At 46.2% G+C, this 72,089-nt stretch overlaps 1 pseudogene; it reads left to right on the top strand.

Moving 5' to 3' along the window:
* The first annotated feature begins 36,170 nt into the window (after positions 1-36,170).
* LOC124683754 lies at positions 36,171-38,460 on the top strand (annotated as a pseudogene).
* Positions 38,461-72,089: the final 33,629 nt, after the last annotated feature.

Raw genomic sequence — 72,089 nt, 5'->3', positions numbered from 1 at the left:
CTTGTTTTACTAGTTAAGTAGCTTTCACGGGCTTCCAGGGAAATTTTTCCGAGGCGGAACTTCCGAATATGCCATATATAGGGCATGTGCACCAAGGGCATATTCGACAAGTTCCGCCACGGGAGATTTCCCAACCCTTTCCCCAACATTGTTTGAGGATATGGAGTCTTTCACGGGCTTGCAGGGAAATTTTTCCGAGGCGGAACTTCCGAAGATGCCATAGGGCGTAAGGGCATCTTCGACAAGTTCCGCCACGGGAGATTTCCCAACCCTTTCCCCAACATTGTTAGAGGAGATGGAGTCTTTCACGGGCTTGCAGGGAAATTTTTCCGAGGCGGAACTTCCGAAGATGCCATAGGGCGTGTGCACCTAGGGCATCTTCGTCAAGTTCCGCCACGGGAGATTTCCCAACCCTTTCCTCCATCCATGGTGATGAAACTCTCCATCCATGTTGGCTTGTTGAGCTGCTTCCCATGGCGTATCGATGCTCCTTTTATAGGCACGGCGCCTCTTCTACTTTGTCTTCTTCTTCCTCCGACGAGGCGTCGTGCGCTACATACTTTATCTCATCGAGCAGGGCGTCCTTATCCTCGCCGACAGCTTTAGTACCGGTTGCACCCACCAACCGGTACTAAAGGTTACCCACGCGTCTTTATCCCACCGACGGGCGTCGTGCGCTACATACTTTATCTCATCGAGCGGGCGTCCTTATCCCGCCGACAGCTTTAGTACCGGTTGCACCCACCAGCCGGTACTAAAGGTTACCCACGCGTCCTTATCCCACCGACAGTTTTGTTACATGACAGAAAAACACCTTTAGTACCGGTTGCACCCACCAACCGGTACTAAAGGTTTGCCTCTGTCTTCCCGCCTATTTTCTTCCCGCGATTTCCACCGGTTCCCGCCTCTGTCTTCCCGCTATTTTTTTCACTATATATATGTAGGCTTGGCCTCCATTTACATATCACATCTAGACTCATATCTGCAAACCTCATCATTCTCTCCCATGGCTTCCATCGTATCTCTAACCCCCGGGAGGCGGAGGCGCTTTGCGCCTCGAACTACCCCTGCCCACCGGGCTAACGCGTCCCGACCGGCTGGTTGCTAAGCGTCGGAGGCGTACCGGTCCCTCCAGTCCCTCTAGGTGTGGCGCGCGAGATGGCCATCATGAACTGTAATGTCCCAGGTTTAGAGACGATCGAGGGGTAGATTTTAGAAAGGGATGTGCATTGCATGGTAAATTCTGGGGAAATTTCGCGCTTTTAAACAAAAACTGCATCGAAGGGGGACAAGTTTCTCTCTCGACACCTTACAGGGTTAGGGTTTCGAGAGTGCGACAAACTTGCATCTCACTTCACTAGTTTAGGGTTTTGAGAAGAGAGGGGAGAGTTTGCATGATTGAATTCTAAATAAAGTGACATGGTTGAATTCAAACCAATGATGAATTTGAATTTCAAATTCAAACATTAAATAATTACCCTAAATAATTCAATTGTGAGGAAATTCATTAAGTAAATAATCAATAATAAACAAAAGGAACAATTATAATAAAGTAAAGCTCATTAGGGAAAACTTTGAGCTTTATTGATCATCACACAATTTACATTGTCATTACAATATTCATAAGAGAAAATAAATGAATTTCAACACATTACAAGAATTGGAGAAATTGAAAAAAATAAAAGAGAATAAAAAGAAAAGTACAAGTAATGACCCTAGTCTAAATACTACAAGATCATCTTCACTTGATCTTGGATTTGATGAACTCCATATCCATTTTGATCAATTGTTGATCCCTGCACAAAATCAAAACAAAAGAAGTTATGCCAAGTGGCATAGCCACTTGGCAGGTTAGAAATCAAATGAAAATATGAAATAATCAGATAGGACCAAAGTGGCCGAGCTGATCCATGCCACAGCCAAGTTCCAGATCCAGGTGCTCAGCACCTGTCTACACACACACACACAGCCCGCTCACAGGGCTGTGTGCATGCAGCACACACACACAGTGAGTCACTCAAAGGGGAAGGTGGAGCTGTCGACCAGGGATGCAACGGCTGGCCACATATAAGCTTTTTCCAGCCAAAACCCTAGTCATATGCTTCATCCATCGACAGGCAGCAGTGGTAAGCCACCAAGAACTGCAAGAATAGCTCAAGAACACCAAGAACAGATGAACAGCTAAAGCTGTTTTATCCACTCCACAATCACCAGAAATTAAACCAAGACCACAAGCTTGCTAGGAGGAGCAGGGCAAGCAAAAGATCATCACAGAAGCAAACCCTCTACACCAACAAACCATCTAGGAGCTGGAGTGAGGTATAAACAAGATCAACTCCGAGCAAAACCCTGTTTTGCTCATAAATAAGCATACACTTGCATCACGAAGCAAAGTGGGTATGAAACCACTGTTTGTATCATCATCTGGCTACTAAGCCTTTTGGTGCAAGCAAACTAGAGAACAGACAGTGGGAGATTTCCAAGGGGAACATTGGCATGTCAACAAGATGACATACCAGAGAAATCCAACCTGGATTAATCCCTAACTAGCCATTCAAAATCATCTAGCACCTAAAGCCAAGCAAGCCATCAGATATTAGACAGATCCTGTCTATTTTTGTTGTCAACGAGTAAGGTACTTGGAAAACCAACATGGTTTCTTCCGAGTGAGATATCCACCAAATCACAGACCAGCCAACAAAGGTGGGAGCTACCCTAACAGCAAAGCTTTGCTGCCAGGGCCACCTCAACCCATAACCAAAACCTTAAGCCACCACATCATCACCCAGTAGGGTTCAATAGTGGGCTAGGGTACCCAACCAGTGGTTGGCATCCATCTAGCCCTAACAAATTCATTGAAATGATCATCACTGCAAGCAGTTCACGTCATTTATCCATCTAGTAAAGCAAGCTAATACAGATAAATGAATTACACAAGTAATCAAAGCACCAGAGCCTTGCAGAGGATCCAATGGATCATTGCAAGCATCAACTGATGCTTGAGCAAGCACCAACACACACCAGGCCTAGCCTGTGTGATGCATACACATCACACAGAGAGCAACAGTGAGGCACAGACATGAAACAACATCTCTCACAAGCAACTCCTGATCATATGATCATCAGAGCTTGCTAGCACTGGTTACAGATGGCTATAGCCAAGCATATTATCAGTAATTAGTCAGCTACTGAAGAAATTCAACCAAGTCTTAACTGAATAAATAGATAACTGAATTAATGACTTTATGATTGTATCCAGAAGCACATCAAAGGATTGATGAACCACTGGATCATAATTCACAAGCAAAGCACATATCAATTCATCACTGAATCACACTGATAAGCCAACAGTAATGCTCAATTGAGCATAATCATGAATTTGAACACAATGAACTAGCCCAGAGGCACTGGCACTTGCAAATATGCAAGGATTAATCACAACAATCAAGCCAGGGACAGGATTAAGCACACACAATATGTCCAAGTGACAGTAAAAATAATAGGAGCAAGCCAGTAGGCCATGAGCATCACTGGATGCTCATGAGCAATCACAGGAGGGCCACAGCCGGAGATCACCATGAACAGAAGTAGCTAGGAAGCACAGACGCATGGCAGTAACAGCACATCAAGCAGCATACACACAGTAAAGGGGCAAGCACTTTAACTAGGAGCCATGGCGCATGTAGGTAGCAACAATGAGCACAGCCACAGAGCAGCATAGGCGCAAGGAACAGCAAGCAGTGGCCAGAACTAGCTTAGAGGGAAAAGAAGAGAGGAAGAACAAGCAGTAGAGCAGTAGGGAGGCGGTGCGAGCTTACCAGTAGACGGAGAAGGGCACGGCCATGACGGCATGGCGGCACACGCCGGTCAAACGGCGACGCCAGGCCATGGTCACGACAAGCCAGCTCGTTGCCAGGCGCACGGGTCCCAGCAGCATCACGACGAGGCACACGGCCGCGCCAAGTCCCCAGGAGCAACGGCGGCGACGAGGTCGCCGTGGATCAACCGACTAGGTCACAGAGGGGTTGGGGAAGAACAGCAGCGGCGAGGAAAAACAGATCGACGCGGATCAATCGAAGCGCCGTCGAACGGCGATTCGATTGATAACCATCTCACCGCCGGCGATGGCCGGAGTTGGCCGGAGAAAATCGGCGAAGGCGGCGGCGACGCGGGAGTCGCCAGAGCTTAGAGGGGTTAGGGTTAGCGCGTGCGCGAGAGGAAGGGGACGGGTGCGTCCGACCGAGTCGGACGAGCGGCTCGGGTTAGGGTTAACCCACTGGGCCGCACTGACAGGTGGGCCCAGGGGCAAATCGAGTCATTTCATAATTCCAACAAATACAGAAACTTTGAAATTATATAAGAAATGTTTAATAGCTCTAAAAAAATAATTAAAAATATGAAAATAGATCAGCATAAAATTCTCTATTTAAATAAAATATCAAAGAGAATTTTTGAAGATAATTAAGAATAAGTCCTATTTTAAGGATTTAAATAATAATTTAAATCACATATTATTTCCAATAATAAAAACAAGTCCATCAATGCAATTGGACTTTCAAAACACCTTGACAATATTTCAAGGTTGTATTTTACTTTTAATCAAGTATTCCCAAATTATTCTTAGTATCAACCTCTTACATGAATTAATAACGACATCGGAAGGGGGGAACAAACCCTAAAATTGGAATCATGCATAATTGCTTCTTTAACCATTGCCCTTATCGGACAATGATGCTATTTTTCGAGACGAGAGGACAAGGGTCAGTCCACACCTTCCAACCGCAAAACTTTGCGGTGTTCGAGCAAGTTCATCACTTGCTCATGTCATTTGAGTATTTTTATCAAATTACTTGCAAAGTATTATGGTTATCACTATTACACAAAAAATCAAAACCACTACTTTCATAACTATGAATATGACTATGTGGTGGGCAATGGAACCATGGATTGTGTTGATATGGTGGAGGTTCCATTGCACGGGTTTATATCCATCTAGGATTAAACAACAAATGTCGCCAGTGATTCTTGTGCCGTAATACCCGTGTTAACCATAAGATCCGGAGTGGGACGGAGTAGTCAAAAGTGTTTCCACCTCTCGTTCATCAACGGATGCGCTTACCGTAGCGGCTTGTGTCCGGCGGAACAACCGGAGGGTGGGAATCCCATTCTAATTCCCCACGGTAAAGCATTGCTTGCCGTAGCGGTTGTGTCTTGCGGAACAACCGGAGGGTGGGGATCCCATTCTAATTCCCCACGGTAATGCGGTCTATGATGGGTTGCAGCTACCGGCGTAGGAGTGTATGGTAGAGCCCAGCACCGTCGTCGTGGTCGGGGTCCACCACTGAAATTACGGGAATAATGGGACCGGCATGGACCCAGGGTCGGGGCATGCAACAAAGGGTGGGTGTTCGAGGTAGCGGAGGAACATGATTGGCTAGACCTTATACCGGGCCTCACACCGAAGGAAGTGTGGACGGGAAAGCTGTCCGGTTGGCACCAAGGTTAAGATCTCTTATGGGTAAAGCAACACACCTCTGCAGAGTGTAAAGAACTGTGACTGTCACTCCTCGTTCCGGGATGAGGAACTGCGAACGCGGCCGGAAAGGAGCTCCATGAAGTTCTAGTAAACCGGTGAAGGCTGACGGACATAGCTCTTTGACATAAAATCAATCTCTTGAAGAAATGTTTATCAAAACTTGCATTGGTATTAGACTTTCTGGTCTAATATCGTAGCTAGTGCATTAAACACCTCTTACCTATAATGAACTTGTTGAGTACGCCCGTACTCATACCACTCTTAAATCCCATGCTTAGATTGTCTGAATCGTCTGGAGGAGGACTACGACAACAATGAAGGAGCCGAGATCATCGGCTACGAGGAACCAGACCTCTCAGGAGGTGTTGAAGGCGTAGACTACCTCATCGTCTACGGATCCGGGGAGGCTTCCGGAGGAGAACAAGCCTAGAGATATCCGATAGTAGTAGTAACCGAGCAGCCCGAACTCTTAGTATTTAGCTGCTCGAGGAAATAAATGTTTATTTTAATGAGACTCTTATATTGTAAGTTAAGTTGGGTTCGCCTCGAACCCAGGAGTATTCCTCTTAGGACCCAAGAGGAGCTCCAAGATGACATGTGTATCATAGTTGTAATAATCAATGAATGAGTTATGGACCACTGCTATGTTCTGTTGTACTACTCGAGGGATGTAATATTTGCGGAATGGTACTTCGTGAATGTTATATCAACGATCGGCATACTACAACATGCGATGGTATGCGAGGTCACCACAGTTGGTATCAGAGCAAAAGCTTTGACCTTAGGTTGGAACCTAGTAAATGGGACCAAACGTTAGGAGTCAAATAGGACTAGTAAAGAATTCTCTAAAAATATGGTGTATATTCAATTGAGAATACAACAATCATATCTTTTAGTGCGATAATTCTTTATTATCTCTATTATGATGCATTATTACTAATCTTATAATCTTTCTATTTCTACAGCCAAAATGGCAAGTTCACGACCGGGAAGAAACGTGAAAGTTATGGATTCCACACTGAACGAATACCAAGGAGGACTTGCAGATATCCTATGAGCCATGTTACTGGAATTTGGGTGCGATCCCCAGATTCCAGTAAAGAAATACATGTTCTATGATGGTCCGGTATTGGCCAAGTGCAGGGTAGGACTGCGACTTCCCGAATCTTTGGGAATGAGCGTAGTCATGCCACTGGGAAGCTAGGACAACCAACACAGCCTACCATATAGCTGTTATGAGAGCCATAACCGACATACGGGAACATAAGACAAAAGAGCTTATGGATTCCGAGTTCTCCCATATTCCTCATAATCAGGAGGAAGAAGATCCCATGCTCAACCACTACAAATATGCCAAACGCAAACCTATAGCAGCGGCAAAATATATGGATAATAGCCGCAACTTCATATCATTACTCTTTCAGTTGAACCATCATCTGATAGGAGCAATTGATACGATGCTTGAGGAATTTACTGAACCCAAGGAGGAGAGTAGGGGGAAAGAACCTATGGAGAATGTGGTGCACACACCAGTTTACTCAGCTGGTGATTACATCAGTATTGATCCACTTGAGCGTGAACCTACACCTGTTACACCTGGGAACTATCTGGGTAGTTCCTATGGGGGATACGAGGGCGGAGAGGAATCCGGAAACAACCAGCGTTCCGAGACTCCTATCGAGAATTCCACGGGTTGGCGTTGGGGATCGGATACTGGAACTCATAGTACTTCTGTGTATTATAATGAAGAGATGAATGATGACGCAACAACCCAGAACCAGAGCTATCCTAGTAATGAAGGAGTGGATGGAGGATATCCGACACAAGTTGAGTCGGGTATGAGTTTTGGTAAACCTTATGGTGGGGCTACATGGGAGTACACCCGATGGGTGGACTATGATGCACTCAACGATCAGTTTGTCAACACTGATTTCTCCCTAGGATCATCATCGGATTCGGATTACCAGCCAACGGGGAGACCTTATGTTCCAGGGTCTATCAGGAGGACGACACGTTCGACCGGATGGAAGCCTGGGATGTACCGGGAGTGAAGATCGACTAGAGTCCACCAAGGGAGGCGAGGCTATAATACACAAGTACCACATGTATTATAGTTTGTAATATTTGTATAAATTTGTACATACACTTTAATAAGTGAGTTTGCATACTCACATCGACTTGAGTATTGTAATAAGACCACTTATGTATGTATATACAGGGTATATGTTTTGTATGATTTGGATTTGCTTCTTGATTTCCATTGCGTGACTAGTTCTGTGCACAAAGTTGAGCTCAGAAAACTTGCGCATGGAGTAATTATGAGTATCATCTTGTGTTTCAGAACTAGGGGGTTATGTCGGGAACGCTAGGAGATGAGACTGAAGCACAGCGCATGGAACGCGAAGCAAAACAAAAGGAAGAGGCTGAGGGTGCAGCCAGAGATCAGTTTCCACCACCACCACCACCCATGACGCAGCAAAATTTTATCCAGTACATGCAGCTGGTAGAGGAGCGACAGCGTGTAACACTGGAGCAGCGGAACAAATTCTTTCGGGATTTGTTGCAGCAAAACAGGGTGGAGAGACACTGAGAACCCGGGAGTCACATTAGCGGACTTCCAAAACACTAAGCCTATATCTTTCGCATACGCGCCCCGAGCCAATGGACGCGGAAGATTGGCTGATGGATACTGAGCGAAAGCTCAACACCGTTGGATGTAACGACCAAGAGAAGGTTCGTTATGCTACCCATCTCCTATGTGGACCTGCCGCATCATGGTGGGACAATATTGTAGCCGTTTATCCGGCTGGAAAGGTATTTACCTGGGAGGAATTCACGAGGAAGTTCAGGGAATCCAATGTCCCTGAAAGTATTGTGGAGCTGAAGCGTCGAGAATTTGAAAGTCTCGAGCAGAAGGACAAGGCAATCCTGACCTATGTCAGGGAGTTCTCTAAACTGTCCCGGTACGCTGTTGAAGAAGTCAACACCGAGGATAAGAAGAAAAAGAGATTTCTGAGGGGGTTAAGTCCCCAGTTCAAGGTTCAGCTCCGTATGATGAGAGCGACGGAGTTTCAAGAGTTGGTGGATGCAGCCATCACTCTGGAAGATGATTTCAAGCAATTGCAGGAGGAGAAGCGGAAAAAGGCCAAGTTTGAGCCTAAGAGGTTTGTTAGTAACAAGCCTAATACCAGCTTGAGTTTCAAGCCCGAGATACGACAACAACAACAACAACAACAACAACAACAACAACAACAACAGCAACTACTACGGTAGTAGGAAGAACCAAGCGTTCCAGACTGCAAATCAAATAGTTTGCAGAAGCTGTGGATTCACAGGGCATTTTGCCAAGGACTGTAAGAAACCAAAGATTATATGCTTTGGTTGTCGCCAGGAGGGGCACATGCTGAAGGACTGCCCCAAGAAAAATAGTGGAGGAGGTCAGTCAGGAGGAGGAGGAAATCGAGGAGGAAACACCGGAGGGAATTGGAAGAATAAGAAGCCCTTCGGCAAGTTGAACTGTACCGGTGCTGGAGGAGGTGGTCAACTCCGATCGGGCGGTGATAGGTACGCTCCGGATACTCACTCATCCTGGCAAAGTACTTTTTGATACTTGGTGCAACTACATCATTCATTTCTCAACAATTCATCACCAAACATGGGATTAGTTGCACTAAGTTAGATACACCCATAACCATACTTTCTGCGGGGGGAACGATAGTAGTAACCCATACCAAACAAAAACAAGTCATCATGATCAATAAGTGCGTGTTTGACGCGGACCTGTTCATTTTACCGATGAAGGACATTGATGTCATTCTTGGTATGAACTGGTTGGAAACTAATGGAGCATTGATCGACTGTGTGAACAAAACGGTGTCTTTGAAAAGCCCCGATGGAAGTAGGATGATCTACCAAGGCGACAAACATACACAGATTGAAGTTGAGCTACAGCTGAACAGCATGAAGGAGGTGAAGTTAGAAGATATACATGTAGTAAATGAATTCTAGGATGTGTTTCCTGCGGAATTACCTGGTATGCCACCAGATAGGGAGATAGAATTTACCATCGACCTAATCCCAGGAACAGCTCCGATTGCCAAAGCACCATATAAGATGGGGCCCAAGGAGTTGAAAGAACTTAAGGAGCAATTGGATGACTTGGAACAAAAGGGATTCATTCAGGAGAGTGTTTCACCATGGGGATCACTCCGTGATCTTCGTGGATAAAAGAGATGGAGGAAGAAGGATGTGCGGAGACTACAGGAATCTGAACAACGTCACAATCAAGAACAAGTACCCACTTCCCAGAATACAAGATCTATTTGATCAAGTGAGAGGCGCGGGAGTCTTTTCCAAGATTGATCTAAGATCCGGTTATCACCAGATAAAGATCAAGAAGGAAGACGTTCTGAAAACTGCCTTTGTCTCAAGGTATGGACATCATGAATACCTTGTAGTACCTTTTGGATTGACCAATGCCCCGACAATATTCATGAATCTCATGAATAAGATATTCATGCCATATCTAGACAAGTTTGTCATCGTATTTATCGATGATATCCGATATATTCCAAGAACAAGTCCGAACATGCTTGAACATTTGAGGTTAGTGTTGCAAACACTAAGGGAACATCAACTCTATGCCAAACTTAGTAAGTGTGAATTTTGGCTAGATCAAGTGGAATTTCTTGGTCATGTCATTAGTAAAGATGGAATAGCTGTTAACCCGAGTAAGGTAGCAGCAGTTCTAGAATGGGAAGCACCCAAAGCTGTCAAGGAAATCGAGGATTCCTAGGAATGGCAGGATATTATCGGAGATTCATTGAAGGATTCTCTAAGATAGCAGGACCTATGACAAAGCTGTTAAGGAAGAACACACCATTCGTGTGGTCAGAGGAGTGTGAGAAGAGTTTTCAAACTCTAAAGGAGAAACTCACCACGGCACCGGTGTTAGCGGTTCCGGAAGTTGGCAAGGACTACACTGTGTACTGTGACGCATCCAAGCACGGACTGGGTTGCGTACTCATGCAAGATCGGAAAGTGATGTCTTATGGATCGAGGCAACTCAGACCTCATGAAGTGAATTATCCAACACATGACTTGGAATTAGCAGCAGTCGTATTTGCACTCAAAACTTGGAGACATTTTCTCTATGGAGCTAAGTGTGAGCTCTATACGGATCATAAAAGCCTCAAATATTTCTTCACTCGGAAGGAACTCAACATGAGACAGAAAAGATGGCTAGAATTGATCAAGGATTATGATCCGACAATCAATTACACTCCAGGGAAGGCTAATGTTGTAGCGAGATGCCACTGAGTAGGAAGAGTACCGGAGGAGTGGAACAAGAAATATCACCGGAGTTGAGGAAGGAAATAAGTCAAGCCCAAATACAACTTTGGGAGAAGGAAGCCCATGAAGGATTATCGGAGTTGCAAGTAGCCGATGAGTTGAATGTCAACCTGAAGAATGAGATAATGATGGGTCAGCTAGACGATCCATTCATCGTGGAGGAGATGAGAAGAATAGATGAGGGAAGACCATCAGAATTTCACCGCGGAGAATCTGGATCATTATGGTTCCAGAAAAGGATTTGCGTTCCGGATATTGCTGAAATTAAGGAAGTAATACTCCGGGAAGCTCATCAAACACCATATTCCATACATCCGGGAAGTACAAAGATGTACATGGACTTAAAGGAACTATTCTGGTGGAATTACATGAAGAGGGAGATAGCACAATATGTGGCGGAATGCCATACCTGCCAGAGAGTGAAGGCTGAACACCAGAGTCCGGCAGGGAAGTTACAACCTTTACCTATTCCAGAGTGGAAATGGGAAGAAATAGGGATGGATTTCATCACCGGACTACCCATGACTAATAAAAAGAAGGACATGATATGGGTAATCGTGGACCGGTTGACGAAAAGTGCACACTTTTTAGCGGTAAACCAGCAGGATAAAGGAGAGAAACTTATCGATCTTTACATCAAAGAGATCGCGAGTAAGCATGGAGTGCCTAAGAAGATAGTGTCGGATCGAGGATCCGTGTTCACATCAGCATTCTGGAAGCAACTTCACAAAGCTTTAGGATCCAAGTTGGACTATAGTACCGCTTATCATCCCCAGACAGGTGGACAAACCGAGAGAACTAACCAGATCCTAGAGGATATGCTTAGGGCTTGTGCCCTAGACTTCGGAGGATCATGGGAGGAGCACTTACCACTAGCAGAGTTTTCATATAACAATAGTTACCAAAGCAGCATCAAGATGGCACCATTTGAAGCTCTGTATGGAAGGAAGTGTAGATCACCGATATGTTGGTACGAAGCCGGAGCAAGCAAAGAGTTCAACCCTGATTATGTCAAGGAAAAACAACAAATCATTGACATTATCGAGAGACGAGCTCAAGATAGCCCAAAGTCGGCAAAAGAGTTATGCCGATCAGAAGAGGAGAACATGGGAGCCACGAGTTGGAGACATGGTTTATCTTAAGGTAAGCCCGATGAAAGGACTCCAGAGGTTTGGAGTAAAAGGAAAACTCAGCCCGAGATACATAGGACCTTTCAAGATACTGAGTCATAACCGAGGTTTAGCCTTTGAATTGGATCTACCTGGAAGGCTAGCTCAAGTTCACAATGTATTCCATGTGTCACAACTCCGGAAATGCTTAAAGACCCCAGATGAACCAATATCACATGATGAGCTCGAGTTACAACCAGACTTGACTTACATCGAGAAGCCAGCCAAGATTCTCGAGGAAAGCTGGAAACAACTCCGAAATAAAGCTATTAAGTACTGCAAGATACAATGGAAGCATCACCCCGAGAGGGAAGCCACCTGGGAAAAAGAAGAAGACCTGAGGAAAAGATACCCCGAGCTGTTCAGGTATTACAACCACAACTTCGGGACGAAGTTTTCTTTAAGGGGAAAGGCTGTAATGTCCCGGGTTTAGAGACGATCGAGGGGTAGATTTTAGAAAGGGATGTGCATTGCATGGTAAATTACGGGGAAATTTCGCGGTTTTAAACAAAAACTGCATCGAAGGGGGACAAGTTTCTCTCTCGACACCTTACAGGGTTAGGGTTTCGAGAGTGCGACAAACTTGCATCTCACTTCACTAGTTTAGGGTTTTGAGAAGAGAGGGGAGAGTTTGCATGATTGAATTCTAAATAAAGTGACATGGTTGAATTCAAACCAATGATGAATTTGAATTTCAAATTCAAACATTAAATAATTACCCTAAATAATTCAATTGTGAGGAAATTCATTAAGTAAATAATCAATAATAAACAAAAGGAACAATTATAATAAAGTAAAGCTCATTAGGGAAAACTTTGAGCTTTATTGATCATCACACAATTTACATTGTCATTACAATATTCATAAGAGAAAATAAATGAATTTCAACACATTACAAGAATTGGAGAAATTGAAAAAAATAAAAGAGAATAAAAAGAAAAGTACAAGTAATGACCCTAGTCTAAATACTACAAGATCATCTTCACTTGATCTTGGATTTGATGAACTCCATATCCATTTTGATCAATTGTTGATCCCTGCACAAAATCAAAACAAAAAGAAGTTATGCCAAGTGGCATAGCCACTTGGCAGGTTAGAAATCAAATGAAAATATGAAATAATCAGATAGGACCAAAGTGGCCGAGCTGATCCATGCCACAGCCAAGTTCCAGGTCCAGGTGCTCAGCACCTGTCTACACACACACACAGCCTGCTCACAGGGCTGTGTGCATGCAGCACACACACACAGTGAGTCACTCAAAGGGGAAGGTGGAGCTGTCGACCAGGGATGCAACGGCTGGCCACATATAAGCTTTTTCCAGCCAAAACCCTAGTCATATGCTTCATCCATCGACAGGCAGCAGTGGTAAGCCATCAAGAACTGCAAGAATAGCTCAAGAACACCAAGAACAGATGAACAGCTAAAGCTGTTTTATCCACTCCACAATCACCAGAAATTAAACCAAGACCACAAGCTTGCTAGGAGGAGCAGGGCAAGCAAAAGATCATCACAGAAGCAAACCCTCTACACCAACAAACCATCTAGGAGCTGGAGTGAGGTATAAACAAGATCAACCTGAGCAAAACCCTGTTTTGCTCATAAATAAGCATACACTTGCATCACAGAAGCAAAGTGGGTATGAAACCCTGTTTGCATCATCATCTGGCTACTAAGCCTTTTGGTGCAAGCAAACTAGAGAACAGACAGTGGGAGATTTCCAAGGGGAACATTGGCATGTCAACAAGATGACATACCAGAGAAATCCAACCTGGATTAATCCCTAACTAGCCATTCAAAATCATCTAGCACCTAAAGCCAAGCAAGCCATCAGATATTAGACAGATCCTGTCTATTTTTGTTGTCAACAGTAAAGGTACTGGAAAACCAACATGGTTTCTTCCAGTGAGATATCCACCAAATCACAGCCAGCCAACAAAGGTGGGAGCTACCCTAACAGCAAAGCTTTGCTGCCAGGGCCACCTCAACCCATAACCAAAACCTTAAGCCACCACATCATCACCCAGTAGGGTTCAATAGTGGGCTAGGGTACCCAACCAGTGGTTGGCATCCATCTAGCCCTAACAAATTCATTGAAATGATCATCACTGCAAGCAGTTCACATCATTTATCCATCTAGTAAAGCAAGCTAATACAGATAAATGAATTACACAAGTAATCAAAGCACCAGAGCCTTGCAGAGGATCCAATGGATCATTGCAAGCATCAACTGATGCTTGAGCAAGCACCAACACACACCAGGCCAAGCCTGTGTGATGCACACACATCACACAGAGAGCAACAGTGAGGCACAGACATGAAACAACATCTCTCACAAGCAACTCCTGATCATATGATCATCAGAGCTTGCTAGCACTGGTTATAGATGGCTATAGCCAAGCATAGTATCAGTAATTAGCCAGCTATTGAAGAATTACAACCAAGTCTTAACTGAATAAATAGATAACTGAATTAATGACTTTATGATTGTATCCGGAAGCACATCAAAGGATTGATGAACCACTGGATCATAATTCACAAGCAAAGCACATATCAATTCATCACTGAATCACATCGATAAGCCAACAGTAATGCTCAATTGAGCATAATCATGAATTTGAACACAATGAACTAGCCCAGAGGCACTGGCACTTGCAAATATGCAAGGATTAATCACAACAATCAAGCCAGGGACAGGATTAAGCACACACAATATGTCCAAGTGACAGTAAAAATAATAGGAGCAAGCCAGTAGGCCATGAGCATCACTGGATGCTCATGAGCAATCACAGGAGGGCCACAGCCGGAGATCACCATGAACAGAAGTAGCTAGGAAGCACAGACGCATGGCAGTAACAGCACAGCAAGCGAAGCATACACACAGTAAAGGGGCAAGCACTTTAACTAGGAGCCATGGCGCATGTAGGTAGCAACAATGAGCACAGCCACAGAGCAGCATAGGCGCAAGGAACAGCAAGCAGTGGCCAGAACTAGCTTAGAGGGAAAAGAAGAGAGGAAGAACAAGCAGTAGAGCAGTAGGGAGGCGGTGCGAGCTTACCAGTAGACGGAGAAGGGCACGGCCATGACGGCATGGCGGCACACGCCGGACGAACGGCGGCGCCAGGCCATGGTCACGTCAAGCCAGTTAGTTGCCGGGCGCACGGGTCCCAGCAACACCACGGCGGGGCACACGGCCACGCCAAGTCCCCAGGAGCAACGGCGGCGACGAGGTCGCCGTGGATCAACCGACTAGGTCACAGAGGGGTTGGGGAAGAACAGCAGCGGCGAGGAAAAACAGATCGACGCGGATCAATCGAAGCGCCATCGAACAGCGGTTCGATTGATAACCATCTCACCGCCGGCGATGGCCGGAGTTGGCCGGAGAAAATCGGCGAAGGCGGCGGCGACGCGGGAGTCGCCAGAGCTTAGAGGGGTTAGGGTTAGCGCGTGCGCGAGAGGAAGGGGACGGGTGCGTCCGACCGAGCCGGACGAGCGGCTCGGGTTAGGGTTAACCCACTGGGCCGCACTGACAGGTGGGCCCAGGGGCAAATCAGTCATTTCATAATTCCAACAAATACAGAAACTTTGAAATTATATAAGAAATGTTTAATAGCTCTAAAAAAATAATTAAAAATATGAAAATAGATCAGCATAAAATTCTCTATTTAAATAAAATATCAAAGAGAATTTTTGAAGATAATTAAGAATAAGTCCTATTTTAAGGATTTAAATAATAATTTAAATCACATATTATTTCCAATAATAAAAACAAGTCCATCAATGCAATTGGACTTTCAAAACACCTTGACAATATTTCAAGGTTGTATTTTACTTTTAATCAAGTATTCCCAAATTATTCTTAGTATCAACCTCTTACATGAATTAATAACGACATCGGAAGGGGGGAACAAACCCTAAAATTGGAATCATGCATAATTGCTTCTTTAACCATTGCCCTTATCGGACAATGATGCTATTTTTCAGAGACAGAGGACAAGGGTCAGTCCACACCTTCCAACTGCAAAACTTTGCAGTGTTCAGGCAAGTTCATCACTTGCTCATGTCATTTGAGTATTTTTATCAAATTACTTGCAAAGTATTATGGTTATCACTATTACACAAAAAATCAAAACCACTACTTTCATAACTATGAATATGACTATGTGGTGGGCAATGGAACCATGGATTGTGTTGATATGGTGGAGGTTCCATTGCACGGGTTTATATCCATCTAGGATTAAACAACAAATGTCGCCGAGTGATTCTTGTGCCGTAATACCCGTGTTAACCATAAGATCCGGAGTGGGACGGAGTAGTCAAAAGTGTTTCCACCTCTCGTTCATCAACGGATGCGCTTACCGTAGCAGCTTGTGTCCGGCGGAACAACCGGAGGGTGGGGATCCCATTCTAATTCCCCACGGTAAAGCATTGCTTGCCGTAGCAGGTTGTGTCTTGCGGAACAACCGGAGGGTGGGGATCCCATTCTAATTCCCCACGGTAATGCGGTCTATGATGGGTTGCAGCTACCGGCGTAGGAGTGTATGGTAGAGCCCAGCACTCTCGTCGTGGTCGGGGTCCACCCTGAAATTACGGGAATAATGGGACCGGCGTGGACCCAGGGTCGGGGCATGCAACAAAGGGTGGGTGTTCGAGGTAGCGGAGGAACATGATTGGCTAGACCTTATACCGGGCCTCACACCGAAGGAAGTGTGAACGGGAAAGCTGCCCGGTTGGCACCAAGGTTAAGATCTCTTATGGGTAAAGCAACACACCTCTGCAGAGTGTAAAGAACTGTGACCTGTCACTCCCTGTTCCGGGATGAGGAAGCTGCGAACGCGGCCGGAAAGGAGCTCCATGAAGTTCTAGTAAACCGGTGAAGGCTGACGGACATAGCTCTTTGAAATAAAATCAATCTCTTGAAGAAATGTTTATCAAAACTTGCATTGGTATTAGACTTTCGGTCTAATATCGTAGCTAGTGCATTAAACACCTCTTACCTATAATGAACTTGTTGAGTACGCTCGTACTCATACCACTCTTAAATCCCATGCTTAGATTGTCTGAATCGTCTGGAGGAGGACTACGACAACAATGAAGGAGCCGAGATCATCGGCTACGAGGAACCAGACCTCTCAGGAGGTGTTGAAGGCGTAGACTACCTCATCGTCTACGGATCCGGGGAGGCTTCCGGAGGAGAACAAGCCTAGAGATATCCGATAGTAGTAGTAACCGAGTAGCCCGAACTCTTAGTATTTAGCTGCTCGAGGAAATAAATGTTTAGTTTAATGAGACTCTTATATTGTAAGTTAAGTTGGGTTCGCCTCGAACCCAGGAGAATTCCTCTTAGGACCCAAGAGGAGCTCCAAGATGACATGTGTATGATAGTTGTAATAATCAATGAATGAGTTATGGACCCTGCTATGTTCTGTTGTACTACTCTGAGGGATGTAATATTTGCGGAATGGTACTTCGTGAATGTTATATCAACGACTGGCATACTACAACATGCAGTGGTATGCAGGGTCACCACACGAACCACTACTACTTCGAGCTCACGCCAGAGCAGCGGAGGAATCCCCAGTGGCATCCCGACTACAACCCGACTTGGGAAAGCTTCTTCATCAATCAGCGTGAGAGGGCGCTTGCCAGGCAGGAGGAGGGCGGCCCGCCTCCTTCGAACTTCAACGAGGCCGGCCGTCGGCTGTGGTGGCGCGGACGGACTCTCCAGGGCGTCATGGCCTACCGTGGCCCCCGCCTCCGCTACCCTGAATCCCAGCCCACGCGTGCTCTCCCGCCGAGGTTCGACTACCGCGACCCCGATGCCAGCGACGATGATGACGACGACTACGACGACTACAGTGGCGACTACTATAGGGCTAGGCACGAGTATGACTGAATGACTCCAACAGTCAAATCTGGCACTGTATCTTAATTTTCAGTTTAGCTATGTACTTTTATTTCGAGTTCAATCGTAATAAAATTTTATTCCTGCCCTTTCTTTCCCGCATTTTTCTCCCATGCGGCGTCGTGGCGGGAAAGTTTCCCGCGCGACGTCGTACGTGGCGGGAAAGTTTCCCGCGCGGACGGCGTCGTGGCGGGAGTAAAGAATAGAAATAGAAAATATATAGAAAATAAATAGAAAAAGAATTAGAAAATATATAGAAAAGAAATATAAAAAAGGTTATAGAAAAGAAATAGAAAAGAAAACAAACAGAAATAGAAAAAGAAATAGAAAACAAATAGAAAAGAAAAGAAATAGAAAATAAAAAGAAAAGAAAAGAAACACAAAAGAAAAGAAAAAGAAACAGAAAAGAAAGAAGAAACAGAAAAGAAAAAAGAAATAGAAAAGAAATAGAAAAGAAATATAAAAAAGGATATAGAAAAGAAATAGAAAAGAAAACAAACGGAAATAGAAAAAGAAATAGAAAACAAATAGAAAAGAAAAAAAATAGAAAATAAAAAGAAAAGAAAAGAAACACAAAAGAAAAGAAAAAGTAACAGAAAAGAAAGAAGAAACAGAAAAGAAAAAAGAAATAGAAAAGGAACAGCAAAAGAAAAGAAAACAGTAAAAGAAAAAAGAAAACAAAAAAAACCCTTTGGTACCGGTTGGTACCACCAACCGGTACGAAAGGTCTTTCGTGCCGGTTGGTGGTACCAACCGGTACCAAAGGGGTTCCCCACTGTTTCACTTAGCCGCGCGGGCAAAATTTCCCCCAAATCCTCCATTCTCACACACGCAAACGCGCAGAGACCGCCCGCGCCCACGCCGTCGCCCACGCCGTCGCCCACACCGTCGCTCGCGCCCACGCCGTCGCCATCTTCGCCGCAGAGCCGACGCGCCGTCACCGTCGCCCACGCCGTCGCCCGCCGCTCTCCCCTCCTCCGCGCGCCGGCAACCCGGCCAAGGTGAGCGCGCCCGCCCCTCTACCCCTCCTCCTCCGGCGCTGTCGCGTGGCCTAGCAACTAGCTGCGCCGCCGCCGCGCTCCACGCCGCGCGCGCCGCTGCGAGACCAGGCTGGCAAGGAGGGCTCTGCAGTGCCACAGACGGAGACGCCTACGCCAGCGCCAAGGCCAGCGCCGCCGCTTCGTCGCCACCGCGCGCGTAGAGTGTTCGACAAAATGTCTAAACCGTGGACGAAGGTGGTGGCGGGCGTGGAGCTGTACGGGTTCGGGCCGGAGGTCGGGGGCGACTGGCAGCTGGTGTCCACGGTGCCGGCCGAGCTGGTGGAGGGGTTCAGGAAGCCGTACGCCGTGATGACGGGGCTGCTGGCGGAGCGGGAGGGCGTGATCAGGCTCATCCTCATCTCCAACTGCAGGGGCGCCTGGGACCTGGTGTGGCTCTCGTACGAGCGCCGAGTGGCGGTGGGTGCCCGTGCCGGACTGGGGCGGCGCCAAGGGGCTCAATATGGCCGGCATCACCGTCTCCTCCACCTTCTCCAGGCTCTGGCTGCCGGCGCCGGCCATCTGCCACTGAACCGAACCGATCGGCGTCTCTGCCATACGTGTTGCTCGTTTCTGTACTGTAAAGTGTGTGCAAGGCGGCGTGGGGGATTCTTGTTCATGGGAGATGTCGGCACGGCAACAGAGCTCCCCGACGATCACCCGAGTGGCGCCTCTGCTCTCTCCGTGCCGGTGGGGCCGTCACGCCGTGCGACATGATTCTGCGCAATAGCTTGGGCGATGCAGACAGGTGATGGCGCGAGTGTGCTAGATAAGGAGTGGTGTGTGCGTGTGTGGTGCTCCTGCCCATCCCATTGTTCATAAACTCGCCATGTACGTAGTTCCATACTCCGAGTAGGAGTGGCGGTGGCGGAGGAGGAGGGGGAACGCCGAGTGTGTGGCGGTGCCGCCGAGTCCGTGGCGGTGGCAGCAGAGGAGGGGGAACGCCGAGTGTGTGGCGGATCCAAAGGCCGAGTGTGTGGCGTTGGTGGAGGAGGAGGGGGAACGCCGAGTCCGTGGCCGTGGTGGTGCCGCCGCGAAATATAGTTAGTGTTAGGGTTAGGGTTTTTTGCTTTCTTCATTTCAATTGTTATCCATGATGAATGAAATATAATTGCTTTCTTAATTTTGTAGTGACATTGAGGTATGGAGGACGGCACCTTCGTCCGAGATGAGGAGGGGGAAGAAGCGGTGCAGAAATTGATCTATGATAGTGCCCGTGGTCCGGAACCCGATGGAGATGACAACGAGTTCCAAGACTTTCTGAATGATTTCGGCAATGGACTTGAGTCTGAACAAATTAGAAGAGACAACGAAGCGTCCATCACAAACTCCGGGGAGGTGTATATCTATGTATCAATTAGTCCATGTTCATCCCTAGATGCATTCATTTATTTGTATTGCACTTATTAACGAATAATTTTTTCTTTTAGCCTTCTGGATCATCGAGCAAGTCTCGTTAGAACAAAACGAGGCCCGACGCGGGTGCTAAAGGGCGAGGGCAGAGTTAGCCCTCACGGCATTCAAGGCTAATGGTGAACCAGAGCATCCCAAAGAGTTTTGCCGCAAATTTACAAGTCAAGCCGGAGTTGTTGTTAGGGACCATGTACCGATCAGCATTCAAGAGTGGCATAAGCCGAAGAACGCGGAGAGTGGTGCTAGTTATGTCAACGACACGATGAAATTTTTTCTTTGGGACACGCTACTGACAAAGTTCAGCCTACCGGAAGACATGATGGAAGGCCAGAAGAATAAAGTCAAGGAATGGACATGGAAGAAGATGGCCATACAATTCCGGACACTGGAAGAAAAATTTATGGGACAAATATAAGAATGAAGATCCAATGATTCGATGATAATCTAGTGAAGATAAAAGATCACTGGCCCGCATTTAAGAGGTATAAGCAATCGTCTACTTTTGTGTCCCGATCGAAGAAAAATACCGAAAATGCTTCAAAGAAGAAACTTCCGCATCATTTGGGGTCAGGTGGCTACAAGAGTACCATTCCGAAGTGGACATCGTTTGAAAATAAACTGATGAATGCAGGAATCACTCCACAGACATGGGACTGGCCCGAACGGTCCAAGTTCTGGTTGTTCGCTCATGGGGCAGGGTTGGACCCAAAGACAGGGCTGATCGTTGCGAAGGGAAAATGGAAGGAAAAAATTGAGGCAATTGTACCGAAGCTTGTAGATGCAATTGAAAAGGTCGAAAGGGAGAGTACATTCCCGATCGAGAGAATGACGAGCTGACACTCGCTCCGGGGAACCCCGAACACGTTGGACGGGTACGAGCTCGCCTGAGTCTCACCATGAAGGAAGCGTGGCCGGACAGCGCTGACACTTATAGAAGCCGTTCGCGAAAGAAGAAGAAGGACGCCGACACATTAACGGAATTGTTAAATAGGGTGGAGGCTCTTGAGAAAAATCAGAGGGCACGTGATCAGCCGTTGTTTCTACAGGATCCACAAGCCGATGCTGCCCCATCTCAGCGAAGAAGCAGTGTCGGTTCCTCGCATCTTGACGGATGTGGAGGAAGCTACCCCGTGGATTATGTCACGGAGAAGACAGATTGCGCGCTACATATGTTATTCAGGACCGCGTCCATTAAGGTGCGGTCGGCTATGTGTACCCAAGTGAAGATGGAGCAATGCACCATCATATGCCCATTCCACCTGGTTGTGTTCGTGTCGGGGTGGATAAAGTTGTCCCGGGTTTTGAAACAGTGGAGCTTGATATTCCTAGAGGTGAAGATGAGAGGACACTGGCCGATGTCAAGCACGGTTTCGCCCTATGGCCGAAGAAGTACGTCGTCCTTTTGCAAAGGCCACCGAATCCTACACATGAGCAGCAAATGCCATCGAGTCCTCCGGGTGGCAGTCCTCGTGAGCAGCCAAGTCCACACCTACCTGAGAGGGACCCCAGCGTGAGTCCACCATCTCGAGATCCTCCGCGTAAGACAGCGTCCGTTAAGCGGAACGGTACGCCGCCCAGGAAGAGATCTAGAAAGGAGAAACCACAGCCGCCCATTGAGAAGTTACCTTGGGAAAAAAGTGTCGAGGAAAATAGGGAAGCCGTTGAGGCCGAGGTGAAATTTTTTTTTGCACCGAAAGTGCCAGAGATACCTTTCGAGAAGACACTAGATCCAGTGAAAGTTGTGCGTACCGTTGAGAATCTATATGACCCTGTACCATCGCTGCCATCTGACTATGCGCGTTCTATTGAAAGGTCGTATGACAAGATGATCAAGGCGACAAAACCCGTTCAATCGGGTATCAGGGAGATAAAAGGGATACACCAAGTCTACCAGCTCGGACAACAACCCGTTCAATCGGTCGCCCCTCCCAAGGTGTTTGACGGGAAGCCCGTTCAAAGTTCTCGGCAAGACACAACTGATTACGCCTTCGCTGAACGAGCATATCAATTTGTTCAAGGGAAAGATTTGGTCGAGAATCTCAGGAAGGTACCAACATGTATGCGTAACTTGCATTCGTGGTACCTTAATGCCTCAAAGGAAGGGATCGAGACTATCATGGTGCGAGTTAGGGAATAGCACTACTTCCAGGAATACTGTGTGAACGTTGACTTCGGCGAACTCTTTCAGTTATACAATCTCCGGGCCCTCGACAAATAAATCATCAGTTGCTATTGTCCGTAAGTGATTTATTTATTTAATTTGAGAAGTCTTTAGCTCAGCTCGTTCATTGTCTGCAGATTATAATCTTTTGTGCGCTATATTATGCAGATCGAAGATGCTCGAATGCAAAAGGGACGAAATCACGGACATTGGGTTCATTGACCCGCACACAATGCATGTTAAAACCATAGAAGATCCCCTCTATAACAAGGATACACCGGAGACTTTGTTAAGGTTTTTGAAGCAACAACGTGACAAAAAGCTAATAATTTGGCCTTACAACTTCGAGTGAGTCTTACTGTCTTATAACACATTATATTTTGCTCACCGTATGTCAAAATTTTAACTAATGACTTATATATATGACACTACATATTTAAACGTAAGTAGGTTTCACTTTATTCTTCTCGTCATCAATATGCACATTGGAGAAGTTGAAGTCTTTGACTCACTAAGCAAAAAATCGGAACTATACTTGTCTTGTTATTTAATGCTCAAAAGGTAATTTTAATTCTTATCGGTTTGTTTCGTTAATTTCCTGCTATGAACTAATTGATGACTCTTTTATGCATTTTCTTTTGTCGGGCAGCGTATGGGAAACTTTCATGAAGGAAGATAAGTCCCATGAATGGACACCGAAGCTGCGATGGCGTGCAAAAGTAAGTAGTACTACCTACGTCCACACACCTTTAATTATCATACTTGACTATTGTTTGACTGAATTATATTCTTGTAAAGAAATGCCCGCAACAACCAGAAGGGACTGATCTCTGTGGATTCTTCGTTTGCGAGTACATCCGCAGAATTGTCAGCGAGAGAATGAATAATGAAAGAAATAAAGAGGTACGAAAACAATATTCACATATTTGTTTTCTTATCATAAGTTGTGCTGAGTTTCAGTAATAGTTGTTTCATTGTGGTTTGAATATATATATTTACAAACACACAAAGCTCATGTATTCATTTGTATCTTATTCTTTTATAGTTGGCAAGAAAGCGGAACAAGCTCTCAATCGATGACCGCTTCATAGCAATAGGCGAGGAATTGGCGGGATTTTTCCTTCGGGGCGTCATACCACCATTCGCAGAGTTCCACTATGAATGAAGATGTACATGTTACATATATAGTTGACTCGAAGAGTACCACTATGCTACATGTAATAGACATATATAGAGTACGCCTCGGAGAGTACCACTATGCATGAAGATCGATCTTCATGCATAGTGCTACTTAATTTGTGATCTTATGCAATTACATGTGTGTTATATTATATGCACCAACTTGCTATGCATCATCTTGATCTTCATGTACTACCTAAACCCAAACGCATTTACGGTGCATCGACGCGATATGAAACAAACCGATATCCCTAAACCCCTCCAAAAACCCTAAAACTTCAATTCTCTGCCGCGGCAGAGATTCGGGCAAATTCCCTGCCGCGGGTGGGAACCTTTGGTACCGGTTTGTATTACCAACCGGTACCAAAGCTCCTTGGCGCTGAGCTGGTGGCCCACATGGAGGCCCCTTTTATACCGGTTCGTAAGCAACCGGTACGAAAGGGGGGACCTTTAGTGCCGGATAATTTATACCGGTTTCTCAACCGGTACGAATGCCCCTCTGGAACCGGTATTGATGAGAGGTTTTCTACTAGTGAGCAGGCCTGGTTGATTATTCAACACAGAGGCCGCCTTCCTCCCCTTTCCCTGTCAATTCCTTCTTAGGCATCAATCATTTTTTGAGAATTTGGCGGGTGAGCTGCTCGATATATTAATAGAAGAGTAAGTTTCGTACAAGGACAACCGGCTCAAACACACGATCCAGCAGGCTTGGCTAGGACCTGCCGGTGGAAAGAGAAACTAATAAAAAAAGGGGGGACTACTCGCGGGGTAGGAAGATCTTCGCACCAGCCAAGTCCCAAACAGCCGCCTCGTCACTGATCTTGGCCACCGTGGTGGTCACCGAAGAGGGAGTCTGTCAAAAGATGCGGGCGTTTCTCTCGCGCCAAATCTGCCAAAGCACAAGGAGGATCCACGAACGGACACGGGAGGCTTCCGCCGCCGGTAGACCAGCGGAGAGGCCGCCGAGGCAGTCTACCGCACGGGATGGTGCACCCCAGGTGGCGGGGTCTAGGGAGCGCGCAGAAGCTAGGGTCGCCACCCTCTCCCAGATACGTCGCACATGCGGGCACTCAACAAAGAGGTGCAAACAGGTCTCCAGGTTCCGCATGCAAAGGGGGCAGAAGTAGTTGTTTGGCAAAAGCCTAGCGAGCAGACGGTCTGCCGTCATGAGACGGTTCTGCACGACCAACCAGGCGAAGAAGCGGCAGCGCGGCGCAACCCATGGCTTCCAGATTTCAAGAATCCACCGCACCCAAAAACTGGATCCGGTACGCCGAGGCTGCAGAATAGACGCCGTCCTCGGAGAACCGCCAAGTGAACGTGTCCTGCACCCCCGGGGAGAGCTCGGCGAGGCCCACGAGCGCGCGGAAGGTGACAAAGAGGTCGAGCAGGTCAGGGGACACTCTGGCACGGAGGTCGCGGATCCAAGCACCATTACGCAGCGCTTCGCGGACCGCTCTGTGCTTGCACCTCGTGTCAACACCCGGATTTTTAAGTCCAGATGCCTATTATTCCATACATCACAATCCCAGGAATATTGTTTTTGCGAGACATAATAGATTGATATCACAGAACATCATTCATTACAACTCATAATTGTCTTACAACAAAGGATCACATGATCCAGTCTTAATACAACATAGGGGATCTAAGGATCCAATACAAAACACACAGCGGAAGTAGGGTAGTAGCAGTCCATCTGCTCCACAGGCAACTGTTGACGTCAGGAGTAGTCCTAGTTGTCATAGATGTCCTGCTGTCCTTCATCCTGGTACTGGGGCTCATCTTCATAGTCTGGCCATTTGAATAGTCAGGGACATAGCCATGATTACTTTAAAGTACTCGTAAACTAATACTACTGTAAGCACTATCAACTATAGTAAGGGGGTTCTAAGCTCTAGGTTCATTTGCATAAAGCCAGTTTTATTTCATAAGCACTTTAATAATAAAAGACTCTTTGATTTTCTAACTAAACTCAAGTGGGAACATTAGTGTCATTCCCACAACTCTGTTGTGATTCAAGTCAAATTCACCTTTCAAGTTTCAAGTCACCAGTCACATGTCATATTTTTGAAAAGGATCTGATGACGGAACAGTATGGCCTTTCCAACCGTCCATAACCGTGAACACGGCTATTCGAATAGGTTTACACTCTGCAGAGGTCGTACACTTGTGCCACAATAATTGCAGTAATCCGTCAGGGGTAACTGGCCCTGATTTATCGCACTCAGTGCGCGAACTACCAATCATAACCTTCCATTTACATACCCTAGTATAGGCACCTCTCCCCATGAGCTTTGCCTCCCGGTGATAGCAAACCGCCAACCCGGGAACTGCACAGGGCTTCGGTAGGACATTCACCTCATTTCACGTCATTTCACTTTCAATGGAGGCAGCCTCGGCATAACCCCTATGACGCTTGTTCAGAGGGAACCCTACTAAAATACATAAGTTTCCAGTTAAGCCTTACCCAGATTCAGGTATTGTGGGGGTACTTAAGAATTGGAATGGTATCACATCCGAACCCAACTATCAGTTTTTGGTAAAATTCACCACGTCATTCACAAGTCATATTCACCTTCAAAATCTCTTAATAGAATGACTCATCATTCCAAGGTTTTCAAAGTCATTTGATTCATATGTTTCCCATCTAGAGTAGTCAATTTTAGTTTAGCACTAGCCGCTAATCATGAGGGGTGCTAATTAACTTGTAGCTATCTAGGCTAAGTGTGATGCTCTTGTACTACTCTATATCTAGATCAAGTAAATCATGAATCAAAAATAAACTTTGATAGACCAAAGCCAAAAACTTGTAAGTTAAAAACTTGGGATGGGATCATTAGGCATAAGTAGAAAGTAATGGTGCCTTGCTCTTGTAGAGCTTTGCACTAGGACAACTTGCAAGAATATTAGCTTGCCTTGATTGGGGTAGTGATCAAAGTTCTCTTCTTCTTCCTCTTGGTAGAAGACTTCCTCCTCTTGATAGTCTTCGGTACTAGCGTCTATAAACGAATACGAGGATACAATCACCAATCAATACTTAAGTAGACTAATTAGCCTTAATGGCTCACACAAGATGATCTATCATCATCCCAATCATTACTCAACATTAAACTAGGGTTTCTTCTTTAGGGTTTGGAAAATAGTTTCCTCTCATTGAAAATTCTATTAGGGTTCTATTTTTCCTTTGGAGAAATAAGTTCCTCTCATTGAATCTTTTTAAGATTTAATCTCCTCAATTAATAAGTGTGAGATCATGTTGACCAAGGTCAATACTTCACATTTATCATTTGAGAAAATGATTTAAATGAGGTATTACACCTCATGCAATTTAAATCCTACTTTGATTTAATATCCTCAAGTAAGCAATGATGAGACCATGCAACTAAGTCATAACTTTACTTCACATTACTTGGGAAGATGATTTAAATGAGGTGCTACACCTCATAGATTAAAAATCCTAAATTTGAAAATAATTTAAATGGGCTAGTATTGACTACATAGCCAATTTTTGATTCTAGCCCATGATCATATGAAGCAACTATGTCATATTTTTTACATAAACAATTAGAGTATTTGAAATGTGAATTATGAGAATTTGAATCACCTCAAAATTCATCATGGTTGATTTTTAATAATTATTTGTAGTTTGAAAACCTACTGCCTTGTTATTTTTATCACATAAATTCTATAAGGAATCTAGGGTTGAGACTAGTGGGGTTTGACAGATAATTTCACAAGCTTTTCAAATATATAAAATTCATCAAATTTGGTTTAGCAGATTTGATTCTATTTAATTTTGAATAGGGCATCTGCAAGCAATTTGATTTAAATGAATTAAACCAGATTTGAATTAACGGGCCACGCGGGAAAAGAAAATGGGCCAGGAGAGGGAAAAGGGGAGCAGGCCGGCCCAGCTATGCCCACGGTGTACACGGGCCAACTGACAGCGTGGGACCCACGCGTCAGTGCGTTATAACGCCGAAACGGTACGCGGGGATAGGGGCCGTGGGATTAAAGAGGATCGGACGGTCGAGGATCGTCGCCTTCCTCGACAAAGCTCGCCGGGGACGAAACCCTACCGGCGGCAGAGGGGGTCGTCGGTGGCGTACCTGGGCTCAGGCAGGACTCGGCGAGGCGGGCGATCGACGGCGGAGACGATGGCGAGCTCAGTGATGGTCGCGGCGGCACTTGAGGTGGACGAAATCGACGGCGTCGTCGAGCTACTGTTGCGGCGGACTCCGGCGAAATTGGGGCTAGCTAGGGCGCAATGTGGAGGAAGAAGGGGTCGAGGAGGCTCAGAGGAGGGAGGTGAGTGAGGTGGTGTGCTCAGAGGATGAAGGGGGAGGCTCTATTTATAGGGGGCGAGCGAGTGTGAGGCGCACGGCGAGGTTGAGCATGGCGACGTAGATTGGAGCGGCGAAGGGGCAAGGCGAGGACGCAGGCGTGTTGGCGACATCATGGCGATGCTCAAAGACGTGCTGGCACAGAGAAAAGGCGAGGGGATTGCTCGGGAGGTTGCAGCGTCTGCCACGGTACTGGCGGTGAGATTTTGAAGGGGACGACGGCGATGGTGCACGCGCAGACGCTCGAGCGTGTCTACGGGCTAGCTGGAGTGGTGATGATGCTCAATGCAGAGGGAGAGGCGTAGGGGTTGACTGAGGTGACGGGGCGACGGCGTGCTCTGGCGCGTCCAGGGCTGTGCTCGTGCGCGCTCTGGCGTGGCCTGGCGTGTCTGGGCGCGTCCGGGCATGTCGCGTTCCAGGCGCTGGCGTGATCGTCTTCACCCAGAGATGGTATAAGCGTGCTAGAGGGAGTGTGGGCGATCTTGTTGGCATGGTGGAGGGGACCAGAGAGTAGTGGAGAGGTTGAGTGGCATGGGAGTGGCAAAGTGCTCGGCATGGATGCTTTTGATCATGTCTCCACCTTTAATCCTATCTCCAAAGCCTGGCATGAGGTACTGGGGGTGAGAGGAGGTCAGTGATGATCAAAAGCATGAGGGTTTAGTTGATTACATGCTGGATATTAGAGGGTTTGTACTTTCCAGATTCTTGCACACAAGGTGCTCGACCAAATGGCCGCAAGAGCTTTCTGTTGGAAATTTGAAATGAATTTTGGTGGAGTTGATTCATATATTATTTGGCACATTGTGGTGGTCTTGGTTTGCAAAGTTGAGTGGTTTTGTGAAAATCCAAAAAGTGTAGAAACTAGAATCTGATTTGAGGTTGCTACTTTGCTTGATGAGATTAAGAGATAGAAAAGGAATTGGTCAAGGTGGTCAACACAAAACTTGTTCACCTTGATGAGGTCTTGGATGAGGTGCAAAGACTTGAGAAAGTTTAGTTTGGAAATCTCTTTGTACAAGGGCTCAAAGTGGGTAAGATATTAAAATTGTCACATATGACCATTATCATATGTGACTTGGTTTTTGATTTTCTCTTTATTTGATTTGCATTCCTTTGATTCAAAAGTGATTCTTATTAGTTTAGGAACATTTCCAAACCATTGAAACAATTCAGAATGGCCTAGTTTAAAGATTTGCAAAAAAATGGCCATAAACACATATGTGGTGCTATTTGCATTTTTCTTATTTTTCTATTTTGTTTCACTTGATTCCTTTGGGCATGGTCTAGGATCCATTTAGGGTTAGATTAGGTTTAGTAATGGTTTCAAACCATTTGGGTAAGGTAAGAGGGCATAGGTAAAGATTTGCCATTATGGCTATATGCCACATAGGCCTCTATGTAAATTTTTATTTTCTTTTTGTTTCACAAAGAATTCAGTTGATAAGTGATGGTTGGTTTTGTTGAGGTTTTTCAAATCATCCCACAAGATATAACATGGCCTATTTCATTATTTGCAATAATATCCATAGGCTTACATAGGCCTTCTCTTTTTAATTTAAAATTCTTTTTATTTTGTCTTACCTTGGAGGATGAAAAGAAGAGTGAGGTTTAGGGTTTAGAAACATGTTCCAAAACATCAAGCAACTATCATGGCAAGGATCACACCTACATGCTTGAATACTATGCATATTACTTAGATTAATAAAAGTTTTTGTTGGTTCAAAATTTTGGGAAATAGGGAAATTCATTTTCCCTTTGTTTTAAAATTTGGGATGTTACACCTTGACAACTTGTAGAGGGCCGGAACAAGGGCTTTCCAGGCCGCCCCAAACAGGCACGAGTCGTGCCAGAAGCTAGCGGAGGCCCCGTCGCCCAGGGTCACGGACGTGGCAGCAACAAAGAGCTCATGGTCGACGTCATCGCAGGGTACAGGGAGACCCCCCCCCCCCCCCACGGCCGGCTGGGCTGCGTCTTCTGGTGCCACAACCAACGAAGGCGGAGAGCACGACTGAACCTCGTCAAATCCAACACACCTAGCCCCCCAAGCTCCCTGGGGCGGCACTGCTTTGCCTCGGCAACTTTGCAGCGGCCCCCAAAGAAAGAAAGGTACGGGGCCCACAGCCAGGCGCGTCTGATCCTGTCGATCGCCTTGACGAGCCAAGGTGGTGGCCCGAAGGAGGTGAGGAGGTAGGTTGGGAAGGCGTCGAGGGCCGCCCGCAGGAGGGCCAGCCGGCCCGTATGGGAGAGGAGGAGCAGCTTCCACCGCGCCAGGCGGCTCCCAAGCTTGTCGAGGAGCTGCTGGAAGTCGACCCGACGAGGGCGGCGAAAGCTGAGCGGCAACCCCAGGTAGCGGCATGGGAAGGAGCCCGTCGCAGCCCGAAGGGGAGCAACAATGTCGGCCAAGTCCAGGTCTTGGCAACAGATCCCGTAGACCGTGCTCTTAGCTAGATTGACATGCACTACCGATGCAGCCCCGAAGTTTTGCAGAATCGCGTGCACGTGCTCCATCTCAGCACGCACCGGGTTGAGGAAGACAGCCGCGTCGTCGGCATAGAGGGAGCAGCGAAGCCGGGCCTTCCGGCCACGCAGCGGCGAGAGCAGCCCCTCCTCAGTGGCGAGGTCGAAGAGGCGATGCAGGGGCTCGATCGCAAGGATGAAAAGGAGGGGAGACAGGGGGTCACCCTGCCGCAGCCCGCGACGGTGCATAATCCGCGGTCCCACCTCCCCATTGAGGATCACGCGCGAGGAGGAGGTAGCCAACATCATGGCAATCCAGTCGCACCATCGGACGCTGAAGCAGTGAAGCCACGTGCCCGCAGCATGGAGAGCAGGTAAGGCCAAGAAACCGAGTCGAACGCCCGCGCAATGTCAAGCTTGAAGAAGATCAGCGGGGAGCGCGCGTGGTGGAAATGCCGAATAACCTGTTGCACGTACAGGAAATTGCCCTGAATGTTGCGGCCACGGATAAAGGCGCTCTGCCCCTCGTCGATAAGCTCCGGGATGCGCTTGGCCAAGCGCATCACGAGCACCTTCATGAAAAGCTTAGCGAAGCCGTTCATCAGGATAATGGGGCGGTAATCCTTGAGCGAGGCCGGGTTGTCATTCTTGGGGATGAGGACGATGTGGGAGGAGTTGACGCAAGAAAGGCTCGAGCGGTTGGCACCATGCAGCTGCTGGAAGGCCAGCCTCACATCCGACTTGATGACGCCCCAGCAGGCCTTGAAGAACATGGCATTGAAACCATCGGGCCCGGGCACCTTATCGTGAGGCATCTCTAGCAGCGCAGCGAGGATCTCCTCCTCGGAAAACGCCGCATCCAGCTCGGCAAGGCCAACCTCCAGGAGGCCGAGCTCATCCCAACCAAGCTCCACCCTCTCCTCGTCCGCCGCACTGAAAAGGGCCAAGAAGTGGGAGTGGATCAACTGCTGCTTATGCTGTTGCACCGTGGCCGTGCCCCCCCCGCATGGTGCAGGGCGTGAATGAAGTTCTTCCGGCGCCTGCCATTCGCCTTTAGGTGGAAAAAGCGAGTGTTGGCGTCTCCGGCCCGCAGCCACGAGAGACGGGAGCGCTGCTTCATCTTGATCCTCTCAATGACAGCGAGCCCCAGGATCCGGGACTTGAGCTGCCGGCGCAGGAGGAGCTCATCGGCGTCGAGGGCTCGGGGCTCCTGAGCACAATCAAGCTGGAAGATGACGTCCTGTGCCATCAGGAACTGGAGCTTGGTGTCGCCAATACGATTCTTATCCCAGTGCCGCAGCGCCTTGGCGACCCTTCCCAACTTAAAGTTGAGCCGAGCAACTGCATCCAGGGGTGGGCACGGGGCAGCCCACGAGGCCGAGACCACCTCAGCGAAGCCCTCCACGTGCGGCCAGAACGCCTCGAACCGGAACCTGGGGAAGCGCTTGACCATGCCATCGCTCGTGAGGAGCAGGGGACAATGGTCGGAGAGCGAGGACGAGAGGGGCTGGAGGCGCACTGCCGAAAAGGAAGCGTCCCAGGCCGAGTCGCAGAAGGCCCGATCAAGGCGCACCAAAGTGTGGGAGGCCTGCTCGTTGCTCCAGGTGAAGCGGCGACCAGAGAGCTTAAGCTCCTTAAGCCCGGAGACATCCAAAGCGTCGCGGAAGCGACGCATCATGGCACGGTTGAGGTTGGCGTTATTCTTCTCCCTGGCCTCGTAGATGACATTGAAGTCCCCAACGAGCAGTCATGGGCCAACCACAACCGACCGCAGCCGGACCAACTCCTGGAGGAAGAGAATCTTGTCGGCGTCGTCGTTGGGACCGTAGACCGCCGTGATAGTCCAAGGGGCGCCGCCAAGCACCGGCGAAAGCCGAGACGTGATAGCGAAGCGGGACACATGGACCTCATCAACCGTGAAGACACTAGAGTCCCACAGCAGCATGATGCCTCCGCGCGTGCCAGACGCGAAGAGATCGAGAGCGCCATCCAGGTGGGGCCCCGCGATCTCACGACGGATGGCATGAGAGACAGAGTCAAGCTTAGTCTCCTGCAGACAAGCCACGGCGCAACGGTACTGAAGAAGGGTGCGGCACACGGTCGCGCGCCATGCCACATCGTTCAGCCCGCGCACGTTCCAGTTTAGCAAAGAGAAGCTAATCATCCGGAACCACACAAACCACAGGGTACCCAGAGTAACACAGCACAACACAAGCTTTTACGTTCACTGGATGAAACGGACGGTACAAGCTAAAGATAGGGTAGGGCCGGAGCTCCGTCAAGCTGCTACAGACGTTGCCTGGCAAATGCAAAGGATAGGTGCCCGAATAGGGGCAGCGGCCACGAACGGCGCGCGCACACACAGATGCAGTAACATGGGACACTAGGGCAGCGCAGGCGAGACGGGGCCCGGTCAGGCGCCCACCTCCATCCCCAGGCAGGCCTGGAGGTCCTCATCCGGGAGAGCGATCGAAGCCTGAGAGCCGATGCCAACGATGTGCGCGAGCTTAGTCACAACCTTCCTTCCCGGGGGGCTTGAAGCGGTTGACGAAGCGTCCGCGAGCCCTGGGAGAGTGCTCGGCGACCTTGTCGATGAACTCAAGCTGCTTGGCGAGGAGCGCATGCGCGCGCTGCTCGGCGGTGAGCGAGCTCAGGCTAAGAGCGCCGATCCGAGCGCTGCGTCTCGCCACGGGCGTCGTCGTAGGCACAGCCGAAGGCCGCGGCGGCTCCACGGCTGGAGGAACAACTTGCCGAGGAAGGCGCCCCGGCCACCTGCCTCGAGCTCCAGGCGTTGCAGCTGGCGCGCCACGCCGTCAACGGTCGCCAGCGGCCGGGCGCAAGGAGTGATCGGCTCGGTTGGACCGAACGCACCGACGGCCTCGAAAAAAGCCTCGTCGTCCGCCCGGCCAGCCCGACGCGGCCCAAAGGAAGCTGCAGCAAGCCCTCGATGGAGGGAGGCTGGGTGGAAGTGTTGAAGCAGCCCCAGCCTTCACCCGGCGCATACGTGGCCCACCCCAGTGCTGACGAAGCAACAGGAGCAAGAAGCGCCAAGGATGGGAACGCCATCTCCTGGAGCTCACCCAGCGACCCGTGCTGGAGCAGAGGCCAGTCCACGACCGCACAGGGAGGACGGGGGCAGGGTAGAGATGGCGTCCTCCAGCAGCATGGGGTCCTCCCTAGTCAGGTCCGACCAGCAACGCTCGACGTCAAAGTGGAACAGAGCGTCCACGGGTTCCTGCGAGGGGGCAGCGTCAAAGCCAGAGAGGCCCGTTAGAGGAATCTGACCCCGGCGGCACGCCGTCCACCCACGCCGCGCGCGCCCCGCTGTTCTCGAGCCGGTCAATGATGGAAAAGGTGTTGGAGGTGGGAATGGCCTCCGGCTTCCATGCCCAGCCCCAAGCGAAGCAAGCGGACGTGTTCGTCTTGTTGACGCTCTGCTGCTCGAGGCGGTCGACGATGACCTTGCCCGCGACGACTTGTTGCGCGGAGTCGATCGACCAGGACTGCTGGGGCAGCCCCTCGATGGCGAGACGGCAGTAGAAACGCCAGGAGCGTTGGATGCCGCGCGCCGTTGGAGACCTGATGAGGAAATCCTCCGGCGAGTGCTTGGTGATGACGACGGTGGCCCACGGGATGCCCAACTCCCGCTCGAGCGCCTGCGCCGCCGCGTCGGGGGAGATGTCGCGCTTCTCCGAGAGGGTGCCCACGAGCGCCGAGGTGGCCAGGGCCTTTACCGTGTTCTCCATGATGGGCGTGGCGAAGACGAAGGCGTGGCTCTCGAAAAGGCGCGCGGAGGCCGCGCCGCCGCGGATGGCAATGGACGGAGGCGGAGGGGGCGGAGCGGGAGGCTGCGAGGGCGAGGAGGGGCGGGAGGAGCAGGAGGCGGCGCGCAGCTTGGCGTGGCGGGCGCTCGGTGTGCCCGCTACGGCGGCAGAAGACGCACCTGATTGGGTCACGGCAGCGCGCAACAAAATGGTCGGAAGAGAGGCACCGAAAGCAGCAGCCCCGGAGCGAGGACTTAAAGGCGGAGGGGAGGGAGCTAGGGCGCTGGCCGGAGCCCCGCGCGCCATAACTGCGGCGGCCCAAAGAGGGTACGGTCGTCACCTTCCTCCAGCTCTTGGAGCGCTGGGTTTGCCATTCTCGTCCATCTGCCGGGTCATCAAGGTGGGTGGTTGGGACGTGGATGGAGCGTACGGGCACGGTCTCCGGAGCCGGCAGACCCGCCGACACCTGCAGCGAAGGCGTGGCTGGGTGGCCAAGAGATGCCGCAGCAGCAGCCCCGACAGAGGAAGCCTGCAGCTGGGAGCTCCGCCCGCCCTCATCAAGACGGCATTGCAGGGGAGCCTCCAGACCAAGGGAGGGCGCCGCAGAGGGGCGCAGCTGCGCCGCAGGGCTAGCGGAGCTAGCGCTCGAGGCCGGCGCAGGGGAGTAAAGGAGGAGCGGAGGTGCGCCTGCGCCCAGATCTCCGGCGGGGAGGGAGGATCCGCGGGGGGGCAGACGAGTCCAGGGGAGGTTGGGTGGCCGTTGGTCCCGGAGCGGACGCCAACGGGATGGTGGTCGCCGACGGCTGGGCCGCCGCCGGCGAGAGGCTGGTGGTAGGTGGGGAGCGGGGCATGGCTCACGAGTTTACCGATTGCGATGTTACGGAAGATGTCAGAACTCACAAAAACCATGCATCGATCATTGTACTCCTGCAAATTTTGATCTTCCTGCTTCCGCCTTCGAATCATAGATCTTGCAAGAAATTCCCTTCATGGTGTGATCCCCCCAAGCCTGAGCCAATGTTCATATATCCGGCAGCTCAGCTTGGGTCACAACATGCTCAGTGGAGGCATCCCAGAAGGGCTGGGGACACTCCGCAACCTTTCTATTTTACGTCTTGCAACAAATAGCCTGACAGGTAACATTCCTGATTCGCTCGGGAGCAGCTCTTCTCTCCACTCTGTTGTTCTTGTGAACAATAGCCTCACAGGACCTATCCCGCCTCTCCTAGCTAATAGTTCATCACTTCAACTTTTGGCTGTAACAACCAATCAGCTAAACGGAGAGATTCCTCCTGCGCTGTTTAACAGTACATCACTTCAAAGGGTATTGCTAGGAGAAAACAAATTTACGGGGACTATACCTGTTTTCCCCAACATTGACTCACCCTTGCAATATCTTATCTTGCAATCGAATAATCTTTCAGGCACCATACCTTCCGCCATAGGGAACTTTTCCTTCCTCCGCTGGCTCTTGCTTGGAGATAATAATTTCCGAGGAACAATCCCTATGAGTATAGGTGAAATTCCAAACCTGGAAATACTAGACGTTACTTATAACTTTTTGTCAGGGAGTGTCCCGGCCTCTCTGTATAACATGACAGCACTCACATACCTTGGCATGGCTACCAACAGTCTTATAGGGGAGCTTCCATATGACTTGGGCTATACTCTTCCAAGCATCCAAACTTTGAATATGCAAGATAACCAATTCCAAGGTAAAATCCCCACTTCCTTAGCCAACACAACAAATCTTCAGGAGATTAATCTTCGTAACAATGCGTTCAATGGAATTATTCCGTCTTTTGGGACTTTACTCAGCCTAGTCGATCTGAATCTAGGGAAGAATCAACTTGAAGCAGGAGATTGGTCTTTCTTATCCTCATTGACAAATTGCACACAGCTGGTGAACTTACGCTTGGATGCAAACATCCTTCAAGGAGTCTTGCCTAGTTCAATTGGAGGCCTTTCAAAGAGCATAAAGATATTGTTACTAAGATCAAATAAAATTTCGGGCACTATACCATGGGAGATAGAGAACCTGACAAGCCTCCAGCTTCTTTACATGGAAGGTAATTTGCTTACCGGAAATCTTCCTGAATCACTTGGACATCTTCCAAACTTGTTTGTCTTAAGCTTGTCCCAGAACAGATTTTCCGGACAGATTCCGCTTTCCTTTGGTAATCTGAGTCAGTTGAGTGAGCTCTATTTACAGGAAAATAATTTTAGTGGCTCAATCCCAGGAGCTTTAGGAGACTGCAAAAAATTAGACACATTGAACCTCTCTTGTAATAGCTTCGACGGTAGCATACCAAAGGAGCTCTTTAGTCTATCCACCCTTTCCCAAGGTTTGGACTTGTCTCACAATCAACTCTCTGGACAAATACCTCTGGAGATTGGTGGCTTGATCAATCTCGGTCCACTGAGTATTTCCAATAACCAACTATCTGGACAAATACCCTAAACTCTAGGTCAATGTGTCCGCTTGGAGTCGCTTCACATTGAGGGAAACCTTCTTCATGGGAGAATCCCTCAATCTTTCGTGAATTTGCGAGGCATCATTGTGATGGATCTATCTCAAAACAACTTATCTGGTGAGATCCCTGACTTCTTGAAGTTTTTTAAGTCTATGAAGCTTCTCAATTTGTCTTTCAACAACCTCGAAGGACCAGTACCAGCAGATGGAATATTTCAGAATGAAAGCAATGTGTTTGTTCAGGGGAACAAGAATTTATGTGCCAGAACTCCGTTGCTACAGGTGCCACTTTGCAATGCAGAGACATCTAAACAAAGGCACACCTCCATCGTTCTGAAGATAGTAGGATTTGTTGCTCTGTTTTTGATCCTAGTATCATGCTTTGGAGTCATTATTTTGAAAAAGAGAAAGAAAGTCAAACAAGCAGCTCACCCATCCTTCGAGGAGTTAAAGAAGTTGACATATGCTGATTTATTGAAAGCAACAAATGGTTTTTCTTTGGCCAACTTGGCTGGTTCCGGAAAATATGGGTCTGTGTACAAAGGTAGAATTGAGTCAAAAGAACATGAAGTTGCTATTGAAGTTTTTAAACTTGATCAATCTGGAGCAACAAAGAGCTTCATTGCCGAGTGTACTGCTTTGAGGAACACTCGTCATCGTAATCTTGTAAGGGTGATCACTGTGTGCTCAACAATAGATAGTGCAGGAAATGAGTTCAAAGCTCTTGTTCTTGAATATATGGTCAATGGCAGTCTTGAAAGTTGGCTCCATTCAACACCCCACGAGCATCATCCGAGAAGGCCATTGGGTTTAGGTTTAAGAATTGTAATAGTGGTAGACATAGCTGCTGCTTTGGATTACCTCCATAACCATTGCATGCCTCCTATGGCCCACTGTGATCTGAAGCCTAGCAATGTCCTTCTCAATGATGTCATGGATGCATGTGTTGGCGACTTTGGATTGGCCAAGTTCCTGCACACTTACACTTCGGAGACTAATAGTTCTACAAGCTAAGTGGGGCCAAGAGGATCAGTTGGATACATTGCACCAGATAACAATTTTTAAATTGTAAGATGTTTTATTTTTGCAAATCTTTCATATAGTTTTGCGTAGATATTAATTTTTATTTTACTTTCTTTTGAACTCTTGCAAATTTTCTGGTGTACCACATTTATGTTAATTGATTGTCTCGATAAATTTGCATACTGCAGAATATGGCTTTGGGAGTAAAATATCAACGGAGGCCGACGTTTACAGCTATGGAATCATCATCTTAGAATTGCTCACTGGAAAGCGCCCAACAAATGAGATGTTTAACTATGGCCTCAGCCTTTACAAGTTTGTCAAACAATCATTTCCACAAAACATTAAAGACATTCTAGATCCTAGAATCGTTCCCGGATATGGAGATGAAGAAGCAGGCAGTACGTTAAACCAAGAAAATCATCCAATGGCTGGAACAATGAACTGCATCGTCGAGCTCGTTAAGATTGGCCTCTTATGCGCTGCGGAAACGCCCAGAGATCGTCCAAATATGCAGGATGTTTACACTGATGTCACCGCAATCAAAGAAGTATTTTCAGCACTGCAGGGCTGAAGAAAAGGACAGTCATCTCTATTGCTCACATGTTCGTTTACTTTACATAAGGCCTTATTTTTTGTTTATTGAGATTGTGTTACGTTGCGAATTATTTTCCATTTCACTAGTAAAACTATGTTTGCTGTGTATGTAAAGTTCAGAATGGGAACTTTTATTTCGATTTGGATGTTTCTTTCATGCACTTAATCGAAGAATTACTTTCAAGCTCAGCTATGAACTAGCCATTTAAAAATGTTACACTTGCACAGTGGTACATCAAACAAAATTATTAGTCATGGAAGTTGGAATGCCTGTACAAGGATATCACATTTTCAGTACAGAGTCGGAGAATAACTAACCTCGGCCACGGGGGGGTGTGGAGGATGCGGCGCCCCGGCAGCAGGATTCCTATCGCCAATGAGTGCGTCGGTGTGGCTCCGTGCGGCGGCCGCTTGTTTTTCTCAGCGAGCTCTGGCGGGACTGGGCTTAATCTATAAATCTCCTGGAATCACCAACCCTAGGCGCTCCCTTCTTCTGGATCCTTGCAGCAGCAGAGGAAATGAAGTAGCCATGGACCGATCTCAGGCAGCCAGATAACGAGCCGAACCTTTCCTGTGTAGGAGGACCCTCTGCTCTTCAAGCTGCCACCTCCAACGACCCCTTGGACGGGCCCCTTTTTTCCCCGCCGGCGAACGCCAGGTCGCCCCCAAAACCGCTGGTGGAAGCGCGAGAACCTCAATGTCGGCGGCGTCCCCTACCAGCCCTCAGTCGGCATGGATCAGTCTTGCATCTGGTTGATTGGTATGGCAACACGCAGTCACCGGAATGGGTCGGACATAGGCTCATCGGTTCTGTAGATTGAGGCCCCTGTAGATGGTCGCTCCCCGCGAGCGACGGGCGGGCGATTCCCCCAAATCCTAGCCCCAGCCCCCTCCTCCGCGCTCGCCCCGCCGCCGCCGCCAGCCGCCGGCGGGCCCCTGGATCTTGCTCGTGTGGAGGTGGCGCGGGGCCTCTCGCTCGGGCGGTGGAGATCCTCTACGAGGAAGCGACGACACCTTGCGCGGCGGGCCGGCGCGCCGCGGCGAGGCGTTTCCTCGAGGTCGAGGCGGTGGAGCTCGGCGGCGCGGTCGCCTCCTCGCAAGCGACGGCTGTGTCATGTCGGCTTCTTCGGGTTGCTCCGGCGGTCAAGGGCAGGGGCCCTTCGATTCGAGTGCGCGCCTCGGGGCGGCAGAAGGCACCCTACGCGTCCGCTGTTGGCATGGTAGGGCGGTCTTCTTCGTCTCCGGCAGGTGGCCAAGCTCCTCGTCGGCGCTCTGGTTTACGACAAGCTCGGCCCTGGCCATGGGATGGCGGCGGCGGGCCTAGATCTGGGTAGGTGGGCCTAGGTTTGGGCCGCATCTGGGTGTTCGCGGTAGGGGCCAGGACATCCTGTTTCTCTCGCGGGTTTGCTCCGGCTCGGGAGAGCTTGGGACCCGTGGCTGGTAGGATGGTGCGGCTATGGCATGGTGACGGCTCGCCGCCGCCGTTGATGTTTTGATCCCCTCCAGCCACTTTGACAACCGTGGGGGCGGTTCGTCTCGGTTCTGCCCATCTGGGTTGGTATTGCGTGGTGTGGCCTGCAGAGACGCCAGCGATTTCGATGGTGTGTCCGCGAAAGCACGGCAAGGCTTAGGCCACTGCCGGCGACGACGACGTCTACGGATGCCGTTTACCTCCTTGGAGGCGTGACCACAACACACATCCTGCTGCTGGTTGCCTCCCTTGGGCACTGTCTGCTGCCTTGTTGACTCGCGAGCTCTCCGAGATCCTCCTCGGATCCCCTTCTCGTCGATGCACTGCGTCTTGATGCGACCGGCTTCACATAGACGGTGTGCTCCAGGTTTGTGCGACCACTCTCGAGCCTAGGGTGGCTGTAGGAGTTGAGGTCGGCGCACGGGGGCACTGGTGGTTTTCAATAGCTTGGTGATGTCCTGATGTCAGTTGCAAAGACAGAGGCTTTCCATGGGGTGGGTGTTGAATCCCATGCGAAAGCATTGCACGGCCCCTCTGTGCCGACAGCGACGACGCTTGTGAGCGCCGTGTCCCTTCCTGGAGGCGCTGTCGTGAAGGTTTCCCCCTTTGAACTCTGGAGTCTCACCTGCTCTCTTGCGCAGTTAGCTAGCTCCTTGGCGTCGGTGGTCTTCTGCTAGGTGGCCCAGTGTACTTCTTCAGTTTGGTGCAGTTCCTCGGTGCGGCGGCTCGGTGCGTGAAGTCTCCAGCCGAGCTGCCGGTGTTTAGCTAGGCCTTGGGCTCCTTTGTTTTTATCTTTGTTTAGGTTTTAGCTTAGCACTTGTGCTTGTACCGCTAGCTGGCAACCCAAGTTTTTCGTTTTCTTTTTCTGTTGTGGTTGTTCTTGTTGTACTCCTGGCCGTGATGGCTTTGTTAATTCAAAATCGGGCTCGTCGAGCCTTCAGTTTAAAAAAGGCCCCTGTAGATTCGAGTTTTTGATGTGAAGGAGCTCCCAACAGAACGCACGCGTATACAGTTATACACCATTGTCATTTGTCAAGCATGGAGGTGTTACTTGTCACATTCAGGGGCGATACACAGGTTTGCGCTGTGGCCTGTGGGAGCATCCAGTCATTTCTCAACAATCACGATCGAATGTCTCTAGCCCATCACGGTCGAATGTCTCTATGTGAAAACCTTGATCTTTGATGGATCGAGCAACGGTGTCACCTTGGTGTCACTCCCCTTCCTGGAGGCGTTGCTTCTGAGATTTCGGCGTTCTCTTGCTTCCCATTCTGTGGTCACATGTGCCTGGTGTTTGCACTTGGGTTGTCAGTTCGTGGGGATTCCGGTGGTGTTCGCCGGCGGCAACCTCTGCTCCTCAATTGTTCGAGACGACGACCTCAAGGCTTCAAGATTTTCTTTGTTTAGAGTAGGTCGTTCTCCTCTTGTTCAAGTGTCGTTTTGCTCTGCCCTGTGCTTGTATTGTAAGCTGGTAACCCAGCAGCGTGCGTGTGTGTGCTCGAGGTGTGTTGTAATCCTGGCCGATTGATGGCTTTGTTAATTCAAAGTCGGGCTCTTTGAGCCTTCTCTCTAAAAAAAAAATCTCAACAATCAAGAAACAATTTTTTTTTTCGGAACCTCGTCAGAGTATGGGAGCTCCCGCATTGCATTATAGGAAGAGGGAAAATGGTCCGGTTAGTAAGGGAAACTGGACCTAAAAACCATACAAGCGCAGTTAATTAAGGAAAACCGGCGAAAACCACCACTAGACTAGAGTTAGGGGACATCGTCTGATCCAGATAGAAGTGTTCCAAGACCTAGAACAGTTGGAAACACTTCATACCCAACCAAGACAACCTTCGCTACCTCAAGAGTACTCTCGTAACAAGAAGAGCACTTGCGCCTAACCAAAGGAAGACATCGACTAAACATTAGCCAGGACCAACTCACGAATTTCCTGAGTCGCCAAAGGCGAGTGATGTCTACGCACGCTTCTATTCTTGTAGACAGTGTTGGGTCTTCAAGTGCAGAGATTTGTAGAACAACATCAAGTTTCCCTTAAGTGGATCACCCGAGGTTTATCGAACTCGGGAGGTAGAGGTCAAAGATATCCCTCTCAAACAACCCTGCAATAACGATACAAGAAGTCTCTTGTGTCCCAACACACCCAATACACTTGTCAGGTGTATAGGTGCACTAGTTCTGCGAAGAGATAGTAAAATGCAAGTGATATGGATGAATATGAGTGGTAATAACAATCTGAAATAAATTTGGCAGCAAGTAAACATGCAGTAAAACAGTAAGAAACGGTGATTTGATGTTTAGACTCAAGGCCTAGGAATCATACTTTCACTAGTGGTTACTCTCAGCAATGATATCACAAAGGAATATAAATATAAGCAATTCACTATGCTATTCTGAACTACTCTCCGTTGGATAACGAACACTAATTCACCACGTAGGGCTGCAAAAACAAACCTTAAAGATGTATTCCCAAGTACTAATGAACACCTCACGATGTCACTTTGAGCATTCATAGGACGTACTAACACACCACAATTTCATAGAGACATTCAACTCAAATCATAATTCAGTGAACAAGTATTCTGTGAAATATAGCCTAAGAGACTCACACGGTGCACACACTGTCACCTTTACACACGTGGGACAAGGAGTCTCCGGAGATCACATAAGTAAAATCCATTTGAATAACATAACGACATCTAGATTACAAAGCTCATGATCACATAAAGATCACACCATGGGAGAGAGAGATAAACCACATAGCTACCGGTAGAACCCTCAGCCCCGGGGGAGAACAACTCCCTCCTCATCATGGGAGTCAGCAACGGCGATGGAGATGGCGGTGGAGTCGATGGACATGGCTCCGGGGGAAATTCCCCGTCCCGGCAGGGCGCCAGATCTTGTCTGCGGCGGCGGCGGAGCTACGGAACTTTTTGTGGATGGAGGCCGATTTATTTAGGGTTTTTGCGTCGAAGGGAATTTATAGGCGGAAGGCCGAGGTTGGTGGCCGCTGATACGTCTCCAACGTATCTACAATTTCTGATGTTCCATGCTTGTTTTATGACAATACCTACATGTTTTGTTCACACTTTATGATGATTTTATGCGTTTTCCGGAACTAACCTATTGACGAGATGCCGAAGTGCCAGTTGCTGTTTTCTGCTGTTTTTGGTTTCAGAAATCCTACAAAGGAAATATTCTCGGAATCGGACGAAATCAATGCCCAACATCTTATTTTTCCCGGAAGCTTCCAGAAAGTCAAAGGGGGACCAGAGGGGAGCCCTGGGGGCCCCACACGTGTGGGCGGCGCGGCCCAGGGGGGCGCCCCCTAGTGTGAGGAGGCCCCGTGGCCCCTCCGACTCCGCCTCTTCGCCTATTTAAGCCTCCCTGACCTAAAACATCGACACGGATTGACGAAACACCAGAAAACCTTCCAGAGCCGCCGCCATCGCGAAACTCCAATTCGGGGGATAGAAGTCTCTGTGCCGGCACCCTGCCGGGACGGGGAATTGCCCCCGGAAGCCATCTCCACCGCCATCTTCACCGCCATCGCTGACTCCATGATGAGGAGGGAGTAGTTCACCCCCGGGGCTGAGGGCTCTGCTGTAGCTATGTGCTTCATCTCTCTCTTTGTGATCTAGTTGAATATCATCTATGTGCTACTCTAGTGATGTTATTAAAGTAGTTTATTCCTCCTCCATGATGTAATTGTGACAGTGTGTGCATCATGAAGTACTTGGTATATGCTATGATTGTGATCTCTTGTAGATTATGAAGTTAACTATTACTATGATGGTATTGATGTGATTTATTCCCCCTTTCATAGTTTGTCGGTGACGGTGTGCATGCTATGTTAATACTCGGTATAATTGCGTTGGTCTATCATGCACTCTAAGGTTACTTAAATATGAACATCGAATGTTGTGGAGCTTGTTAACTCCGGCATTGAGGTGCTCTTGTAGCCCTACACAATTAATGGTGTTTGTCATCCAACAAGAGAGTGTAGAGTGGTTTTATTATGTGATCAATGTTGAGAGTGTCCACTAGTGAAAGTAGGATCCCTAGGCCTTGTTTCCAAACATCGAATCTCCGTTTGTTTACTGTTTCGTGTAGGGATTCGTTGCATAGAAAACAAAAAATTTCCTACCGCGAGAACGCAATCCAAGCCAAGATGCAATCTAGAAGATGGGAGCAACGAGGGGATGAACGAGACTAACCCTTGAAGATTTCCAAAGCCTATAAGAGTAGGCTCTTATTTCTGCGGTAGACGATCACTTGACGCTTGCAAAAGCGCGTAGAAGATCTTGACGGTGCCACAATTGGGCAGCAACTCCGTACTCGGTCACACGTTCGGTGTTGATGAAGACGATGTCCTTCTCCCCGTTCCAGCGGGCAGCGGAAGTAGTAGCTCCTCCTTGAATCCGGCAGCACGACGGCGTGGTGGCGGTGGCGATGGAGATCTCCGGTGGAGCTTCGCTAAGCGTGCGGGAGAGGTGGAGGAGAGAGGGGGTGGCTAGGGTTTGGGAGAGGGGGTGGCCGGCCTCCTTGGGTGCGGCCAAGGTGGTGTGTTTGTGGTGGCCAGCCCCCTCCCCTATGCCCCTCAATATATAGGTGGAACCCCCAAGTGTTGGACTACAAGTCTTCGAATAAGACCCCAACCCAAAACCTTCCATGTGTAGGGAAACCTACCCAAGGTGGGACTCCCACCTCAAGTGGGATTCCCACCCTTCCATGAGGGGGGGTGGCCGGCCTACTAGGTGGAGTCCACCTTGGACTCTCCCCTCTAGGGTTGGCCGGCCATGGGGAGGTGGAGTCCCTCCGGGACTCCTCCTTCCTTAGTGATTCCTTCCGGACTTTTCTAGAACCTTCTAGAACCTTCCGTAAAATCACCGGATCATTTTCAAACTTATAAAATGACTTCCTATATATGAATCTTATTCTTCGGACCATTCCGGAACTCCACGTGATGTCCGGGATCCCATCCGGGACTTCGAACAATACTTCGAACTCCATTCCATATTCAAGTTCTACCATTTCAACATCAAACCTTAAGTGTGTCACCCTACGGTTCGCGAACTATGTGGACATGGTTGAGTACTCTCTCCGACCAATAACCAATAGCGGGATCTGGAGATCCATAATGGCTCCCACATATTCAACAATGACTTTAGTGATCGAATGAACCATTCACATACTATACCAATTCCCTTTGTCACGCGATATTTTACATGTCCGAGGTTTGATCATCGGTATCACTCTATACCTTGTTCAACCTCGTCTCCTGACAAGTACTCTTTACTCGTACCGTGGTATGTGGTCTCTTATGAACTTATTCATATGCTTGCAAGACATTAGACGACATTCCACCGAGAGGGCCCAGAGTATATCTATCCGTCATCGGGATGGACAAATCCCACTCGTTGATCCATATGCCTCAACTCATACTTTCCGGATACTTAATCCCACCTTTATAACCACCCATTTACGCAGATGGCGTTTGATGTAATCAAAGTACCTTTCCGGTATAAGTGATTTACATGATCTCATGGTCGAAAGGACTAGGTAACTATGTATCGAAAGCTTATAGCAAATAACTTAATGATGTGATCTTATGCTACGCTTAATTGGGTGTGTCCATTACATCATTCATATAATGACATAACCTTGTTATTAATAACATCCAATGTTCATGATCACGAAACCATGATCATCTATTAATCAACAAGCTAGTTATACAAGAGGCTTACTAGGGACTCCTTGTTGTTCACATAACACACATGTATCAATGTTTCGGTTAATACAATTATAGCATGGTATGTAAACATTATCATAAACACAAAGATATATAATAACCATTTATTATTGCCTCTTGGGCATATCTCCAATGAGTCTCCCACTTGCACTAGAGTCAATAATCTAGTTTACATTTGTAAAGATATAACACCTTGGCCTTCTGGTGCTTTATCATGTTTTTCTCACGGGAGAGGTTTTAGTCAACGGATCTGACACGCTCAGAAACGTATGTATTTTGTAATTCATTTGCGTCTCAACGCATAACTCATTTCCTAATGAGTCGGCATTAAATATGTTTGGTCTTCTGGTGGAACCTTAATTCCGCGGTCTGAAATATGTCACTAATATTGTCACACACAATATAGCTTCAAAGTTCTGACTCTGTCGGAACTATACCAAGTTCTCAAAGAACCTCTTGATTTTAACATCCTTTGTCATTGTCAAAACAATGACATACTCTGCCTTCTTTTGTAGAATCCGTCACAATATTTAGAACTCTTCTAAATCTAGCATAGACAACTTCTAGCTCATTGTGCTACCTTTTAAACAACACTTAGTCTAATTTGAGATTGAAATTTTATTTTCATATGTGACAAAACAAATATCGGTGCAACACCTTACAGTGATTTGTTTGTCATTTCTCCATACAAAACTGTATATATATATCCTTGGTTCTTCTTAAGTACTCAAGAATATTCTTACTGTTTTTCAATGATCATCACATGAATCATTCTGGTACATGCTCATAACATTTTTAAGAGCACATGACATCTGATTGTGTACATATTATTTGTGATCTATAATCACTCATGTGTTTTTACTCATTGAGTGTCAGATACACTCAAGTCTTGTTAAAACTTCACATGACAAGAACATTTTCTTAATATTTCTATATTGAACTATTTCAATATCGATTCTATGTACTTTGACTTAAACTTATTTTGTGTTTCAATCTATCTTCATAGATCTTGACACTAGATATGTTTCAGTCCATATCCTTTCATTGAAGTTAATTTCTCAATGAAACCTTTTAATCAAGTATATAATTACATCATTTATAACCAACTATATGTCATCTACATAAAGTATTATAAATATGTCTTAGCGCTCCCACTTAATTTCTTGCAAATGCAAGCCTCTTCATCGTCTCTAATGAAATCAAAAACTCTTTGACTATTTCATCTAGTGAAGATTCCAACTCCATGATACTCACTTCATCCAATTGAAGTTTGTATACCTATCTAGTATTCCACGGACCAGCAAAAACTCTTGGTTGTATCTTGTATACACCTTTTAATACACACTTCTGATAAGTTATGTATTTTGCCATCCTACTAACATATCTCATAAAAGAAATATGTAGTGATTACTAGAATAATCCACATAGACTATAAGCATTGCTACGGAAGATTTAATCTTATTGCAGTCAACTCTTTGAACTTTGTCGTAAACAACTTTTCGACAAGTCGAGCTTCTTCAAGGATATTTCATCCAAGTCCATCAATTTTATAGATCTATTTACTTTCAAAAAGTATTTATCTATCTTGGATTTCATGGCGTATAGCCATTTTAACGGAGTCAGGGCCCATCATAACTTCTTTGTTTGTAGTTGGTTTATCATTGTTGAAAATCAATCCTTTGTCCACAAATCATTTATTTGATCACAAAGTAAACCATACCTACAATGTTCAATATGTACTTCGATCTCCATGGCTAAAACACTTTGTAGTCATGGGAGCCATGATCATCGTGGCCGCTTTCGGAACCAATTCCGATGCTGCGGTACTCTGATCATTATGCTCAGGTTCATAAACCTTATCAAGTTCTATTGTCCTCCCACTCAAATACTTCGCTAGAAAACAATTTCTTGGAAATAAGCAAGTAACATTAACAAACTTTTGTCTTTTACTTCATAGTGGAAAGAATTCCCAATCAATTCTTTGGGATAACCAACAAAGACATTCATCCGATTTTGGTTGTAAACTTATTTACATATGCTATGCATACCAAAATTTGAGAAAGGACTATTAAGGTTCATACCCATGCCATAACTCGTATGGTGTCATTTCAATGGATCATGACGATGCTCTATTCAGTGTAAAAGCGGCAGTCACTAAAGCATAATCTACAAAAATATAATGACGTCATAATATTTTATATCATCATTAATCCAACAAGGTTTGGATACATCTCTTGGATACTTCATCATCACCATGATACTCCAAGAAATGTGAGTTGTAGAACAATTTCATAACTCTCTTAGATGTTCGCTAAAACTCGTAATTCAACTATTTCCACCATGATCCAATCATAGATATTTGACTTTTCTATTACGATGATTTCCATTTCATGCTGAAAATTATTTGAATCCATTCAAATGTTTCAAACTTCTTCCTTATCGAATATATCCACATATATATACTCAATTCATTGTTGGAAGTTTTCATGAAGTAGAAGAATCTCCCGCACACAACTATGCCCAGTGAACCACATACATCATCATGTATTTTTCCACTAAGTTTGTTGCCCGTTCAACTCTTGGCCTATGAACGGTATTTCAGTCATTACTTTTTAGAAAAGATTTTGCAAGCGCCAAATGATTCAACAAATCAAAAGACTCCAAAAATCCATTTGCATGGAGTTCCTTCATGCGTTCCTTTCTAACATGACCTAAATGGCGGTTCCACAAATAAGTGGAATTCAAATCATTTGCCTTTATGGCATTTTAGCTTCAGTATTATGTGTGTGTGTTTCACCATTAAGATTTATAATAACTTATCCATCGTTCATGGAGTAATGTCATAATTTGAACAACTCATTGTTTTTATTTGACCAAAGCAAAATAACAATTTATTAAGCTCTTTATTATAAATTCTAAGGGCTAGGTAGAATGCCAACGATAAACATGATAACACTTTATTATGTTCCAGACGTGCATTATTACCATATTCCTTATTAGTCACTTAGGCCATCATATTCTTGTATTGTGTTGTATTGTATGACATCTCATACCAACCAACCTGGTACAAATACCCAAGAATGTCATTATGTGACCAAACAAGGAATACATCCATAACATGTATATCATTTATATACACCTGGGCTAGACTTTCTAGTCTTTTCTTTTCTTTCTGCCAAAATATCTTTTGTAATTTCTCTTTTAGCTTTCCTCATTATTCAGAAAAACACTTCAACATCAATTACTTCTAGGTTTGTTGGTCAAATACCAATAACCTTGAGGTTCTTACTTTGTAGTTGATCATCATATGACAAGTGTTCCAGATTTCACTATTAGTAACTTTGTAATATGATGAACAATTTCACTCATAATTTTATCCATCATATCATGAAGACTTTCCGAGACCATGTCTGTACATGCTAGGCTCGTAAAGTTTTAACCTTGGTATTCGCATGTGCAAATCTGGCTTGCACCCGTTGTATGCACACGTAGAATCTATTACACCCGATCATCACGTGATGCTTCGAAACGACGAGTCTTAGCAACAGTGCATACTAAGTGACAAGGTATCAACTTGTCAATGCCTACGGATTGTAGACTAGGGTTTAGTTGGAAGTAGAGGGCAAGTAGATCTCGAAGGTTTTAGCCGAAAAGTACTCGACGATTATGAAAACTAGGGTTTGAGAGACAATGATTTGATGATTTCTTTGTCCCTCGACTCCCCCTTATATAGGAGGTGGAGCCGAGGGATTCGTATTGTACAAGTTACAGAGTCCGGGAAGGTTTCTAACTTATCCCGCAAGATTACAAATAATGCTTCCTATTACAACTCTAGCTTTCTTTAACAATATCTTGGGCTTCCGAATCTTCTTATTCTTCGAGTAGTGGGCCTTCAGTAAACCCCGGGTACTATCTTCGGCAGGCCCATTGGGGATGCCTATGTCAGTAGCCCCCGAGATTTTGCTTGAATCGTAGAGTCAGGAAAAATCTCCACTGGTCATTTTTACTCGACAACTTAAAACTTCTCTATATTTCTTCACATAAATTTCTATATTGTACAGGGATAATGGTAGTTGGGGCTAGTTCATCTGACGGATCAGGTACTAGTTAACTGTTCTAGTGGCAATCCGCAAAAACCTACTTCAAGATCACGTCCCTGGACATGATCTCGGGATACTGGTGTAAACTTCGACAGGTGCCGCTTAAGGTCTTACCATTCTGTCGAGTCCCAGTCATATTTATCGGGTACCTAACGCGTCCGTTAGGATTTTTCTTCGTATCTGTTGATACAGATAAAAGTAGCAAACCGACATCAGAGACGGCGCCACGCCACACAGAATGGATCTGGGGTCTTACCTTCGCAAAGTTTTGCGGCATTCAGAAATTGATCGTAACTTTGGCGTTCTGAGAATATATTGTCGAGTGCTTATTCGGCTGTTGGAATGGCACATTTTATTGAGTCAACGGATGACTTATATTGCTCTCCCGATGGGAGTATATGCAGAGTTATTTATAACTCGAAATTTGCTCTTCTATCTTTCCTCTTTTTTTTTTATAATTTCATCGGGCACGCGAACAGCGTTCCCGATGGGAGTAGCCCCCGAGGCTACAGCCAAGGACTTGAGCTTGGGTGTAGGCTCCACGCCTTATGCTACCATATTTTCATTCTCTCCCGAAGTTTTTAAAATTCCTCGGGTGCGCGAACAGCGCTCCCGATGGGAGTAGCCCCCGAGGCTATGAGCAAATATTTGTATTTGATCATAGGCTCACGACATTTCTATTTTGTCTTTCTTGATCTTTTCATTTTTTCAAAGTAGCCCCCGAGCATTTGATCAAAAACTTGTATTTGATCAAAGGCTCTCCAATATTTTTCCCTGTCGCCTTTGTAAGAAGCTGTTGAGTCGAGTTTTTCTCCTGCTAAAGTGACGTATTTGCTGATGATAGCCACAATTGCAAGCCCTGAAATTGCGAGAAGTCCTCCCCCGCTGCCTTGCGGGCCCAAATTACCCATTATCTTGACACGTCGTGCAAGTGGGGGACACACGTCCTCCGCTTTTTCTGGCGCACGTACTATAACTTCCCCAGGTGTTAAATTACTTTTCATCCTTGCTCAACGTGGTCATGATCTGCCGCATACTTCTTCCATTCAACGGTCCGCCGCTTCGCCGCACCTCTATATAAGATCTCCTTCTTCCTCCTCGAGCACTTCCGCTCGCGCCATTCTCCTGCTCTCCTCTGCAAAAATCTCCTCTTGCGCCCCATAACTCCCTGAGCTCATCTTCTCCAAGCTGCTTTCCTGCGCCATTGTTAATGCCACCGCGTAGATTGATCAGACACAGCACGCCGAAATCAACGATGGCCGCCGTGGATCTGGGAAGCGCGGAGTGGGAGAGGTCAAAAATCTCCGCCCAAGACATCAACCTCTTGAAGAAGCTGGGGATCAGCAAGAAGCCCAAGGCGCTGTGCTTCCCTAGTGAGGAAAGCTATCCAACCCCTCCAATGGGGTATCGGGTTAGTTTTATCGACCATCTCATCCGCGGCCTTTCTGCCCCCATTCATCCTTTCCTTCGAGGACTGCTTTTCGTTTATGGCCTGCAACTTCACCACCTCACGCCCAATTCTATCCTCCACATTTCCATTTTCATCACCCTCTGTGAAGCCTTCCTTGGCGTCCAGCCTAACTGGGCGCTATGGAAGCGCATTTTCTTTTGTCGCCGAAATGGCTCTCCCAATGTCGCCTATAAAATAGGCGGCGTTGTGATCTGTGTGCGCCTCGAAGTTGATTATTTCGACGTCAATTTCCCTGATTCAGTTCAAGGGTGGCACAAAAAGTGGTTGTACATTCAGGAGGAAAACCATGGATGTGCTAAAGACAACATCCCTCCTTTCGATGGTGCCGAGAAAATCTTTCGCCGCCGCTCCTGGGATGCAGAGGCTACCGAGGAAGAAAAAATGTCGACAGAGGCACTGATGACTCGCATCCACGAGTTGCAAAACACTCGCGGCAAAGAGCTATCAGGTATCCAAATAACGGCGTATTTCCTTAGAATTAGAGTGCAGCCTCTTCAGGCTTGCAAATACCCTCTCTGGAAGTATGCTGGCGATAAGGATGCGGATCGATTGTCGCTGGATTTAGAGGTCAAGGACTTAGAAAAACTTGTCCGGAAAATCTCCTCCCTCAGCAAGAAAGATCATGTCCCTTCCTCCTGCCGCGTCAAACCATATAGCGCCACCAGTGCGCTTCCCAAGGTAACCTTTGTCGATTGAATTGTTATTGCTTTGTCATTCTTTTCGTAACTCTTTTTATTGATACCTCCCCTTTTTTTTGTATAGAACCATCCAAATCTTGTCTCGCTTCCTCCCCTTCCTGAAGGTGGAGAAGTCAATGAACGGGCCGTTGTCACCGACGACAACCAAGATGCCCATTCTTTTGAGAATGAACCCGCAAATTCTCAAAAAACTGCGGGATCTGCTGAAAAAGAGGGTTCCCCTGAAGCTACTACATCGGCACAATCTCCTCCTCCTGCTGTTTCTCCAAGGAACAAAAGGAAAAGGGCTGATGTCGAAGATTCTGGCACCTCCAAAGCCGAAGAAGCTGCTCCTTCGCGTTCGAAGGCAGCTTTTGATCCATACCTTGACGCCCTCATCAGCTCGTAAGTCACCTTTTATTTCCCCTTATTTTTGTACTCGAAGTTTTTTGTCTATCTTGCTTTTGATGCTGCCGTCATTTAATCGTAGTGGCGATGAGGAAGAGATACCAGCTTTTGATGCGACTGCTCGAACGAGTACGTCGCATACTATAGTTGTTTCTGAGGCGCAAGTTGAAGGAGAAGAATCTTTGCCTCCTCAACAAAACCTCGACGCTCCTGCTCCTCCTGCAAGCCCTCTTGTCCCTTCACCAAAAAGGGCAAGAGTTGAAACAATCCCGGAGCCTACCCTTCAATTGGGTAGCTCCTCTAGTCCTCTCTTGGATGATGTAAGTCCTTAATTTTCCTGTCACTGTCTATATTTCCTCTGTTTGCTTCTTTATGCCATCATATTTTTCCTGTACCGATGTTCTCTTTCTTTATCCTTCTTTGATAGCCTATGATCAAAGAGCTTATTCGCATCGGTGCCCAATTCGTTGGGTACCGCGAGTATGCCAGCAAGACTGAAGGTAATAACTCTTTACTGGCCCTTGTTTATAACTTCTTGCTCCTGTTTTGTCGCAATTTTGACGATTCTTAACTATTTTGGCAGAAAAACTTGCGGAAGCCAACAAGCTTGTCGACACGCTTGCTCAGAAATTAGAGAAAAGTGAAACGGCTCGCAAGAAGGCTGAACTTGATGCTGGCAAAGCTAAAGCGGAGGCTGATAAGGCCAAGGCAGAAGCCGCTGGTGTCGAGGATCTGCAGAGAAGACTTCATGTAACAACCCAAAAATTTCAAAACAAACAAATTGAATTTTCCCTAGTTCCAAATTTTGGAACCAACAAAAACTTTTATTAAAATAAGATTGATACATATAGACCTTGTTTAAATCTTGTGTTTTGCCATGATGAGTGTTATTATGCTTATGTGCTAAACCCTAAAACCCCAAAGTGATCAAGTGAAGATCACCAATCAAATAAAATACAAGAAAAATAATTCAAATAAGAAAAACCTTAAACCCTAAGCTTCTCCTTAAATCAATTGGATCTATTTTTGAGAAACCCAAAATAAAATAAAAGACCTAGGGGGACATATAGCCCTAATAGGTAAACCTTGAACCCTATCTTTATTAATTATGCTAAATGGTGGTGAACCTTTGAGAACCCCACAAAACCCTAAACCTCACCCCTCTTCTCACCACCCTAGTTAAAATGAAATAAAAAGAGAATTAAATAAGAATAAGGCATATGTGCCTATGGCTATTTTTATAAAACTTTACCCTAAGCTTTGCTACTTTGCTTAGAGGTTTGGAAAACCTTCATACACCTTACCTAGTACTTATCAAACCAAATCCAAGTGATTTCCAAAAGAAATAAAAAGAAACTAAAAATGCCATAGAGGCATATGTGAGAAAAATGCAAATTTGTGAATTTGAGAAGTTTGACCCTAGGACTTGTTGTGAATGGTTGGATCACTTCCAAATACCATTTCAATACTCAACAACATCAATTGGGCCAAGAACACTCAAATCAAAAATCAATACAACATATGCATAGAAGCATATGTGCCACATAGCCATTCCACCAAACTTTGACCTATGGCTTTAAACCTTGACCAAATGGTGTGAAACCATCTCTCAACCTAATATAACACTAAATTGACCCTAACCCATGCCCAAGTGAAGCAAGGTGAACCCTTTTCAAAAATAATAAAACTTAACACATCACCTCTTATGTGTTATGGCCATTTTTGCAAATCTTTGACCAAGACCCTTTTAATTAGTTTCAATGGTTTGAAAATGTTTCTAAACCAATAAGAATCACATTAGAGTCAACCAAAGTCAATTCAAATGAAGAGAAATCACATAGTGAGAAAATCCCCAAAATTCCCTCACATACACTTAGCCCAATTTGCAAATCTTCAACCAAGGCCACCATTGCTTGATCTATTGCTTGTAAAACTCTTATATGTGATAAACAAACACAATTGCATCAAAGAAACAAGAATCCAATCAAAGGAAATCTCAATTTCAATTCACATATGATAATGGTCATATGTCACTTTTATATTATCTTCACCACTTTGCACCCTTTTATCTTCTGATTCCTCAACCAAACTTAGTCAACTCTCTCCATGTCATCCAAGACCATGTCAAGGTCAACAACTTTCATGTTGACCACCACACCTCTTGTTGACCAGGTTGACCAGTATAGTGCTGCCAAGTGGAGACTTTGAAATAAAGAGAAGATCATCTCACTTTTGCCATTCTGCATTTCTTCACCAAATTGACCACCACCACCACCATTCCACTTCTATGAATATATGTTTGAGATCCACCAAAGGAATTTTCAAATTTTGAAAACTTTTCTCTTTCGGCCATATTCACAAACACCTTGTGTGCACCAACCAAAACTTGAGCCCATACTGATTTTCTGGTTGGACTTGGTCCAACCCTGGCCCCTCTCTGCTGCCCAGACACTTCACCTCACCCCTCTGCATCCCTGCCAAGCCTTGCCACCACTTGCTTTGGACCGAGTTTTGACCAGAACGCCCCCATGCCGGCCTCATGTCACCCCCCATGCTCTCCCACTCTACTCTCACATCCATCCCCTCTCACCTTGTCAATCGACTCCCCTTGACCCTCCTGAAGCTGCCCCTGCAAGCCCTTGACCAAGTTGACGTCGCCACCGACCAGAAACGGACGTGAACCGACGCGCCCGGAGACGCCCATGCGCGCCAGGACACGCACGATGACGTCCCGGAGCGCGCCAGGACACCGCTTCGCCCCGTCGACTCCGCGCTCCCCTTGACCTATCCTTTCACCAGCAGCTTCCTCTCGACGTCAGCAACGCAGTGGACACGCCCACTGGCCCTCGCACGCCCTGTGGACAACGCCATCGACGACGTCCTCCGCCACGGCCCTGCACGCCTCCGTCACGCGCCAGAGCTCGCCGGGCCCTCGTTTTCACCACAATCTCGCGCATCGGCATCACCTTGACATCGCCCACACCCTGCGCCCCTCACTCGCCCCTTCGTCACCACTGGACCGACGAGCTCGTCGACGACTTGCCCGCTCCGCCTCGGCCTTGCCTCGCCCCTATAAAAGGAGCACGATCCAACCTCCAAAATCCACACCATTCGCCTCCCCTCACTCCACCGGCTCGCCAATCCCTCTTCCCCTCTCCGATTCACTCCTCCTTCGCCGGAATTTGGCCGGAGCCCGCCGCTGCGGTAGCTCGACGCCGCCGACGATCCCGAGCACCCCGGAGGCTGCTGCGACCCTCTTTCGACTCCCCTTCCTCGACAACTTCGTCTCCGCGCCTCGCCGACCCTCTCCGCGCCGCCGGTGAGCCTCCGACCCCCCACCGTCGCCGCCAGTGGCCGCGCCTCTCGTCGCCATCGACGAAGGCCGTGGACCGTCCGATCTGTTTCTAATCGGGCGGGCCAGGTTGATCGTACCGATTCGGCTGGTTAAGTGGCGCTGACAGTGGAGCCCACTGTCAGGCGGCCCGCCCGCATCGCCAGCTTAGCTGGGCCGGCCCACTTAGCTTCCCGCCCCCGTTTGAATTCAAAAGAGTTTAATTCTTTTTCATTTATTTTGCAATCTGATGCTAGCTTCAAATTTTAATAGATCCAAATCTACTGAGCCAATTTCAACAAATTTTATATATTTAGAAAGCTCATGAAAGGCCCCATCCAACCCCACTGGATTCAAATCAAAATATGTTGTAGAATTACAGTGAGAAAATAAACAAGGCAGGTACTTTTCTGCCTAAAAATAATTATTAAAAATCAACCCTTTTGAATTTTGAGGTGATTCCACCTCTCATAATTCACTTTTCAAATACTCTATTTGTTTATGTAAAAATATGATATAGGTTCTGTGTATGATCATGGCCTAGTTTAAAGAGTGGCCATATGGCTAGTTCTAGGTCATTTAAATTTAGGCAAGATAATTTATTAAAATGTATGAGAGTTTCCCTCTCATTTAAATCTTGTCTCAACTAATTCAAATATGAGGTAGATACCCTGGTTTGTTAAAAATCTCATATTGAATTAGTTGATGATATTAAATCTGTACTATGTGTTATTAAAATGCATGAGGTGCACCACCTCATTTAAATTATGTTCAAATTTAGGATTCAAATCTATGAGGTGTACCACCTCATTTAAATCAACTTACCAAGTGGCCTAAAGTAATGTGATGACCCTGGTTGTTTGGTCTCATATATGCTCACTTGAGGTTATTAATAGGAATTAAATAGCATGAGGTATGGAACCTCATTTAAATCATTTTCTCAAATGATAAGTATGAAGAGGTTGACTTGGGTCAACCTAGGTCATATATTATTCATAAGAGAAATTAAATCTTAATGAGACAATGAGAAGAAGTTATATCTCTGAGTAATTAAAAGTAACACCTTACTTAGTATGAGAGGAAATTATTTTTCCTAAATACGAAAACAACACATTTACCCACTTAATAGTAATGAGTGATGCTAGTTTACTTGTGTAAATTATATGAGGTGTTTCACTTCATTTAAATCTGGTCCCAAGTACTTTCATATGAAGTTTGAACCCCTGGTCCAATACTCTCACATGAAATACTTGGAGATTTAAATCATAATAGGCACTATTAAATGGTATGAGGTATCCCTACCTCATTTAAATCATTTTTCTCAAATGATGATGATGAATGGTTGACTTAGGTCAACATAAATTCATGTGTGATGATTTGAGAAATTAAATCTTAAAGAAGATTCAATGAGAGGAAATTATTCCTCGAGAACTATATGGAAACTATCTTTTACACATAAAATGAGAGGAAATTATTTTTCCTCAAAGCAATACCACCAATGCACCAAATCGTATTAATTGTGTGCATAGAATAGTTTGTGTGAATATATGTGATGTTTGGAATAGCCAATGAATTGTTTGGTGATTGTATCCTCGTATTCGTATTTTAGACGCTAGTACCGGGGACTATCAAGAGGAGGAGGTTTTCTACCAAGAAGAAGGAGAAGAAGACCACTGTGATCAATACACCAACCAAGGCAAGCTAACAATCTTGCATGCTATTTACCAATGCAAGATAATACTCTTGCAAAGTGCAAAGCTCACCAAGAGCAAGGCACTACCACTTTTTACTTTATGCTTAATGATCCTATTTCCCAGTTTTACTCTTACAAGCTTTTGTTTTTGATTATTTATAACTTGCTTTTATAGTTAACTTTGGTCTAGAGATAGAATACTACAAGAGTATCAAACTTAGCCTAGAAGGCTATAAGCTAGTTAGCACCCCTCATGACTAGTTGCTAGTGCTCAATATCAAAAGTGACTACTCTCGATGGGAACTTGTGATTTTTGAAATGACTTTGAAAACCTTGGAATGATGAGTCATTCTATTGAAAGATTTTGAAGGTGATTATGACTTGTGAATGACATGGTGAACTTTACAAAAGCTGATGGTTGGGTTCGGATGCGATACCATTCCAATTTTACAAGTACCCCCACAATACCCGATATGGGTAGGGCTTAACTAGAAGTTTATGTATCTTAGTATGGGTTCCCTCTAAACAAGCGTCATCGGGGTTATGCCAAGGGCTGCCTCCAAAGAAATATGAAATGATGTGAAATGACGTGAAATGAGGTGAATGTCCGGCCCAAGCCCTGTGCAGTTCCCAGGCTGACAGTTTGTCTTCACTGGGAGGCCAAGCTCATGGGGAGAGATGCCTATACTAAGATATGTAAGCGAAAGGTTATGGTTGGTAGTCCGCACACGGAGTGTGGTAAATCAGGGCCAGTTAACCCTGACGGATTATTGCAAATGTTGTGGCACAAGTGTACGACCTCTGCAGAGTGTAGATCTATTCGAATAGCCGCGTCCACGGTTATGGACGGTTGGAAAGGCCATACTGTTCCGTCATCAGACCATTTTTTCTTTCAAAATGTGACATGTGAAGGGTGATTTTTGAACTTGAAAAGTTGAATGGTGCCTTGTGATTTGAATTGAAAGGTGACTTTGACTTTGAATCACAACTGAGTTGTGGGAATGACACTAATGTTCCCGCTTGAGTTAGTTGAGCAAGTGAAGGTTTTTGATTATTAAAGTGTTTATGAAATAAAACTAGCTTTATGCAAATGAAACTTAGAGCTTAGCACCCCCTTACTATAGTTGATAGTGTTTACCTTAGTATTAGTTTGCGAGTACTTTAAAGTACTCATGGCTTTGTCCCTGGCTATTCAAATGGCCAGACTATGAAGAGGAGTACCGGAACCCGGAAGAAGGACAGCGGGACGTCTACGACAACTAGGATCACTCCCGACGTCAACGAGTTACTCGTGGAATAGATGGACCACGACCGCTACGCTACTTCGCTTCCGCTATGTGTTTTGTAATTGATCAATGGATCATCTAGTATTGTAATGAGACTGGATCATGTGATCCTTTGTTGTAAGACAATTATGCGTTGTAATAAATGATGTGTTGTGATATTAATCTATTATGTCTCGCAAAAACAATATTCCTGGGATTGCGATGAATGACATAATAGGCATCTGGACTTAAAAATCCGGGTGTTGACAAGTTGGTATCAGAGCCATTGTTTGACCTTAGGAGACCCTAGTTAGAATGGACGTCTGCAAAACTTAGCTTCAAAAACCAAAGAAGTGAATAATTGTGAAAAACTTATTCTCACTCTTATCCTTGAAATCTTTTTCAAAATGAGAAATTCATACTCTACTTTCTTTGTAGCACTATCTAAAATTTTGCACACTTGAATACTTCTCTAAATTTACTCCTCCTCTTTGCTCACAGATGAAGTACCAATGGGAGTCCTATAAGCTTGGATCCGGAGACGACAAAAGTTTCGAAAAGGAATTGAAGCAAGCTGGTGGACTATCTCGGGACATCCGTATCCCGAGTTCTTCGGAATACCCCTCAAGGCTCGGTCGGGAGAACCACCTCGGTGGGACGTCTCTACCGATCTACGAAGGAAGCTTGATGCCCCGGTATGGGAAACCATATGGTTTTACGTAACGGGAAACACTTGGAAGGAAGGACTAGACAAAGCTATGCAAGAAGCAATTTCCCGTCTGTGTGGACAAAATGAGGACAAGATCAAGAACACTCGCTTCATTTACTACCCAAGACATGACTCCATGGGAAGATCAATGACCATGCCCCCACCACAACCAAAGATGAACCCCTATGAAGCACCTCAGGACTTCGGGCGGTACAAAACCCGCAGGGATTTGGACAACGCCCTCGCCTCTCGCCAAGCACCTCACCCGTGAAGACGAAGAAACCCCCCCGAAGAGTAGTATCACCCAAGCACTTAAGTAGGTGTGAGTTGTATCGGGATCCCCCTTGTATCGTAGAGCGATGAATGGTTCTTCAAACCAACGGTGTGTTAGATTTGTAATGTATGATGCTTGGTATGAATGAAAAAGTGTTGTTGGTTTTTACCCCCGCAACACTACTCAAGTTTTCAATTTTATGAACTTTTAAACTTAACAAAACAAACCATAGAAAATTCCCTCTTATCTTATCATCTACATCCATGTTCAGATGGCCCCTCCCAATCGCACCAACGACGCGATGATGCAACTGCTGCAGACAATGATGGCGGACCGAGAAGTCGAAAGAGCTGAACGCCAAGCCAACCTTGCGGCACTCGCAACGGATAGCTCGGAACAATCAAGGCCATCATGATCACCCGGGATCAAAGCTAAAGAACTTCCAGAACACCAACCCTCCGGTATTCAACAAGGCCGAAGAGCCCCTCGATGCTGATGGTCGGCTCCGGACCATGGAGAACAACCTCGAAGTTGCGCAAGTTGAAGCCGCAGAGAAAGTGCTGTTTGCCACCCATTATCTGGCAGGACCAGCCAGAGCTTGGTGGACCAGCACCCGTGCCATGAATGCAGGACAGATGATGACCTGGGAAGACTTCAAGATTAAGTTTAGCAAATACCATGTGCCCCAAGGACTGATCAAAAAGATGAGAGACGAGTTCCGTGAACTCAAGCAAGGAAGAATGTCCGTGGTGGAATACCGCGACAGGTTTCTTACTCTGTCAAGGTACGCCCCGGATGAGACCGACACCAATGAGAAGCGAAAGGAAAGATTTCTGAACGGACTGCACGACGAGATGCAAACTGTGTTAGTGAACATTCCGTTCGCTGACTTAGAAGCCCTGGTAGACTCAGCCATACAGATGGAAGGAAAGCTGCATCAGGCCAACGAAAACCGCAAGAGAAGAATGATGAACCAGAGTGGACCCCACCATAACCAGAAGTATCGAAATAACTCCTCTGGAGGATTCACCCCAAGATACAACAAGCCCCCTGCCCAGAATTATCGCCCCAACTACACCAACAACAACGGAGGACCCCCGAAGCACGGAGGGAACAACAACAACAACAACAACCGCCCCAACAACAGCAACAACAATGGAAACAACAACAACCCCAATACCGCCCCAAGGACTGGAAGCAATGCTACCCCCGTCAACCCCAAAGACAAATCCACCGTCAACTGCTATGAATGTGGAGTTGTGGGTCACTTCTCCAAGGAGTGCCCCAAGAAGCTTGCCAGGATTGCCGCCAATACCGCAGCACCTGCTCAACAACAGCGCCGCTTTGCTGGAAGAAGGAACCAGAACAACAACAACGGACGTTTCTACCACATGACTGCCACTGAAGCTCAGGAAGCACCCCAGACAATGCCAAGTATGTCCTCCTGTTATTAAAATGCTCAATCTCTCTTAGGAACCTAACTTTTCTTAAAATCTCGGGACGAGATTTGTTTAAGGGGAAGGGTTTGTAACAACCCAAAAATTTCAAAACAAACAAATTGAATTTTCCCTAGTTCCAAATTTTGGAACCAACAAAAACTTTTATTAAAATAAGATTGATACATATAGACCTTGTTTAAATCTTGTGTTTTGCCATGATGAGTGTTATTATGCTTATGTGCTAAACCCTAAAACCCCAAAGTGATCAAGTGAAGATCACCAATCAAATAAAATACAAGAAAAATAATTCAAATAAGAAAAACCTTAAACCCTAAGCTTCTCCTTAAATCAATTGGATCTATTTTTGAGAAACCCAAAATAAAATAAAAGACCTAGGGGGACATATAGCCCTAATAGGTAAACCTTGAACCCTATCTTTATTAATTATGCTAAATGGTGGTGAACCTTTGAGAACCCCACAAAACCCTAAACCTCACCCCTCTTCTCACCACCCTAGTTAAAATGAAATAAAAAGAGAATTAAATAAGAATAAGGCATATGTGCCTATGGCTATTTTTATAAAACTTTACCCTAAGCTTTGCTACTTTGCTTAGAGGTTTGGAAAACCTTCATACACCTTACCTAGTACTTATCAAACCAAATCCAAGTGATTTCCAAAAGAAATAAAAAGAAACTAAAAATGCCATAGAGGCATATGTGAGAAAAATGCAAACTTGTGAATTTGAGAAGTTTGACCCTAGGACTTGTTGTGAATGGTTGGATCACTTCCAAATACCATTTCAATACTCAACAACATCAATTGGGCCAAGAACACTCAAATCAAAAATCAATACAACATATGCATAGAAGCATATGTGCCACATAGCCATTCCACCAAACTTTGACCTATGGCTTTAAACCTTGACCAAATGGTGTGAAACCATCTCTCAACCTAATATAACACTAAATTGACCCTAACCCATGCCCAAGTGAAGCAAGGTGAACCCTTTTCAAAAATAATAAAACTTAACACATCACCTCTTATGTGTTATGGCCATTTTGCAAATCTTTGACCAAGACCCTTTTAATTAGTTTCAATGGTTTGAAAATGTTTCTAAACCAATAAGAATCACATTAGAGTCAACCAAAGTCAATTCAAATGAAGAGAAATCACATAGTGAGAAAATCCCCAAAATTCCCTCACATACACTTAGCCCAATTTGCAAATCTTCAACCAAGGCCACCATTGCTTGATCTATTGCTTGTAAAACTCTTATATGTGATAAACAAACACAATTGCATCAAAGAAACAAGAATCCAATCAAAGGAAATCTCAATTTCAAATCACATATGATAATGGTCATATGTCACTTTTATTTTATCTTCACCACTTTGCACCCTTTTATCTCCTGTTTCCTCAACCAAACTTGGCCAACTCTCTCCATGTCATCCAAGACCATGTCAAAGTCAACAACTTCCATGTTGACCACCATACCTCATGTTGACCAGGTTGACCAGTATAGTGTTGCCAAGTGATGACTTTGAAATAAAGAGAAGATCATCTCACTTTTGCCATTTTGCATTTCTTCTCCAAATGGAACCCCACCACCACCATTCCATCTCTATGATTATATGTTTGAGATCCACCAAAGGAATTTTCAAATTTTGAAAACTTTTCTCTTTCGGCCATATTCACAAACACCTTGTGTGCACCAACCAAAACTTGAGCCCATACTGATTTTCTGGTTGGACTTGGTCCAACCCTGGCCCCTCTCTGCTGCCCAGACACTTCACCTCACCCCTCTGCATCCCTGCCAAGCCTTGCCACCACTTGCTTTGGACCAGTTTTGACCAGAACGCCCCCATGCCGGCCTCATGTCACCCCCCATGCTCTCCCACTCTACTCTCACATCCATCCCCTCTCACCTTGTCAATCGACTCCCCTTGACCCTCCTGAAGCTGCCCCCGCAAGCCCTTGACCAAGTTGACGTCGCCACCGACCCGAAACGGACGTGAACCGACGCACCCGGAGACGCCCATGCGCGCCGGGACACGCACGATGACGTCCCGAGCGCGCCGGGACACCGCTCGCCCCGTCGACTCCGCGCTCCCCTTGACCTATCCTTTCACCAGCAGCTTCCTCTCGACGTCAGCAACGCAGTGGACACGCCCACTGGCCCTCGCACGCCCTGTGGACAACGCCATCGACGACGTCCTCCGCCACGGCCCTGCACGCCTCCGTCACGCGCCAGAGCTCGCCAGGCCCTCGTTTTCACCACAATCTCGCGCATCAGCATCACCTTGACATCGCCCACACCCTGCGCCCCTCACTCGCCCCTTCGTCACCCTGGACCGACGAGCTCGTCGACGACTTGCCCGCTCCGCCTCGGCCTTGCCTCGCCCCTATAAAAGGAGCACGATCCAACCTCCAAAATCCACACCATTCGCCTCCCCTCACTCCACTGGCTCGCCAATCCCTCTTCCCCTCTCCGATTCACTCCTCCTTCGCCGGAATTTGGCCGGAGCCCGCCGCTGCAGTAGCTCGACGCCGCCGACGATCCCGAGCACCCCCGGAGCTGCTGCGACCCTCTTTCGACTCCCCTTCCTCGACAACTTCGTCTCCGCGCCTCGCCGACCCTCTCCGCGCCGCCGGTGAGCCTCCGACCCCCCACCGTCGCCGCCAGTGGCCGCGCCTCTCGTCGCCATCGACGAAGGCCGTGGACCGTCCGATCTCGTTTCTAATCGGGCGGGCCAGGTTGATCGTACCGATTCGGCTGGTTAAGTGGCGCCGACGGTGGAGCCCATCTGTCAGGCGGCCCGCCCGCATCGCCGGCTTAGCTGGGCCGGCCCACTTAGCTTCCCGCCCCCGTTTGAATTCAAAAGAGTTTAATTCTTTTTCATTTATTTTGCAATCTGATGCTAGCTTCAAATTTTAATAGATCCAAATCTACTGAGCCAATTTCAACAAATTTTATATATTTAGAAAGCTCATGAAAGGCCCCATCCAACCCCACTGGATTCAAATCAAAATATGTTGTAGAATTACAGTGAGAAAATAAACAAGGCAGGTACTTTTCTGCCTTAGAATAATTATTAAAAATCAACCCTTTTGAATTTTGAGGTGATTCCACCTCTCATAATTCACTTTTCAAATACTCTATTTGTTTATGTAAAAATATGATATAGGTTCTGTGTATGATCATGGCCTAGTTTAAAGAGTGGCCATATGGCTAGTTCTAGGTCATTTAAATTTAGGCAAGATAATTTATTAAAATGTATGAGAGTTTCCCTCTCATTTAAATCTTGTCTCAACTAATTCAAATATGAGGTAGATACCCTGGTTTGTTAAAAATCTCATATTGAATTAGTTGATGATATTAAATCTGTACTATGTGTTATTAAAATGCATGAGGTGCACCACCTCATTTAAATTATGTTCAAATTTAGGATTCAAATCTATGAGGTGTACCACCTCATTTAAATCAACTTACCAAGTGGCCTAAAGTAATGTGATGACCCTGGTTGTTTGGTCTCATATATGCTCACTTGAGGTTATTAATAGGAATTAAATAGCATGAGGTATGGAACCTCATTTAAATCATTTTCTCAAATGATAAGTATGAAGAGGTTGACTTGGGTCAACCTAGGTCATATATTATTCATAAGAGAAATTAAATCTTAATGAGACAATGAGAAGAAGTTATATCTACTGAGTAATTAAAAGTAACACCTTACTTAGTATGAGAGGAAATTATTTTTCCTAAATACGAAAACAACACATTTACCCACTTAATAGTAATGAGTGATGCTAGTTTACTTGTGTAAATTATATGAGGTGTTTCACTTCATTTAAATCTGGTCCCAAGTACTTTCATATGAAGTTTGAACCCCTGGTCCAATACTCTCACATGAAATACTTGGAGATTTAAATCATAATAGGCACTATTAAATGGTATGAGGTATCCCTACCTCATTTAAATCATTTTTCTCAAATGATGATGATGAATGGTTGACTTAGGTCAACATAAATTCATGTGTGATGATTTGAGAAATTAAATCTTAAAGAAGATTCAATGAGAGGAAATTATTCCTCGAGAACTATATGGAAACTATCTTTTACACATAAAATGAGAGGAAATTATTTTTCCTCAAAGCAATACCACCAATGCACCAAATCGTATTAATTGTGTGCATAGAATAGTTTGTGTGAATATATGTGATGTTTGGAATAGCCAATGAATTGTTTGGTGATTGTATCCTCGTATTCGTATTTTAGACGCTAGTACCGGGGACTATCAAGAGGAGGAGGTTTTCTACCAAGAAGAAGGAGAAGAAGACCACTGTGATCAATACACCAACCAAGGCAAGCTAACAATCTTGCATGCTATTTACCAATGCAAGATAATACTCTTGCAAAGTGCAAAGCTCACCAAGAGCAAGGCACTACCACTTTTTACTTTATGCTTAATGATCCTATTTCCCAGTTTTACTCTTACAAGCTTTTGTTTTTGATTATTTATAACTTGCTTTTATAGTTAACTTTGGTCTAGAGATAGAATACTACAAGAGTATCAAACTTAGCCTAGAAGGCTATAAGCTAGTTAGCACCCCTCATGACTAGTTGCTAGTGCTCAATATCAAAAGTGACTACTCTCGATGGGAACTTGTGATTTTTGAAATGACTTTGAAAACCTTGGAATGATGAGTCATTCTATTGAAAGATTTTGAAGGTGATTATGACTTGTGAATGACATGGTGAACTTTACAAAAACTGATGGTTGGGTTCGGATGCGATACCATTCCAATTTTACAAGTACCCCCACAATACCTGATATGGGTAGGGCTTAACTAGAAGTTTATGTATCTTAGTATGGGTTCCCTCTAAACAAGCGTCATCGGGGTTATGCCAAGGGCTGCCTCCAAAGAAATATGAAATGATGTGAAATGACGTGAAATGAGGTGAATGTCCGGCCCAAGCCTCGTGCGGTTCCCGAGCTGACGGTTTGTCTTCACCTGGGAGGCCAAGCTCATGGGGAGAGATGCCTATACTAAGATATGTAAGCGAAAGGTTATGGTTGGTAGTCCGCACACGGAGTGTGGTAAATCAGGGCCGATTAACCACGACGGATTATTGCAAATGTTGTGGCACAAGTGTACGACCTCTGCAGAGTGTAGATCTATTCGAATAGCCGCGTCCACGGTTATGGACGGTTGGAAAGGCCATACTGTTCACGTCATCAGACCATTTTTTCTTTCAAAATGTGACATGTGAAGGGTGATTTTTGAACTTGAAAAGTTGAATGGTGCCTTGTGATTTGAATTGAAAGGTGACTTTGACTTTGAATCACAACTGAGTTGTGGGAATGACACTAATGTTCCCGCTTGAGTTAGTTGAGCAAGTGAAGGTTTTTGATTATTAAAGTGTTTATGAAATAAAACTAGCTTTATGCAAATGAAACTTAGAGCTTAGCACCCCCTTACTATAGTTGATAGTGTTTACCTTAGTATTAGTTTGCGAGTACTTTAAAGTACTCATGGCTTTGTCCCCGGCTATTCAAATGGCCGGACTATGAAGAGGAGTACCGGAACCCGGAAGAAGGACGACAGGACGTCTACGACAACTAGGATCACTCCCGACGTCAACGAGTTGCTCGTGGAATAGATGGACCACGACCGCTACGCTACTTCGCTTCCGCTATGTGTTTTGTAATTGATCAATGGATCATCTAGTATTGTAATGAGACTCGGATCATGTGATCCTTTGTTGTAAGACAATTATGCGTTGTAATAAATGATGTGTTGTGATATTAATCTATTATGTCTCGCAAAAACAATATTCCTGGGATTGCGATGAATGACATAATAGGCATCTGGACTTAAAAATCCGGGTGTTGACACTTCATGATGCCGAAACTTTTTTGAACGAGCATAAAGCCGCGCAGGCTACTCGTGAAAAGGCAATCATCAAGCGCTTGAACTCGCAGAATCGGCGCTTTGTCGGTAAGCTTGTTGATCCATTCTATCTTTTTTAGACTTGCTTTTCTTTACTTGCTTGTCGACCAACATATATTTTATGCGACAGGTAAAACAAACCAAGAATTTGAGCTTGAAGATCCCGACAACGATCCTCTTCTCGACGCACTCTCTGTCCTTGAGTTTCATGGAACCGAAGCTCACGAAGGCATTGAACAGGCTGACGCAGGATTGTCACGGCTGTTCCCCTACTTCTTCCCGAAGAAAACGGAACCCAAGACCTTCCTTGCTCTTGCCAAGGACTTCAATCCACCAGAGGATCTTGGACTGAAGATGCGCCAAGAAAACATGAAGATTGCTGTCGAAAGCACTGTTGCCTTGGTCGCTGACAGCCAGTAAACTATTGACTGGACGAAGGTTGGCGACACAGAAGAGATGGAGACCACGAAGTGGCGAGCACTAATCAGGGCAGCAAAGCCTAACACGAAGAAGATTCTTGCCTATCTTGGAATCAAGCCAACTTCGACTCCTAGCTCGTCGAAGCCGGAGGTCTAGTTGAATGCCCCTTCTTTTTCTTTCTTTGTTTTTTCTGTTTCTTTTGCTATTATCGCCATATTAGCTTTGGCGACAATTACCTTAGTAGTCCCTTTGAAGAACTCCTTCTGTAATATCCATGTAAATTTCCTGAAGATCAATGGAATTCTATTTTGCGCGATCATTTGATATTGAAATTTTCTTTTCCAGTTGATATTTAATAACTACTCTGCCAATCCTCATCCTGCCGATACTTCTCCTGCTTCCTCCTTCTCGAAGAAAACACTTGTCGATGATAACCTCATCGAAGGTTCTTCGAGTAGACATTTGTCGCAAGACTTGCAAGAACTTTGCCAACAACTGCAATCCATGAAGAAACAAATGCTTGTGCTACTGGAACAGTCTCGAAGATCTTCGGAGAGAGAAAAATTCTCTCTTCAACAAGCTCAGGATGCTATTGCTGCAAAGGATGCCGCGGTTGCTGAGGCTACCGAAGCTTCTTCTCAAGAAAATTATATGCTTCAACTGATGAATGACGCCAGCCTGGACATGACAGGTATGCTTTCCTGTGCAAAACCATACTTGATTCAATTCCAGCTATTCCCTTAATAATTTCTCCACTGGAACAGGCTCATTTTTGGACACTGCTGCCGAGAAGATCAACGCGTAGAAGCTCGAGCCAGTGTTCTACTCAGACTTGCTGCACAGCATGGTTCTAACTTCTGGGTTACTCCTGAATGTACCCGCCAAATTGTCAGATTCCAAGATCGCGCGGCCCAGGTCCGTGATTTCCTTGACTTCTGTACGAAGATCTTGTTTTTAGTTTATGGAACCATGTTTCCACGCAACAAGATGCCGGAAACTCTTCCTGCTTTGATGGAGAAATTTTGAGATGCTCCTCGAATCCATGGCTTTGTGCGAGCTCAACTCTCTGCCGGCGCAAGATTTGCTATGATGATGATAAAGATTTGTTATCCAAAATTGCCCATGAATCAAATTGTTTCCAAGTGCCTGGCCAAGATGTCAAAAAGGAAGAGGAACATGGGCAAAATTGATGATCTTGTGACTCCTGTAGCCGAAGATATGATGGATGAACTTCTTCGGATGGATGCTGAGTTCTTCGTGAAGGGTAGCTATGCCGAGCATAGTACTCGCACTTCCAATGAACGAATAACCATAGACCATGTGCTAGGTATCCACTGAGGGTTTTGCCTTAGCTGTATTTTTTATTAATTCGTCTTTGTTTGTTTGTAAACATGATCTATATTGTAAGGCTGTCAACTCTGTAAATATATATTATTTCTATTTTTGATCGTCAAGCCCCCGAGCCTTTGTCTGGAGTTTATACTGTTTTGTTATCCCGAAGATTTTTCTCTTGTTGCAAGAAGATATATATCTTTTGCTGTCGATGGGTACGAGCCCCCGGATGTCTTGGTGGCGACGTTCTATATTTTTGTTGCGAGGTTTTCAGACCAAAGCAAAAAAAAATTGACGAGTACACTATATTTATATTTGTTAGCTCCCGATGTTCTATTTGGCGAGGTATTCTTGTACCAAGGCGAAATATTTCGGTAAGTCTAGTTTATCTATATTGTGTATATTTTGTAACTTGAAGGCATTGAGCCCCCGAGCGTGTCGAAGAATAAGAAGTATATCTCCACTATCTTTATTATATTGCAGCACCGCGAGCCCGCCTCATTAAAAACCTTTCCAGCCCCACTCGGTGCCCCGAAAAGGAAAAGAGTCCGTCTGAAAACTCGCGGGCGTTTCAGTACATTGTATTTTTACAGAGGAGGACTATATTTCGACTCTAAGCGTAGAACCGCCTGAGCTGCGCTACGTTCCAGGGGTTTTTCTCGGGAACCCCTATCTTCTTGTCCTTGATCCTGTATGCTCCTCCGTCGATGACTTCCGTGACGACGTAAGGTCCCAACCATGGTGACTCGAGCTTTTCAGTACTTTGCTGGTTGAGCCGTAGGACCAAATCGCCGACCTGGAAAGATCTGGGCCGCAATCGTCGACTGTGGTAGTTTTTCAAGTCCTGCTGGTACTTGGTAACTCGTGATAGTACTTCATCTCGAGCTTCATCGAGTGCGTCCACATCATCCTCCCGAGCTTTTCGTGATGTTTCCTCGTCGTACTCTGTCACTCTTGGAGAATCATGCTCTATTTCAATTGGTAGTACTGCTTCGGCTCCGTGGACGAGAAAAAACGGAGTTTTCTGTGTCGCCGTATTTGGTGTTGTTCAGATGCTCCACAAAACACTTGGCAATTCTTCTGGCCAAGTATGTCGAGCTTTTTCAAGCGGTCCTAGTAGGCGCTTTTTAATGCCGTTGCAGATGATACCATTGGCTTTTTCGACTTGACCATTGGTTTGCGGGTGTCCAACTGACGCAAAGTGCAATTTGATGCCTACTTCTGCGCAGTATGCCTTGAACTCCTTAGCTGTAAAGTTAGTGCCGTTGTCTGTGACAATGCTATGAGGCACTCCGAACCGAAAAACGAGGCCCTTCACAAACTTTATTGCCGACGCTGCATCTGGTGAATTTATTGGCTTTGCTTCTACCCACTTGGTGAATTTGTCGACAGCAACCAACAGGTACTCGTATCCTCCTGGCGAAGCTTTGTGCAACTTGCCCACCATATCAAGTCCCCATTGGGCAAAGGGCCACGACAATGGTATTGGCATCAGCTCTGCCGCCGGAGAGTGAGGTTTTGCGGCGAATCTCTGGCACGCATCGCAGGTTCGTACTATCTCTTTTGCATCCTCGATTGCTGTCAACCAGTAAAATCCTGCCCGAAAAACCTTGGCCGCAATAGCTCGGCTGCTCGCGTGGTGACCACATATTCCTTCATGCACATCCTTTAGGAGTATCCTTCCTTCTTCGGGTGTGACGCACCTTTGCAGGACGCCTGAAATATTTCGCTTGTATAACTCCCCTTTGACCACTGTGAAAGCTTTGGATCATCGAATAATTCACCTTGCCACAACTGGATCGTCGGGTATTTCTTTCCTAAGGATATACGATATATACGCTTGCATCCAAGGAACTTCTACCATCATCACAAGCTCTTGGTCCTCTTCGTCATCCACGGCTTCTTTAAGGGGCGCCGAAGTTTTTTCCTCCTTTGCTTTTTTCTGCGCCTTCTTTGGCTTTGTGGATCTCTCCGCTATTTCTTCCCAAAATACACCTGGCGGGATTGGAAGGCATTGTAACCCGATGTTTGCGAGAACGTCGGCTTCATCATTGCTCAACCTACTGATGTGATTTACCTCGCATCCATCAAACAGCTTCTCGAGCTCATTGTACACCTCCTTATATGCTATCATGCTATCATTGACTGCATCACATTGGTTCATAACTTGCTGAGCCACCAATTGCGAATCGCCAAAGATTTTTAGTCGAGTTGCGCCGCAAGCTTTCGCCATCTTCATCCCGTGTATGAGGGCTTCATATTCTGCTTCATTGTTGGATGCGTTTGGGAACGTCATCCGTAGGACATACTTTAACTTGTCGCCTTCGGGTGATATAAGTATTACTCTGCGCCAGCCTCCTTCTACTCTCTTGGATCCATCAAAGTTCATTGTCCAAGTTCTCGACAAATCTGGGGGTCCCGTGTTTTGCGGCTCCATCCACTCTGCAATGAAATCTGGCAAAACTTGCGACTTGATTGCCTTTCTTTTTTCATACGTGATGTCCCGAGGGGAAAGTTCTATTCCCCAAAGGGAGACACGCCCTGTAGCTTCTGGATTGTTCAGTATATTTGAAAGAGGTGCTTCATTGACTACTATTATCGGGTGTGCTGAAAAATAGTGGCGCAACTTTCTTGCCGTTGTAATCACTCCATATGCTAGCTTCTGGTACTGCGGGTACCGCTGTTTGGAAGGCGATAAAACTTCACTGATGAAATATACCGGCCTTTGCACTCCATGGAGTTTTCCTTCTTCTTCTCTTTCGACGACTAGCACCGTGCTAACCACCTGGGGTGTGGCTGCAATGTATAGCAGGAGAGGTTCCTTTTCCTTCGGCGCCACCAAGATTGGTGGTGTCGAGATTGTATGTTTCAGATCCTCGAAAGCTCTATCGGCTTCTTCGTTCCACTGGAATTTCTCCCCTTGCTTTATTAAAGCGTAGAACGGTAACGCTTTTTCTCCCAGCCTGGCGACGAATCTGCTTAAAGCTGCGACTCGCCCAGTTAGTTGCTGTATTTCTTTCAACTTTGTTGGCTTCCTCATTGTTACGATAGCTTGACGTTATGACGACATCGATCAGCGTCGTCCCCTTTTTTGACGTTATGACGACATCGTCGATGTACACTTGCACATTTTTTCCAATCTGTGTCGCCAAACACTTCTGCATCATCCTCTGATATGTTGCTCCCGCATTTTTCAGACCAAAGGGCATTGTTCTATAGCAAAACATGCCGTAAGGTGTGATGAACGCTGTTTTTACTTCATCTTCTTCTTTTAATCTGATCTGGTTATAACCAGAATATGCGTCCAAGAAGGTAAGACGTTCACATCCTGCCGTGGAGTCGATAATTTGGTCGATCCTCGGGAGGGGAAAGTGATCCTTTG

Source organism: Lolium rigidum, chromosome 1, assembly GCF_022539505.1.
Source record: "Lolium rigidum isolate FL_2022 chromosome 1, APGP_CSIRO_Lrig_0.1, whole genome shotgun sequence".
Taxonomy (NCBI): domain Eukaryota; kingdom Viridiplantae; phylum Streptophyta; class Magnoliopsida; order Poales; family Poaceae; genus Lolium; species Lolium rigidum.
This window is presented reverse-complemented; position numbering and strand designations above follow the sequence as displayed.